Genomic DNA, 72,089 nt, shown 5'->3' with positions numbered 1-72,089 from the left:
TAAATCGATTTCCAGTTATTCTTTCCATAAACCATGAATGACAATGCCCCAAATTAACTGTGAACTGCACAAATTAACTCTTAGATTTTCCTAGGTTCATTGAATTGGACTCAGCAACGCAACCAAATTATTCTTCTCAAGTTCCTTAACTATGAAAAGCATGATAGAGATACATCTCAAAGATCATTAAGTTCTGTGAAATAAGCATTGACAAAGCATTCGTAACTATGAAAAGCATGATACTTCTGGCAGGAATTTACTTAACTCAATCATGACTAGTGACTTTTACTACTTGCAAATATAAGTTCATAACGATTAATTGAAATTCCCTTATATTCTAGCATCAAATCCCTGCATGCAAACTAAGTATGCATCCTTAATAAACATACAAGAATAAGTTCTCTATAAAGCAGATAAGTAAATCGCATTCATGTCTTACGAAGCAATAACTGGATGTAATCAATTTATATAAAACATATGATCATGGCTTCGAATTCACCTCTAGCTAAAAAGAAATTTAGTTACGCATGTTGAACATAACTGAAAAACAGTCTAAAATAAACATTAAAACTAAACAAGGATAGAAAGAACTATGAAAACTCCAATGGTTGAATGGCAGGTTGCGGCACAATCTCCCCTTTGGCTCTTGCAGGTTGCGGCACCAATTTGGAATAGAACATGTGGCACCAAGTTTTCTCTCCTCTCCATTGCTGTGGCAGAAATACATATATAGGGTAGGGTTTGGCAGAAACCAAGGAGAAAGAGGATTAGGGTGTTTGAATGGATTATGACTCCTAGAATCAGATGGGAAGTATTTAGAATAGGATAAGGACTCCTTTTGCAGCTGGAGATAATATGAGATAATGTTGGATAAAATGGGATAATGTTGGATAAAGTTATATAAGATAAGATAAGACTGGATAAGATGAGATAAGTTTGTGTAAGGTTGGATAAGATAATGTTCCTCTCCAACGTCGTCTTTCTTGTGTAATTCCTTATCTTCCAAGCCTCAACTTTAATTTCTCCATATTTTAGCTCATGTCTAGCACCATTTAAACACCAAAAACGTCCAACCCCTATGCTCTCCACGCATTCTATCCAATCCAAGTCCAAAACTGCTCCAAATTGCTCCATTTTGCCATTTATTGTCATCTTTACCAATTGGACCTACAATAAACGAAAATAACACAAATTACCAAAATAAATGGAAATTAACAAAGTAAATGCAACGAAAGAAGATAACAAAGTCGCATAAATATGCTCCTATCACAGTCCTCATTCCGCTTCAAGTATTTCCCTCTCCAATCTTCATTGGTCCACCATAGATGTTCATCTCATGAATTTTTTTTTTTTTTGTCTTCTTTTAAAAAAAAAATTTGTGGTTCAAAAGAAGGATTTCATTTTCATTGAATAACGCATATTAGCTTTCATGAAAATTACGAGTCAAAATCAAATTTGTTTATCGGATTAGGGTTCATACCCAATTAAGTTATTAACGCCAGTGAGAGACTAAGTCTGCAATTTTCCTTATTTAAGTGTTTTAATTAATGAGAAAATTGAAATTGAAATTGAAATTAAATGATGTGACATGCAACTCATCTGCCACGATGCTAAATAAATGTGGTATAAAAATGTGCTCAGAATAGCATCATCACTCATATAACTTATTTCCACGTTCAACTTACTTTCTACATCCATATTACTTTTAATTAAACAATCAATATCTCATCAAATCCAAATTTACTACCTAAACTACCCTCATAATCCCAATTCAATATATAAATTTTTTCTTAACCCATTTAGAAAACAAACGCATTAACCCGTTGGTAGTAAATGGGAAAGTCGACATAATTATAGCCTGTTTGAGTTGCAGCATTTTGTGATAACAACGCTTGTATCATGCAAAGCTCCATGGGAAATTCTTCTGATTAAGTTATTATTCAATATGAAAAGGAAAAGATTTGGAAATGTCCTTAACCAACCCGGGCCAATGAGTCTATTAACTTCGTATTTCTTGAGCTCAACAACCATGTACTTTGGCACCTATAGAAGCTGAAAATAGATAGATTTAGAACCCAGAAGAAGCAACCATAATACCACCATCTGCCATTTCTTCACTAAGAAAATTAACTCAAAGGAGCACCCCTAGACTTTTGAACCCACCAATATCTTCAATGCCCTGGTGGCATAGGTCAATCTGTTTTCAGAAAGTGAGAGGAAGGCAACGATTTCAACAAAAAATCTCAATATGCATTTGTCCCTCAAGATTATTTGCAGTTAGTCAAAGTGCTTTGAAGGTTTGCATGAGTAAAGGTTTATTGGCAAGAGACCATAGAAGTGATTATTCATAAAATTGAGTTTACTCAATTGAGGAAGTTCAGAGAAATCAATGGCTGAGATGTTACCTGGCCTGTAGGTATGTGCGTGTAGAATTAGTTGAATATGCATTTAAAATTTTTGTATAATTCAATGAATCAAAGTAGAGATATGCATGTAGAATTAGTTGAATAACAGTAACAATGACCACATTTAAATTGATGCCTACGCCTTTGAATTATGCTTTGGAAAAATCTGAGTTTGAATAAAAAATAATGTAGCGAATCTGTTAGTAATCACACTTTGGATTTGAAACGAAAAAACTTGTATATGTCGATTCATACCTTGGTGGATATAAAACTTCAAAATCATCATTCATCGGTCAAAAGAGTTTGTTTATCTCTATGAGAGCGTTTAGAGTTTTAGCTAGAATGATGTAGGATAAGTTGCATAATGGTTGGGTTTGATGTGATGGTAATGTTGGATTATTAGGTGTGGGTTATTTTTAATTTTGTTTTTAATTTCATATTGTACTTGATGGTAATTATGCAATAGGATAAAAAAGATAATTCACATTTGAAGTTTAAATTGGGTGTAGAGAGAGCTTATATGGGTTCAAATAAAATTTTCCAAACTTATTTCACTTTCTTCTTCCTCTTGCCTTCTTCGATGGAAAGTAGCCTGAAATGCAAAACCAAAACCCAGAAAGATAACTAGTTGATGTGCAAAACAATTCTGCAACGCCCAGACCACCGCCTAGGCCACCCAATCGCCCGCCTAGGCCGCCTAAGCACCACCTAGACAGCCTCGGTGTCCGCCTAATCTCTTTGCCGATTCTTCTTCCGACTATGGGTTAATCGTAGCAACTGGCCACTGTGTAGTGCCTAGGTGGCCGCCTAGGTCGATTTTTAGAACACTGATTGTAGCAACAAAATTATGCTTACCAGTTATATATAACTCCACTACTGTAATTAACTATTTGCCTGATAAAACTATTGTTGGCAGACTGTATATTCGTCGGGCAAATCATATTTAACCGACGGAAGAAATCACTCGGTTGAGCAAACATGGTCAACATTTTGGATTTCTCTATAAGCTTTAGGCGATGACAAACATTCGACGGGCAAATAGGACTGAAAAAAATATGACAAAGAAGTTAGAACATTCAGTAACTAATAGGTTAGAACATTTCTGTAACTAATGAGTAGAACATCTAGGTAACAACTAAGATATGAGAAAAAAGTTAAAACAACCTAGAATTGAGAACTTCCAATAATTAACTTTTTGCCAGATGCTTAGAGAAGTGAATGACAAGGAGCTAACTAGATGGGTCAAAAGTTGACACAAAAGAAAGATTAGAGATGTATGATTCACTAGAATATATTATACTGTATAGTGGTACTAAGCTAGGTAGGTAGGTCATTTTCTTACTTTAGTTTGTAGGGCGAAAAGTGGCAACATATGGATATTTTTAGGAGACGGAGAATATTAGTAGGGCAAAAAATCTTCCGTCGCGCAATTATTTGGAGCTAAGAAGAAAATTTGGTGCGAATGGTCTTCCGTCTGAGGAGATGGAAACCATATCTGTTAGGTAAGTAATTTAGCCGATGCAATTTTCCGTCAAGTAACTATATCATTATGTCGTTTTAAGAACCACGCTGATGTGTTTAAAAAGAGTGGTAAAATCTTTTAGTCGACGACATATTTTGATTTACTGACGGAATATTCCGCCAGGTATACCCGCCTCAACCATTAAGGTTTGTGCCTTCACCTATCTCCTCATTTTCCTGTCTCTACTTTTTTCCCCTCCCCCACCGCTACTTCTGCCTGCCTCCCTCCCCATCTTCATCTCTTCCTCTCCCAATTAATTGAAGGTTGGTTTATTATAGTTGGTCATTAATTTTCCTTCAAACGTGTGATTAATTATTTTTTATTTGTGTAGGTTTGTGATTGGAGTAGAAGTAAATTAAAAGAAAGGTATGTATTTGTGTTAATTATAAATAGCAAGCATGAGTTTATTTATTTGTGATCATATATATGTTGAATTGTGTATGATGTCAATTTTGAGTTTGTGTTTTTGAAATATATGTAGGGTTGGAGAATTTAATTTGTACGGCATGGTGTAGGAATTCGTGATATGAAATATTTTAAAATTTCATAACCATTCATACGAAGTTAATATGTTGATTAAATTTTTATAATAAAATCGAAAAACACCTTAGACCCGTTTGAGCTTTTGTTGGATGCGTGTATAGACGCAATATATGCGGCTCTGTGATCTAACTTAATCTTGAATTTTCTAGTTTGGACAGTCGGAGAGTGTACTAGTATGTATTTACAGTTTGCGATGAACTTGGCTAAGTTTCGTTTGTGGAAAATTCAATTGTATCCTCCTATTGTTCTTCGAGTGCATAGTGGATATTTATCTATAATATTTACGTTGTGCACTTGGGGAACCTTGGGGAGATGGTGTTGAATTTTTTATGACCGAAAATAGTTGCTTGATTTGCAAACTGCAACACAAAAAGTGCAGTTTCGAATGGGATAGGATCATTACCGGAGGTATAAGGGGGCGATGAAGCATTTTTTGAATCATTACGATCATTAAAATCTTCGAATACAGGCACAATAGACTACGAGTGGATCAATTTATAAAATTGACGTCTAGTCCAATATATGGATGAGATCGACAACTTTATTCAATTTCCAAGGAACCTTGTCAATGCTCAAAATCGTATTAGGTGTCCTTGTGTGAAATGTACGATAAATTGTTGAAAGAAGATGAGCGAGAATCGTTCCTTAGTTGTGAAGATTTTTTCATCCTAACAGCCGCTATAGAGTTGATGCACATGATTGTATAGTATAATAATATGACCGATCGGAACTTTGATATGGTGATGGAAACTTTTAAACTTATGCTTCCGAAATCAAATGCATTGCCTACAAATCATTCTGGTTGGAAAAAAATCTTGAAATATCTCGGTTTAGAATATGACAAGATTCATGCATGCACATACAATTGTATATTGTTTTACCGTTAGTTTGAGAAGTTAGACAAATGTCCCATGTGCAATGAGTCGTGATATTAAGAAAAAGATTTCGAATAAGGTGTTTCTTTGTTTTCCCCTCACACCAAGATTACAGAGATTGTACATGTCAACCCATTGCACCTGATGTGAGGCTGCATTAAGAGGCACTGGTTGATGAAGATGTGTTGTGGCATTTGGCTAATAGCGAAGATCACTAGCCGACTCTATTGATGTTTATTTGTGGTCATTGATTGGTGAGTTGATAGAATTATGGACAAATGGTTACAAATGTATGACAGGTCGACGGGAAAATGTTCACTTTGAGAGCCACATTTATGTGGACAATTAATTATTTTCCAACTTATGGTATGTTGTTAGGCTAGAGCACTAAATGGTATGTGGCATGCCCAACATGCAGCAGGACACATCGTCCTTTAGGCACGATGGAAAGGTATGCTGCTTGGGTCACCGAAGATGGCTCCCCTAGAATCATGAGTGGTGACAAGCTTGAAATATTTGATTGGACAACAGAGTATCGAACTAGACCAAGAGAATTATCCGAAGATGAGCTATTGGCTAAGTTGAATACGCTCCAATTTAAGGAAGGCTTGCAACCAGTGGAACAACTTAATTGGACAAAAATAAGTACATTCATTGACTTGGAATATTGATTGAAATTGAAAATTAGACACATTGCGGATTCCATGCATATTGAGAAGAATGTATACGACATTGTTTTGGGTACGACTTTCCCTAACGAGGGAAAATTGAAAGACACAATGAAGACTCGTATTGGCATGCAAGAAATGATGATAATGTCCAACTTGTGGCCTACATTGGAAAAATGGTAAATGCAAGAAAAAAAACACCAATTTTACTTTCAAGCCGGCTGGCAAGAAGGAATTCTTAAAATGGCTACAAGGTGTGAAATTTCTAGATGGGTACGCTAACAATATAGCAAGACATGTTAAAATGGACATTGGGATATTGTCGGGTTTGAGGAGTCATGGTTGTCATGTGTTACTCCAATAGCTTATTCTGATTGGCATTTGCCGATACTAAGACAACAAGGCTGTTGAGACGATAACATATTTATGTCGGTTCTTCTAGCAACTATGTTGTAAAAATTTGCGCAAGTCTGACGTAGATGATATGGATGAAGCTATTATGTACATCCTATGTCGGCTAAATCAAATATATCCATCACAATTTTTCACAAGTACACTTCACCTAATGATCCATATGCTAAATGAGGCGAAGCTTGCTAGGACGGTGCATAGTCGTTGGATGTATCCAATTAAGAGGTAATTTTTGTCAGTATGTTAATTTTTAATATTATTTATCAAGCGTTTCAAATTGAAAATTTTCGTACTACTTTATAATTTGTCAGACTGCTGGGTAGTTTCAAGCAGTTCGTCCGCAACATAGCACAACCTAAAGGATCCATAACAAGAGCAGTTGGTGTACAAGAATCCCTCACATTTTGTGCGAGCTACCTACGGAATGTTGAAACTTCATACAACAAGCGGCTGTGCAATTTTGAGGGGGTGATCGGATTGAAAAGTTAATTGTCTTTGCCCAACCTGCAAGCCCATTCGGTGCAGGACCTTTGTCTGAGGCTTTACTGAATCCGACTTGGAGGTGGCTCACTAATTCATATTAAACAACTGCAATGAAGTCGAGCTATTCATTTCACCACATGAAGCATTTATGAAGATCTGTTATCCTTCAACTTGGCTAGAAATGCATAGACAATTATTCCAAAAATGGTTTGAAGAGCAGGTAAGTGTTTTCATTTTGATTAAAATTAAAATTTTTTGTCTTGTGGAAAAACTTACATATTAAATTGTCTATGCACTCTACTAGATGAGACAGTTAAGACAAGACAAATTGCCTCTATTTGACGACGAATCATTCCAACTGGCAAGTCATCCCATTACAGCTGAAATGTATGTTGGTTGTCACATGAATAGAGTAAAAAGTTTTAGAGCTGCATGAGATGATAAATTGCGCACTAAAAATAGTGGCATTTATGTCCCACGGGTAAATGGGAATTCTTTTTTTTTTTGGCAAACTATTGAGTGTGGTTCAATTGTTATACACAAATTTTACAAGGAAGTCATGTTGTTCATGTGTCATTGGTATGATATAAACCTAGACAAACTAAACAGTGTCATTGAAGGTATTTTCCGTCAACACAAACACCCAGTGGTGTGAAAGTGATCCCTACATCCTCGCAAATACAATGAAACTACTATTCTACTTGGATCGTCCAATGCTTAAGGTGGTTGGAAAGTAGTCCAATTGATATTACATAGAAACATTTGGAACTTGCCGGTTTAGGATGACGATGATGATACCCACAATGACCATGTTCATGATGAGGGTTCATTTGCAATATCCCGAAACCTTCCCAAAGCAACCACATATTTGAACCACCGTTCGAGCTGGAAGGTGTCCATGAAATTGAAATAGATGCATTATCTATTGACCTTGGGTGCCGACCACCAACTTAGCAGAATTCCTTGGTTGAAGAAAGTAACGATGACTCAAGCAGTCACAATGACATTGAGATGGACAATCAAGAAGCACGTGAGTTTACCGACAGTGCTTGAGAGTTTATCGATGTAAAATTATTGTGATAAAACTTAATGTAAATATTTAGAAAAAACTTAAGATGTTTACGCGACGGAATGTGATTCCATCTATTAATCGTATAGTGTTCGGCAGAAACTCCGTCGGTATAGTTTTCATTACTGTTTAGGGTTTAGGCTATTTGTTAGGCAAACATTAATGATTGTTGCCCGTCGGAATCTCCATCTGTCACATCCCAGCCCAAGCCCCCACCACATCCGGGGCACGACTCCGCCGTAGCACGATATTGTCTGCTTTGGGCCCCGACCATGCCCTCACGGTTTTGTTTCTAGGAACTCACACGAGAACTTCCCAGTCGGTCACCCATCCTGGGAATGCTCTCGCCCGAACTCGCTTAACTTCTGAGTTCTGATGGAACCCGAAGTCAGTGAGTTCCCAAAAGGCCTCGTGCTAGGTAGAGATGGGAATATACATATAAGGCTTACAGGATCCACTCCCCTGGGCGATGTGGGATGTTACACCGTCCATTAAGTATATGGGCTTATTTCACATATCCAACTCTATGTATGATTTTTTTACTTATTAAAATTAATTTCAACAATCCAACAGTCAACATTGTTCATATAAACTATGAGATTCTTGTTGAAGTATATTTCCTTCCTAATGCTAGAATATATTTAGTATAATGGCACAAGCAAGGGTGTCGAATCCACAGGGACTAATTGGACCTATGTAATTACTTGTTTTGCTAGAACTCTAAGAAATGAATCAAACTAATCAAACTAGGCATGTTAAGAAACTAGGCATGTTAAGAATTGAATCAAACTAGTCTAAATAGTCTAAATAGGCAGATTTGTTATTGAATCTTGAAAGCATAAGAAAATGAAATAAACACAAACCAATGAATCAACAACTAATATATTGGGATAGTATCAATGGAAATGAAGCTAGGGATTCGATTTCACCATTGCTCAACTAAGTCCATGTTTGTTAAGTTAGTTTATACTCATTCATCTACCTATTTCTTGAGTTTGTTTCACTTGGATATGATCAACCATATGATGTGTGGATTTGATCAAATGTCTCTAATCTTGAACCTAATTGTGATGTGCAACTTTGGTTCATAATCTAGAGTATGTAATGCACAAGAAACGTTCACTAAACCAAAGGGACACTCGGCAGGATGTTTGCCAAGCTTTCCCTTCATTCATTCACAAATCCACCAATATTAGACATGATGTATGCTTTAATCTTGGCTAAATAACTTGTGGTTAACTCAAATGGAGATCAAGCATACAAATCAACTCACAAATTCACAATTATAACAGAGAATGAAGCAAGAACTAAATAGACAAACTGAGCATTCTAACTTAATTACATGGCAAACTTTGCAAGGTTACATCGAATCCCTAGAGATAGATTAGTTACACTTCATGTTTACAAAGATTTAACATGAAAATAAATAACATGAGTGAACATAAGATTAAGAAGGAGAAACCCTTGAAGCAAATCTGATGTTGAAGTCCTTGAAGAGTGCCTTGGTGCTCCTTCTCCAAAAGTGGTGCGGATGAAGGTTGAATGGTTTGGTTGAATGGTTTCTGCCCTTGGGACAGAAATGGACAGAGAATGGAGTGAAAATGGGAGAGGTTTTAGAGTGTGTAATGGACTGAAATGAAGAAGGAACTTGCGGACCACCTTATGTGTGAAGTATGCTTAGTTTAATAGGAATGAATCTTGTTCCAACATTCAGATTGGATCTCTTACACAAGTCAGATGGAATGATGGTTTTCTGAGGTAGTGGACACATGGGATGGACAAGAGTTGCAGGTGTGTGGTTTATTTAATCAAGGATGCATGTGTTCTTGCTGCAACAAATGGGTGGAGTCTGCAAAGGTGAATTAAACCACCAGAAATTGTTTATACAAATCTGGAAAGGGGAAGAGAACACACGGTTTGAACAAGGAGATGAGTTGGATTTCTGAAATGATGGCTGCAAGGAGTTACTTGTTTAATCACAATGCATGTGAATTTCTGCAAAGATGAAGTGTAGACATGTAATGGGGTGCACGGAACGGATGTGAATCATGCATATGAAGGTGTGGCTGATTTGATTAAGTAATGGAAATGGGTGTTTTTGGCGCAAAAGGGAGATGAACAAGTAGTGGAATGCACGGCTAGATTGTGGCATATCTGATTTGGTGCTAGAATTGCATAAAATGATGGAATGATATGGGAACACACGGCCAAGGTTGTGACATGCATGTGGATGCATGTTTTTGGTGTTGGAATCACATAGCTAACTTCACTGATTTTGCCTTGTTTAGAATCACCCAATATGGCCGAATTGCATTTCTTAACACTTCACATCTTTTCTGGAATGTTTTTGCTTCATTTGCTTTCCCATTGATCCAAATTCACCCTTGGCTGCACACTAACACCAAATAATGTAAAATGCAACTAGTTTAATCCAAAACAATCACAAAAATGCCACATAAGGAAGATATAAATGTATGCAAAATGTGACTTATCAAATACCCCCAAACCTGGTTTTTGCTAGTCCTCGAGCAAACTTAAAACTAAAACACACCAAACACAAACATCTAACTAAACCACTTTCGCTGGCTAAACGATTGCACTGAGCATGTGCAACAAGCCTTTGAACCCCTAGGTGTCCCTAGTTGGAGGAGTTGTGTCTCCTGAGGGTTTACAGGGATGACACCCACAAACATCTACAAAATCTGCAAACAACTTGGTTAAAACATGCTTTAAGCAAACTAATAAGAATCAATGAAGGGTTTGTCATACATTCAACTCAAAAGTTTGCCACTTCAAAGAATCGTATCAATTGTAACGTATAAAGATATTTCTCCATGTCTTACAACTTCAAGGTCACCATACCCAAATGCTTAAGATAAAATTCGCCTCAACTCTACTCCTCACAGTTTCCACTCGAGTTTTCACTCAGATCTTAAGGTTTAGTCTCTCAACAACATATATGAATGGAATTATGTAAAGGAACTCAAAATTCTCACATATGAAATCTGAAATGGAAGCACAATTTCTGAGTAGATCTCATGAAATGAATCAAATGCTAAGAATATAGATAACACACACACTTACCATCACCCATGAATACATCCTCAATGATCAGCTAGGTCTTTCTCAAGGTTGTAATGCAAGGCTTAGGGTAAAGGTTATGAAAAACTTGATATGGAATGCTAGAGTTTGGGGCATACCAAGGTGTCTTTGAGGCTCTTCACTGGCATTTGTCTTTTTTTTTTCTTTTGGCGTCCAGGCCCTATGCTTTATAATTAGGCGATTTGGAATTTGTATCCACTTTGATCCTCTTTTCTTTTTTTTTCTTTTCTTTTTTTTTTTTTAGAAACATTTTCAACATAGGTGCCCTCGGTACACGCCACAATCTTGCTTTATAACTCAATCTGTTCTTAGTCTTCATCACATTGGTATTTCCCCAAACTATAAGGTATGGCTTGTAATGGGCTAGAATGGGTAGATTATGGTGTGGGTGATGAAAGAATTAGGCTAAAGTGTTTGGCTGCAACAAGGATGAATGGAGCACACAAATGGGTAGGATTTAAGCCTTTTAGTAGTTAAACATGCATAGCCTAACATCATCTCATTGAGTTCATTCATGAATGACACTAAACACATGGTATCTGCAAAGGAGAATGATTCTTAGTATCCAAACAAAATAGAATTAATGAGATCATTTAGAGTGAGATTGAAAGAAAAAGATAGGAGTAGAAACACTTTAAACCCTCTCAAAGAAGCAATTAGGCTCAAAATAACTCACTAGGGTAGTCTCCACTATTCTTCTTCCAGAATTTAAGTATGGTACCTCTATCATCATAATTCCAAGAGTTATAGCTTTATACATGACAACAAGATGCAACACTTTTTCATAGCCACCCAATCGTTTATTTTCAAACATAACCCTCATATACATTCATATTAGCAAGCAAAAACACACTTAACCCAAACAAAAACACAAAGACAAACAAAACACAAACCTTCCATCCCACACCCCCAAACCTAATCTAAACATTGTCCTCGATGTTTAAAATTTGTATGCAATGCAAGTAGGCCAAGAATATGGAATGGTAACAATATAAACACAACATAAAGAAAGAACACAAACCACACTAGGTTGCCTCCTAGCAAGCGCTTTATTTAATGTCTAGGCAAGACATGGTAGCTTGTTCATGGTGTTGTAAACTCAAGAAAATCTACAACTTGATACACTTGCTCTTCCTCCACTTTCTCCAAGTATGGTTTCAATCGCTGCCCATTGACTTTAAAAGAAGTGCCATTCTTCATGTTCTCTATCTCCACAGCTCCGTGGGGAAATGTTTGTAATACTTTGAATGGTCCCACCCACCTAGACTTCAGTTTTCCTGGAAAAAGTCTCAAACGTGAGTCATACAAAAGTACTTTCATACCTTGGTGAAACTCCTTCCTTAGGATGGCCTTGTCATGATAGAGCTTAGTCCGTTCCTTGTAGATTTTGGCATTCTCATATGCCTCATTTCTAAGCTCTTCCAACTCATTAAGTTGGAGCTTCCTTGCTATTCCAGCATCCTTGTAATCAAAGTTGAACTTCTTGATGGCCCAGTATGCACGGTGTTCAAGCTCCATTGGCAAATGACAAGCTTTCCCAAACACAAGGCGATAAGGACTCATGCCAATGGGGGTCTTGTATGCTGTTCTATATGCCCATAGTGCATCATTCAACCTCAATGACCAATCCTTTCTTGTAGGACTCACAGTTTTCATCAGAATGTTCTTGATCTCCCTGTTGCTAATCTCCACTTGTCCTGAGGTTTGAGGATGGTATGGGGTTGCCACTTTGTGGTTGATGTTGTACTTCTTCATCAAGGATTCAAAGGGTTTGTTGCAGAAATGGCTACCACCATCACTAATAATAGCTCTTGGAGTTCCAAACCTACAAAAAATCACATCTTTAAGAAAATTCAACACAACCTTATGATCATTAGTTCTTGTAGCAATGGCTTCAACCCATTTGGACACGTAATCCACTGCCACTAATATGTATAAGTAGCCAAAAGAGGATGGAAATGGTCCCATGAAATCGATTCCCCAAACATCAAAGAGTTCCACCACCAAAATGTTGTCCAACGGCATCTCATTTCTTCTGCTAATGTTCCCCATTTTCTGGCACCTATCACACTTAGAACAAAAATCAAAAGCATCTTTGAATAAAGTAGGCCAAAAGAAACCAGATTGTAAGACTTTTAAAGATGTCTTTTTGGCACCAAAATGTCCTCCACATGCTAAAGTATGGCTAAATGTTAGGATGCTCTGTTGCTCACTTTCTGGGACACATCTCCTAATGATTTGATCAGGGCAATATTTAAACAAATATGGTTCGTCCCAAACGTAGTGCTTTACCATGGCCAGAAACTTCTTTCTTTCCTGAAAAGAACTGTCATTTATCATTATACCACAAGCTAGATAATTAACAAAATCAGCGTACCATGGCTCTTGTTCTTGAATAACAAGAAGTTGTTCATCTGGAAATGATTCATTTAGGGGCAAGGGTTGCTCCACTCCATGGTTTTCATTAAGCCTGGACAAATGGTCAGCCACAACATTATCGCTGCCCTTCTTATCTCGAATTTCCAAATCAAACTCTTGTAGTAAGAGTATCCATCTAATTAAGCGTGGTTTAGCATCCTTCTTTGTCATCAAATACCTAATGGCTACATGATCAGAAAACACAATAACTTTAGATCCCACAAGATATGACCTAAACTTTTCTAATGCAAAAACAACAGCAAGCAACTCCTTTTCAGTTGTGGAATAGTTAAGTTGAGCATCATGCAGAGTCCGGCTTGCATAGTAGATCACATGTGGAAGTTTGTTCACCCTTTGCCCTAAAACTGCACCAACAGCATAGTCAGAGGCATCACACATTAATTCAAAAGGTAACGACCAATCTGGTGCCATAATAATAGGGGCCGAGGTTAGTTCATTTTTCAAAGTATTGAATGCATCCATACAAGCCTTATCAAAATGAAATACAACATCTTTAGCTAACAGATTGCATAATGGACGAGTGATCATTGAAAAGTTCTTAATGAAACGACGATAAAAACCCGCATGGCCCAAAAAACTTCTTACTCCCTTCACAGTGGTGGGGGCTACCATATTGGTGATGACGTCAATTTTGGCTTTGTCTACCTCCATTCCTTTGTTAGAGATTACATGCCCCAACACAATTCCTTGTTTGACCATGAATTGGCACTTTTCCCAATTGAGAACCAAATTTGTTTCCTGACATCTTTGAAGTACTAACGATAGATGGTTAAGACATTCATCAAAAGAGGAACCAAACACTGAGAAATCATCCATAAATACCTCAATGAATCTTTCTACCATGTCAGAAAAGATGGCCAGCATGCATCTTTGGAATGTTGCTGGAGCATTGCAAAGTCCAAAAGGCATTCTCCTATATGCAAATGTGCCAAAGGGGCAAGTAAAGGTTGTTTTCTCTTGATCCTCCGGAGCGATTGCAATTTGATTGTAACCTGAGTAACCATCCAGAAAACAATAATGTGAGTACCCTGCCAATCTCTCAAGCATTTGATCTATGAAAGGCATAGGAAAATAATCTTTTCTAGTGCTAGAATTCAACTTCCTATAATCGGTGCAAACACGCCAACTAGCAGTGGGCTTTGTGGGCACCAGCTCATTGTTTTCATTCCTCATCACAGTGATTCCCACCTTCTTAGGCACCACCTGAATAGCACTCACCCATTTGCTATCAGAAATGGGATATATGATCCCCACATCTGACAATTTCAACACTTCATTCCTAACCACTTCCTTCATGTGTGGGTTAAGTCTTCTTTGTGGCTCCCGGGTTGACTTTGCCCCTTCCTCCAAAAGAATCCTATGCATGCACATGGTAGGGCTTATTCCCTTGATATCTGCAATAGACCAACCAAAAACTGATTTGAACTCTTTTAACACCCTAATTAGTTTATCTTCTTCAATTGGGGTGAGATCAGAAGCTATGATAATTGGAAGAGTTTCAAATTCAGCTAGATATGCATATTTAAGATGTGGTGGAAGTGGTTTAAGTTCAAGCTTTGGTGCCTTAACAGTGGAAGGAATTAGATGTGACATTGAAGATTCTAAAGGCTCTAAAAGAGGTGACACATTCAAAGGATACAATGCTAATGCATCCAATGCAGCTACTTCTTCCATGAGTGCATCTTCTTCATCAAACTCATCTTGAGATTGACTCAAAACAGTTTGTAATGGTTCATTCGATTGTGCCTGCAAGAACTTAGAGAATACAAGTGAATCAAGCACATCAATGGCATAACAATCAAGGGATGAAGAAGGATGAGAAAGAGAGTCAAACACTTTAAATTGAACTGTTTCTCCTAACACTGTCATAGTGAGGAGTCCATTTTGCACATCAATGATGGTCTTGGCCGTAGCCATGAAGGGTCTCCCAAGCAATATAGGTAACTCTCTGTCATGTATAGGCGCTTCTTCCATGTCCAACACTACAAAATCCGCAGGCAAGATTAGTTTATCAACTTGAACCAGAATATCTTCTACTATACCTCTTGGATATTTAACTGATCTGTCTGCAAGTTGTAATGAGATGGTTGTGGCTTTCAAATCTCCCAAACCTAGTTGAAGGTACACTGAATAAGGCATTAAGTTGATGCTAGCACCCAAATCAAGCATTGCCTTCTCTACTTTCTTGTCCCCTATGGTGATGTTGATAGAGAAACTTCCTGGATCCTTGAGCTTTGGTGGAAGTTTTCTCTGCAAAACTACACTCACATTCTCAGACACCACTACCTTCTCATGTGGTCCATACTTCCTTTTGTAGCTGTTTAACTCCTTGAAGAACTTCCCATATGCTGGCATGTTCCTGATGACATCAAGCAAAGGTAAGTTAACATTCACTTTGCTTAGTATATCAAAAATTTCTTTAAATGACTTATCCTGCTTGCTCTTGGCAAGTCTTCCAGGGAATGGTATTGGTGGAGTGTATGGTTTCTCAGCCTTGTGAAGATTTGGTGCTTCAAGTGAGGAAGTAGCATGGCTTGGTTCCTCATTTGGTTTCTCATTGTCTCCTTGAGTAACACCTGCATTCACATAATCATATTCATTAGTAACTTCATTGCCAACCCTATTATCAATAACCTTACCACTTCTAAGTGTAGTGATTGCTTTGGCTTGCTCTTGGTTCCTTTGGAGTATCACGGGTTGGCTTGGAAACTTTCCAACTTCTCTTTGGTTCAAAGCATTTGCAATCTGCCCCAATTGTGTTTCCATTTTGGTTAGGGCTGCTGAATGTTGTTGGAGAGTGCTATTGGTGGACTGTTGGAATTGCAAAGTGTTTTGGGCTAACAATTTAACCATGTCCTCAAGGGTAGGGGCAGGTTTTGGTTGGAAATTTTGGAATTGATTGTTGTTCTTCCATGAAAGGTTGGGATGATCTCTCCAACTTGAGTTATATGTATTTGAATACACATCATTCCTTGGCCTTTGGTTGTAAGAATTCATGAGGTTCACTTGTTCTTGAACATACTCGGGGTAAGCCTCCCTAGATGGACATTGGTGAGTAGGATGGCTTGGTATGTTGCAAATGGCACACACTTCATTAGTTTTTGGCACCATATTGAGCACGGATTCAAGCTTCCTTTCTAGGTTAGCTACCTGCAACAAAAGCTCATGATTAGAACTTGTTTCATAAACTCCAACTTTCTTACCCCTTAAATCTTTGTGTTGAGCATTAGACCCCAACATCTCATAAATGTTATATGACTCTTGAGCATTCTTTTTCTTCAATGCTCCACCTGCTGCATTATCAACAGTTGATTGACAATTTTGGGTTAGTCCATCATAGAAAATTTGCATTTGTAAGTGAAAAGGTAACCCATGGTGTGGACATTGTATCAAGAGGCCTTTAAAACGCTCCCAACACTCATTGAAAGGTTCTCCATCATCTTGTTTGAAGTTGAAGATTTGTCCCCTTAATGTGGCTGTCTTTTGAGTGGAAAAGAACTTCTCCAAGAACTTCTTAGCCACGGCATCCCATGTGGTGAGGGAACCTGGTGTTAGAGTCATTAACCAACTCTTGGCCTTATCTTTCAAGGTATAAGGAAACACTCTCATCCTCAAGTTTGCTTCACTTACTCCCTGCAAAGGTAAACCACTCACAACATTGTAAAACTCTTTAATATGAGCTAAAGGGTCTTCATTAGGTAAGCCATAAAATGAAGGAAATATATGGAAATGTGAAGATTTGAGATCATAGTTTCTAGCTTCTGTGGGCAGCAAGATGCATGAAGGTGAATTTGGTATGATTGGTTGAGCAAAGTCCTCCAAAGCTCTAAGTTCATCTTGGTTGCCCGCCATCTCTTCCTCTCTTTCCCAATCAATTTGCTCAGATCCTTTACTTGTTGAACTAGGTGAATTCCTTTCCTCTTCCTCAAGGATAAAGGGTGAACTTGATGGCACAAAGTTGTCCAAAGTGTGGCCCTTTAACCTTTCAATTCTTTGGCCTAACTCAACAAGTCTATTTGACATATACTACTTGAAACAAAGTAACACAAGTGTGAATGAAAGTCAAGAAGCAAACAACAATGAAAAGAACAAAGATCAACTAGCAAACAACAATGAAATGAACAAGAATAAACTTAAAAACGTTTGAAAAGACTCAAGGGACTCAAAACAGATTCACAAGACTCAAAACAAGCTAAAAACTCTCAAAACTGCCTAAAAACACAAACTGGGCAGTTTTGACACTAAACTCAACTTTGGACGAAAATTAGGTTTGGACTTGACTCAAAATGATTCAAAACACAAGATAAAACAGAATCTAAGCCTAAGACTTAACAAAATATGGAGGGATTTGTATTTGGACGAAATGCAATTAAATGGACAGATTATAAAGAAAACAGATTGTCAAGCAAATTGATGTAAACCAATGGATTGAAACACTAAACTAAACTCAAAGAATGCAAAACAAAACAATAAAAACACTCAAACAAATCACAAGACTCAAAACAGCCCCAAAACACTCAAAACTGCCTTAAAATCACTTTCTGGGCAGTTTTGAGCACTTTGGTAACTTTGGACGAAATTGAGTAATAGAATGAATCAAAATGCTTAAAAACACAAACTAAGATACTTTCTAACTAAAATGACTTAACAAAGAAAAGGGGGATTGGTTTTGGATGAAATTGAAAACAAAACAAATACTTGGGAACAAAATAGATTGTAAAACGAAGAATGATGAGAAACTAGTTAGTGGGTTCCTTATCCACACATGAACATATGCATATAATCAACTTCCAGTTATCAATTTGACAAGTTATGAACCTTGACACTAATCAAAATAGCAAACAAGCAAACAAGCAATTACAAGGGACTGAAATCAGTCCCCGGCAACGGCGCCATTTTTGTTGAAGTATATTTCCTTCCTAATGCTAGAATATATTTAGTATAATGGCACAAGCAAGGGTGTCGAATCCACAGGGACTAATTGGACCTATGTAATTACTTGTTTTGCTAGAACTCTAAGAAATGAATCAAACTAATCAAACTAGGCATGTTAAGAAACTAGGCATGTTAAGAATTGAATCAAACTAGTCTAAATAGTCTAAATAGGCAGATTTGTTATTGAATCTTGAAAGCATAAGAAAATGAAATAAACACAAACCAATGAATCAACAACTAATATATTGGGATAGTATCAATGGAAATGAAGCTAGGGATTCGATTTCACCATTGCTCAACTAAGTCCATGTTTGTTAAGTTAGTTTATACTCATTCATCTACCTATTTCTTGAGTTTGTTTCACTTGGATATGATCAACCATATGATGTGTGGATTTGATCAAATGTCTCTAATCTTGAACCTAATTGTGATGTGCAACTTTGGTTCATAATCTAGAGTATGTAATGCACAAGAAACGTTCACTAAACCAAAGGGACACTCGGCAGGATGTTTGCCAAGCTTTCCCTTCATTCATTCACAAATCCACCAATATTAGACATGATGTATGCTTTAATCTTGGCTAAATAACTTGTGGTTAACTCAAATGGAGATCAAGCATACAAATCAACTCACAAATTCACAATTATAACAGAGAATGAAGCAAGAACTAGATAGACAAAATGAACATTCTAACTTAATTACATGGCAAACTTTGCAAGGTTACATCGAATCCCTAGAGATAGATTAGTTACACTTCATGTTTACAAAGATTTAACATAAAAATAGATAACATGAGTGAACATAAGATTAAGAAGGAGAAACCCTTGAAGCAAATCTGATGTTGAAGTCCTTGAAGAGTGCCTTGGTGCTCCTTCTCCAAAAGTGGTGCGGATGAAGGTTGAATGGTTTGGTTGAATGGTTTCTGCCCTTGGGACAGAAATGGACAGAGAATGGAGTGAAAATGGGAGAGGTTTTAGAGTGTGTAATGGACTGAAATGAAGAAGGAACTTGCGGACCACCTTATGTGTGAAGTATGCTTAGTTTAATAGGAATGAATCTTGTTCCAACATTCAGATTGGATCTCTTACACAAGTCAGATGGAATGATGGTTTTCTGAGGTAGTGGACACATGGGATGGACAAGAGTTGCAGGTGTGTGGTTTATTTAATCAAGGATGCATGTGTTCTTGCTGCAACAAATGGGTGGAGTCTGCAAAGGTGAATTAAACCACCAGAAATTGTTTATACAAATCTGGAAAGGGGAAGAGAACACACGGTTTGAACAAGGAGATGAGTTGGATTTCTGAAATGATGGCTGCAAGGAGTTACTTGTTTAATCACAATGCATGTGAATTTCTGCAAAGATGAAGTGTAGACATGTAATGGGGTGCACGGAACGGATGTGAATCATGCATATGAAGGTGTGGCTGATTTGATTAAGTAATGGAAATGGGTGTTTTTGGCGCAAAAGGGAGATGAACAAGTAGTGGAATGCACGGCTAGATTGTGGCATATCTGATTTGGTGCTAGAATTGCATAAAATGATGGAATGATATGGGAACACACGGCCAAGGTTGTGACATGCATGTGGATACATGTTTTTGGTGTTGGAATCACATAGCTAACTTCACTGATTTTGCCTTGTTTAGAATCACCCAATATGGCCGAATTGCATTTCTTAACACTTCACATCTTTTCTGGAATGTTTTTGCTTCATTTGCTTTCCCATTGATCCAAATTCACCCTTGGCTGCACACTAACACCAAATAATGTAAAATGCAACTAGTTTAATCCAAAACAATCACAAAAATGCCACATAAGGAAGATATAAATGTATGCAAAATGTGACTTATCAATTCTATACGCCAAAAATTAGACAAAATAAACATTTTGACATCAGCTAACGTCATGAACTCCTTCAATGCTTAGAAACTAAAATGCAATATTCAGTGGTCATTTTATCTCCCAAATTTCCTGTTTTTTACAACAACAATTACCGACCCCAGAACAGTACAATGAATGGACTCGATCATGAACTAAAAATACTTCTAATAGTGATTACAACAAAATGATACATTACACCTAATAGGGTAAATGATGAAAACACTAAGTGTTGGTTGAATCAATTGCATTGCAGGGAGTCAACGTAAACTTGCATGCATACAGGAAACAAGTTTTAACATTATTTACAAATATATATGTGATAGTTCGTTCACGTGGAGTATATAAACTGACAGTTATAACTTTGTTCTTATAGTAAACATGTGAAGCTCGCTACAAGAAATGCATGTTAGATCCATCCCTAGTATTTACATTGTAAATATATATAACTAAAAGACAATGCTATCTTCACAATAAACATGTAAAAATTCGCTACATGACATGCATGTTGGGCCCTAATAGCATTAAAATATATATAATGACAAACATAAATTCTCACAGTAAATATGTGAATTTCACTATATGACATGCACGTTAGACCCACTACAAAAAGAAAACTAGCAATTACATTATGAATTACATATAACTGAAAAACATATTTTTGTTCTTACAGTAAACATGAGAATTTCAGTACTTGACATGCATGTTAGACCCACCACAACGACAGACCTAGCAATTACATTGAGAACTTACATATAACTCAAAAATATAATTTTGTTCTCACAATAAACATGTAAATTTCACTATCTGACATGCATGTCGGACCCACCACAACAACTTTAGCAATTACATTGTGAGTTATATAAAACTGACAAACCTAATTTTTTTTTCACAATAAACATGTGAATTTCGTTACATGACATGCATGCTAGAACCGAGCACAAAACATAACTAGTAGTTACATTGTGAATTATATATAATTGATAACATAATTTTGTTCTCATAGTAAACATGTGAATTTCGATATATGATGTGCGTGTTACACTAACCACAACCACAAAATTAGCAATTACATTGTGAGTTGTATATAACTAATAAACATAATTTTGTTCTCATAGTAAACATGTGAATTTCTATATATGATGTGTGCGTTACACTAATCACAACCGCAGAATTAGTAATTACATTGTGAGTTGTATATAACTAATAAACATAATTTTGTTCTCATAGTAAACATGTGAATTTCAATATATGATATGTGTGTTACACTAACCACAACCGCAGAATTAGCAATTACATTGTGAGTTGTATATAACTAATAAACATAATTTTTTTCTCATAGTAAACATGTGAATTTCGCTACATGACATACATGTTATGTCCACCACAACTGCAAACTTAGTGGTTACATTTTGAGTTATATACAACTGATAAACATAATTTTGTTTTCACAGTAAACATGTAAATTCCATTACATGGCATGCGTGTCGAGCCTACCACAACTTTAGAGCTAACAGCTTACATTGGGAGAACTATTGGAAAAAAATAACATAGGAGATGAACAACATTCAGCTGCTAAAAACAATACTCGTCGTGAAAACTTTCAAGCGATAGAGAGTCGATGAGTAAAGTTCGCCGTGTCAAATCCGTCGCAAATCTTATCCCGACGGATATCCAATTCTGTCCATCGAAATATTTTCGCTCGACAACAATTACAACGAAAGTCCTGAGGGTAAAATTGCGTTGACTGTTTTGTATTGACGGAAGAATTTTCAGTCGATGAATTTGTGAACACGAAAGTTCCTTGAAACAAGAAACAAGAATAACGTGTACAAAATAATATTTTTTGTGGTTTGATGATTTTGGGGTTACGATCTCTCTCAAATTTGGTCCTCTGATTCTATCTTCGTAGGGTGTAGGTTTGTGGATGAGTTGTTGATCCAAAGGGCCGTCGGGGCTTGATCTAAGGATGAACAATTGATGAACGGATGAACACTTTCTTCAAGGGCCGTCGGGGCTTGATCTTGAATAATGGTTGTGTGGATTTCTTCAAGGGCTTTTGGGCTTGATCTTGAAGGTTGATGGATGAGCGGATCTTCAAGGGCTTTTGGGCTTAATCTTGAAGAATGATTGGATGTGTGGATTTGTTGAGGTTGTTGATCCAAAGGGCCGTCGGGGCTTGATCTAAGGATGAACGGATGATGAATGATGAACACTTTCTTCAAGGGCCGTCGGGGCTTGATCTTGAATTGGTGGAAGTTCTTCAAGGGCCGTTGGGGCTTGATCTTGAGATGAACGGACAATGAACAATGAACACTTTCTTCAAGGGCCGTCGGGGCTTGATCTTGAGTTGGTGGAAGTTCTTCAAGGGCCGTTGGGGCTTGATCTTGAAGGAGGATTTGACGAAGAACGAAGAGTGTTTTCTTGATCCTTCGGGATTTTCTTGAGAGCTTTAGAACTCTAAGGCTTCAAGGTTTTGGTGTGTGGAGAAATGTATTTGTGAATTGGTTGATGCTTGATACCTTGATGGAGAAGCCTATTTATAGGCTTTGAGAATGAATCACCACCACAAAATATTTTTTTCCTTTCCAAGCACCATTGCCTAATTTTCCCACTTAATGCAATATTGAAATTGAAGTGGTGTAACTTATTGCCTAATTTCCCACTTAATACCATTTTAAACTTGAAGTGGTGTAACTTATGGCCTAATTTCCCACTTAATACCATTTTAAACTTGAAGTGGTGTAACTTATGGCCTAATTTCCCACTTAACACCATTTTAAACTTGAAGTGTGTATGCTTTGTCATTGCCCAAATGAGAAAAACTTGCTTTGATCCGTAATGGATTGAAGTGTGCTTGCCTTGTCAATGCCCAACATGAGAAGAAAAACTTGTTTTGATCCTCAATGGATTGAAATGTACTTGCCTTGTCATTGCCCAAAATGAGAAGAAAAACTTGTTTAATCCTTCAAGGGTATTTCTTCCTATTTTGTTGAGTCACACGCCATGTGTACAATTTGTACAACACGTGGCGTATGCCATGTATGCCTTGACACGTCAAAACTTTAATGCATTGGTGAACATTTGTTTTTTTTTTTACTAAAATTTCGATGTCTACAGAATTATCGGTCATCGTGTAAAACCTAATATTAAATTTCAATAAATTATGTAATTATCAGTTGATGACAAGTTCTTTAGTTAAGCTTAATCTTCCCGATAGCCACTGTCGTCAGATTAGTATAATAAGTTAAAAAATTAACATATAATCATTGTCCTAAAATCCGTCCTAGGTGCTAGGCCGCTGGTTCCCGCCTCAATTAGTCCCTAGGCATTTAAAAATTAAGAAAGTGCAGCTAGACCTACTTTGGCGTCCGCCTAGCCTGCCTAAACCCGTCTACGCACCCACTTAGGTTGCAACATTGACATAGACAGAATATTGATAACTTTTATTTTACATTTTAAATTTTCAATAAAATGTAAGAAACTTGTTAAATACTTCGATAAACACTCATTCTATGTTTGTTTCCCATGTTTTCAATATGTTCTAATACTTTATAATTTATATGTTATTTTATTTTGCAATTTACGCAATATAATAACTTTACTTAAATTTGCCTAGTTCGCCTAGTCGTCTAGGCGCTAGGTCCCAACTTGCCGCCCGACTAGTGCGTAGCATTCGTAGTCGTTGTTTGTCGGGCAAACATTAATTAAATTTTAAAAAATAAACAAATTAATTAATCAAACATTACTATATTAATGTTTGTGTAATTAATTTGTTTAATTTTTTAAATTTAATTTAATCAAGCTTTATTATATTAATTGAGCAAAAAAATTTATTATATTAATATTAAAATATTAAACACATTTATTTAATTAAAGTAATAGTCTGGAGAATATTAATGAAAGCAAAAAAATACAACATTTATAAATTCTGAAAGTACCCGCATAGCCACTCCCACTAGTCCCTCCTATGCTAAAATTGATCAGGCAGATGGTTCAGTGCTTCGTCATGACTTTCGTAATCAAAATAGCAAGTGTGTAGCTCAAAAAGCCACTCTTTGAATTGTATCGTCCACATCCAATCAATGTAGTGAAACATAAGTGGTTCATCAACGTCAATATTGAACTCGGTCTAAAAAAGACAAAAAAACAAATGTTAGTTATAAAACAAACAATACATTAGTAATTATATATAATAATTAAAATTAATAAGAATATTAAACTAAAAATTAAAATACTTATCGAGAGGTCTTCCATTAGATCATGCTTTGCACTGCGAAAGACATACTTACATTTGTGGGTAGTCATAAGGCACTTAGTACAGATGAGTACAACTGTCATGTGATTCAACAATGTCTAAACTTGGGGTGATGACAGAGGCCCACGCCATTTGTCTTATTCAACCCTTACTCGCCTAGGGTAATGAGTGTTGTGCCTAGGCATTCATTTTCAAAAATTTAAAATCGCCAAGTTTGCTAAATATATATAATATGTTTATGACAACAATTTATCATTAATACATTAAAAATAATTTATTGTCCCCCTTCCCTGTACCCATACCGTCCATCTCCCTAAACCTGTCTCATCCCCCTCCTCCCCTTCTTCCCCTTCTTCGTCCACTTCCCCAACTGTACCCGTCCCCACCCGTCCCCACAATCCCCTTCCCCAAACCGTTCCTCTCCCCAAACCGGTCCCTTACTCACCCATCCTGACATAGCAAAACCCGTTCATTCAACCCATCTTTGTACCCAGCACACCCATACCATCGAAATCTCTCAAGTGGTGAAACAAAATTATTTGAAACCATAGTAATGAGGAACAAATTAACAATATATATATATATATATAAAACAAATATGAAATATACAATCTAAATCAAATTTAGAATACAAAATAAGAGCACACAATTTAATTCTAAATTTAACAACTTTAAAATTATTGAAAATAAATATGATATACCTTAGTGGGACGGTCAGTTATGGGGAGATCTCGGAAGAGATGGAGAGATTTGTGAAGAGAAGGAGGAATTTTGGAGAGAGTGAGAGTGAAGCCCTTCCTTATCCAATGAATTGCAGAAATAGAGGGATCTCGGTCTGATATAGGGGAGAAAACACGTGTCAGGTTATGGTGATTACCCGATGGAGGGGTCCGTCAGTTAAATAAATGCAGTAAACATTGCGAACTGAAACGTTTTGTAGGGAAAAAACATGAGAAATTCACTTGGCCGACAAAAAGGATCAATATTCATTGAGCAAATCTAATTTATGGAGAAACGTTCTCTTTTCGGGGGAAAAAAAAGAGAGGGGGGAGGGGTGGGGATTTTGAAAGGTTGCCCTACAAACAGTGGCGAGGCTAAGATTTGTTGAGGGGAGGGGCGAAATTCGAAAGAGTGTAAGGTTCAATCAAAGCAGTTGCTTTCACATTGGAGAGTGTAAAGTTTTGAGTCGATATTCATAACAAAAAACAGTCTCTTCACCAAAGCAGTTGTAAGCGGTAATATCAAAGCCATGTAAGAAGCTTAAATTGGTTAGGATTAGATTCTAAAAAACGTTAGGCGTTAGTCAGGCAGTGGAATGGGGCCTAGTAGCTTGGTGCCTAGGCGATATTTAGGCAGGAGCTTAGATGGATTTAAATAAATTTCTTTTATCGTAAAATAAGCATTAAATAATATTTACATTTTTTTTTAAATTAGTACAATATTTGTAGATAATGTGAAAGTTTAAGATAAATAAGCTGAGTGTCACATCCCGACCCGGGGCGGATCACTTCCCGGCCCGCTCCACCACTGTAGCACGATATTGTCCGCTTTGGGCTTATCATTCCCTCACGGTTTTGTTTTTGGGAACTTACGAGCAACTTCCCAGTGGGTCACCTATCCTGAGAATGCTCTAGCCCCCTTCTCGCTTAACTTCGGAATTCCTACGGAACCCGAAGCCAGTGAGCTCCCAAAAGGCCTCACGCTAGGTAGGGATGGGAATATACATATAAGGATCACTCCCCTGGGCGATGTGGGATCTTACACTGAGGGTCTTAAAAAGAGGGGAAAAATACATACAAGAATAATAAAAGTGGGGTCACAAAAAAATAGACAGGTGGTATAATGTTGCCTAGGGCACCTGTCTATTTTTTTGTGACCCCACTTTTATTATTCTTGTATGTATTTTTCCCCTTTTTTTAAGACCCTCAGCGTATTTATCTTAAACTTTCACATTATTTATAAATATTGTACTAATTTAAAAAAAAATGTAAATATTATTTAATGCTTATTTTACAATAAAAGAAATTTATTTAAATCCATCTAAGCTCTTGCCTAAATATCGCCTAGGCACCTGGCTACTAGGCCCCATTCCGCTGCTTGACTAACGCCTAACATTTTTTAGAATCTAATCCTAACCAATTTAAGCTTCTTACATGGCTTTGATATTACCGCTTACAACTGCTTTGGTGAAGAGATAGTTTTTTGTTATGAATGTTGACTCAAAACTTTACACTCTCCAATGTGAAAGCAACCGCTTCGATTAAACCTTACACTCTTTCAAATTTCGCCCCTTGATGCGAGAATTATACGCGCACAAATTAAACCCTCTTTTTGTCAATTGTAGTATAAGTATAAGTAGGGATCGTTCTGGACCGGGGATTAGGAGGGATTGTTAATCTCTTGGAAAATGACTCAAAAACGTAAAAACAATATAAAACACTAAACTAGACTCAAAGAATGTGAAACTAAACGTTAAAACACTAAGACAAACCAAAAGACTCAAAATGCTTTAAACACACGAACTAAATTGATTTCTAACTATATTGAACATTAAAGCAAAAGGGGGATTGAGGTTTGACGAAAATTGAAATAACGAAACAAGTTAATAACTAGACAGAATGTAAATATGAAATTGATGAAATGGAATGGATGAGAAGCTAGCTAAGGGGTTCATCTCCACACATGTTATACTTGCATACAAAATGATTTCTAATTGCTTTTCAATAAACCATGAATTTTCAACGCCCCGGGTTAATTAGGTCCGCTTAAATTAACCGTCAAGTTTTCCTTAAGTTAATGAATTGGATGATTGCATACGACAACCCAAAGCATTCCTCACAAGTTCCCTACATGAATTGCATAATAGAGATACAAGCAAGAATCATTAAGCATCATGAAAACTATAAGTGTTGACGAGGCATTCGTTACTATGATTGCATGAAACTTATGCCAAGAATTTGTTTAACGCGATTGTTTATAAGCAACCTCCACTACTTGTGAATATAAGTTCATAACTATTACGTGAAACTCACTTATATTCTAGCGTCAAATTCATGCATGAAAATTAAGCGTTCATTCTTAATAAACATACATAAATAGGATATCAATCAAATAGTTAAACAAATTGAATTCACAACTTATGAAACGTAATTAAAAGTAATCAAATCATATTGCAAGCATAAACATATATTTCGAATCACCCCCTAGCCAAGGGGGGTTTAGTTCCTCATAACTTTGAAATCAAAGAAACACCTAAACATTCCAACAACTCAAAACTTTGAATTGTATGAACGTTTAAGCACTCTTTTCTTCCATTTCTCATACGTACAAAACAAAGAGAATTAAAATGAAACTTTGAAATCAAAGAAACACCTAAACATTCCAACAACTCAAAACTTGAATTGTATGAACGTTTAGGCACTCTTCTCTTCCTCGTTGTTGTAGCACAAGGTTTAAGGATAGGTTGGTTGGGGGGATGGAAGTGTTGGGGAATTATGGAAATGGATGAGGATTGGTGGAAATGGAAGATGGTTTTTGGATTCTAAAGGAGAAAGGAATGTGTTTGTGGTGTGTTGTTGTGTTGTGAATGAGATCATATGAATGAATGGGAATGCAAGGGTATTTATAGGAGGAGTGGAGGGAACATATGGATGTTTGTTTAAGCATTTGTGTGAAGGAATGATGAAGAATTGCATGTGGAATTAAAGAATGAGTGGTGGTGTAATGATGAAGTGAATGCATGTGGAATTAAAGAGGGAGAATGTGGTGAAATGATGAAGTAGGAAGGTGGAAATGCATGTGAGATGTTGGAAAGGAAATGAGAATATGAGTAGGTCATGGCATGGGAGTTATTTTGTTGGTGTAAATGTGACATGGTTGCAATGATGAAGAATAAAGGGTGCATGTGGGGTGGAATTGAATGAATGCAAAGTGAATGAATAATGAAATGAGTTAAAGAGGGAGAATGTGGTGAAATGATGAAGTAGGAAGGTGGAAATGCATGTGACTTGTTTGTGGAATAAAGAATGAATGGTGGAATGATGAAGAGTTGCATAAAGAATGCATGTAGGGTTAGCTAGGTTGGCTTTGTTTGGGTGCATGTGTGTTAATGGTGGTTTTGCATGTGAATTGATGGATTGTTTTTGATGGAATGGATGGTTCTTTGCATGGCTTTTGAAGTGATTGGGGGCTTTGGAATTGGAAGGAAATGCATGGCCTTGGGGTTGGTTTAAGAGAGAATGGGCTAGGCCCTTTGTTTTATGTCCAAAATGAATACAAGGCCTTCAAATTCGTCCAACACTTTGGCTCCAATCATATGCTATCCATTCCAAGCCCAATTTTGCTCCAAAATGCTCCAAAATGCATCTTTTTGCTTCCTTAGCCATATGAACCTAAAAACACACGAAAATGGCTTAAACTACTAAAACAACTATGAATTAACAACATAGATGCACGAAAACAAGCTAAGTAAGTCGCCTAAATATGCTCCTATCAAACTCCCCCACACTTATCTTTTGCTAGTCCTCGAGCAAAACAGAATAAAAACAAATAAACAAAACGACACTAAACAACTAAAACACAACCTAAACCTTCCAACACCCGTCTTAGGGATTTCCAATGCACATGACAAGTTAAAAATCATTATTCCCACAGAATTTAGCCATCTTTACCCTTAAGTACATTCTTAATCATAGTCACCACATACTAGTTCACAATTAAGCATTTAAAACCATGTTTTGAATGTAGTAACATGCCTTAGAGAATTTGCTCAATTCCTTACAAGATATGCACTCAATTTTCACTCAGATTTTCTGACTACACACCCTACACTAAGTATATGTGAGAAGATTGATGTAAGCATGAAAACGAACACTCACATATATGTATCACAAAGAAAGCAATTTCTGGAGTTAATAAGCATTAATAAGCATGTTTAGATATGATCTCATGAATGGAATGCTACTACTTAGACGCGAGAACCAGTGACACCATATACTCATACCAAATTCAAACTCCACAATTGAAATGCACAACACTCAAGATTGAAGTCAAAGGGTTGTAACGGGGCTAGGGTATTGGCTAACAATGAAAGGTGAAGGATAAACAAACATTCTTAAAGCAATATTGAGCAAAGTATTGAATCAGGCACTTAGAATTCCCTTAAGAACGCAGAAGTCAACTTTGAACACCCAAGGGAAAGTCACACAAAACTTAGGGCCATATTCACTTTTTGGACCCTTTCTTCAACCATCAACGCTCGTGAGTTCATTCTTACTTATTTTCACTCCTTTTTTTTTTTTTTTTTTTTTTTTTTTTTTTTTTTTTTTTAATCTTTTCTTCTTCTTTTTCTTTTGAATCTCAAAACATACATATAAACGTAAGAACAAACTTTTACTCCCCCACACTCATTTTCTTGCATAATGTACTCAAAAGGAATTCACTTAAGTCATGCTCACTATACTTTAAGAACAAGGGTATAGAAAAGTCCTAAACTAGGCTAGGTGAGGATAATGTGGGTTAACAAGGAACACGGGCTAACATGGCTCAACGGGGGTAAAACTTACAACATATACGAAACATGGGAAGTGAGGCTATTTGGCTATGGTGGCAACTACACAACTTCATCTTGATATATGTTATGCAAATCAATAACATGCTTTGAATGAAATGGGCATGAGTTCTAGCATTTGGAACTATATGATGAAACGCCTTCTAAGTAGTAACCAAGCAAAGAATAATGAGATCATGCAACAACTTTAGAAAACAAGAAATCACAGATTATACTCTCCAAAGAACGTTATGGGCTCAAGTCTCTCAGGGTTGTAGCGTTTGTTTGAGTTCCTTCCTTCAAGCATGTTACATAACTAATTTTTTCTTTTATGATTGCATGTGAAGTCATACATTATAACCATAACCAAGCATATACCAAGAGTAAATCAAACTTTTCTCCATGTTTATAACTCTTTTCAACAGTCATGCAATTAGAAACCAAATCCTTATCATTGTGTTGGAAGGTGACCTACGACACAAAAACGACTTAAAACACTCTTTTTAGGCTTTTCAAAACATGTTTTTCAAATTTTTATGTGATTTTTGAATTTTTAAGTCAAAACACACTAAACACACTTAAAAACAGCAAGAAACAACATTTGAAGTTATGGTGGATAAAATCCTACGAATTTGCATTAAACACTTTAGTAACTAATACCCCCACACTTAAATCAAACATTGTCCTCAATGTTAAAAACCACACTAAACACAAACAAACATATAAACAGCAATTAAACATCTAAACATGGCAGAATGTATCTAACAAAGAGAAGAGTTTAGAGATGCAAATCTGGTTATGGAGTTTTCGTTCCATCTTCTCCTTAGTGATTGCAGTGAGGCTTGGATCTTTGTGATTCCACAGGCTTACTCTTGAACTGCGCTGCTCCCATCGTTGATTTTCCTTTGTGCTACTCTTGAACTGGGTAGCAGGCTTCCTTTGGTCTCCCCCGAAGGTCTGAGCTTCCTCCTCTTATCTGTTTCTTTGTTCAATCTCTCCAATTCGTATTGAAGAGGGTTAGAGGATAGCTCAGCAAAGCTAGGTAAGCAACCAGGGAATAGAGTCCAGATAGACTCCAAGTGCCGGCTGATTGCTTCTTTCACTTTGCCATGCAAGTAATATCAAGGACAAAGGAAAAGACAGGGAAAGAGCATGATATGAGATACTTTTGCTTTTGACCTTGATGATATGAGATACCTTTGCTTTTGAAGAAGCGGTGAATGAATCAGCACATGTATTTGTGGTGCTGTTTCCTCCTGGGTCATCTGTACTCCAGGCATCTGGTATCATCTTTGGGGAAGAAGAAAAAATGGAGTATTTCGAAAGGCTTTGCTGGGAGTGCGCCCTCAGAGGTGAGGAAGAGTTGGGCATTTTCTTCAGTTCTGTCTTGCCATAAAATATGAAGGTCGACATATATAGGGAATTCAATAGCAAGTGGTGGTACTGTTCTTTTACCGTTGTCGACAAACATTTTGATCCCGCAAATCTGGCTTTTTGGAATAGTGATGACTCTTCGATCTTTGAAGACGTCTCTTCGATCTTTGAAGACGCCTCTTCGATAAAGCTGCACGCATTTTCTGAAAAGCAGATAAAGCGTCACCGAACTTTGCGCTTGTCGGCTAAAGACGTGTAGTTGCGATGATGGCCTCCACGTGTTGAACGCGTTTTCTGAAAAGCCGCATGAACTTTCGGCTTTTTGAATTGGTGGACGCGTTGCCTTGGCTTTTTATAGAGCTATTGATCACCGCCAACTTACACACTCTGAAGATTTGCCATTCTTGAAACTCGTCTCCGGCCCTTTGAAAATCTACTCCGTCCACCCCTTCTCTTTTAACTTCGTGAACAATGGCTAGCTCATCTAACCCATCGAACCTTTGCTTAGATTTGAGTCTAAGCAGTGATCCGATCGCATCTCGTCAGGGTAAGGTATGGTGCCCGTCTTTCTTATCTTCCCATGGCCCTCTTACAGATGAGGACTCTGTGATGACGGATCCCACAACGGCTACGATAGTGGCTCGGAACCTCCTCACTCCCAAAGACAGTCAGCTACTTTCAGGACGGTCCGATGAGTTGGCCGTTCAAGAATCCCTGGCTCTGAGTGTTCAGTGCGCTGGCTCTGTGTCCAACATGGGCCAACGCCTTCTTGCTCGCTCCCGTCAGGTTGAATCCTTGATGGCGGAGGTGGAGAGTCTTAAGCAGGAGATCAAACAGCTTAAGTACGAGAACCGAAGTTTGCACGTGCTTGCCAACAATTATTCGTCAGGCATGAAGAGGAAACTTGACGAGCTTGATGACCGTCAAAGGCTTGCAGCTTTCTTCCAGAGGCACCTCTTTCCTGGGTCATCCAGCGTTCCACCAAGGTTTGGGGCCTTGAATGATCTATCTTCGGTGCCTCCCGCTCCTATGCCTTCCGCTCCGATGCCTCTTGCTCCAATGCCTTCTGCTCCGAGACCTCCTGTTCCGATGCCTCTTGCTTCGAGAGTGTTGCCACGTAGTGGGGCCTCACGTACTCAACCTTTGTAAAGGCTCCATCTTTCTACCATGTTTAGATACAATTGTAATTTATCGAAAAAAATCAATGAACAAGCAAAAGTTTTATTTACTGTATTGGGTTGCCTCCCAAGTAGCGCTTTCTTTTACGTCTTGCAGCCGGACGAAACCTTCTTAGGCTCATTTAGGACCCATGACATGGACTTTATCTCTGAATGGCGGGTGATACTTGAGATGATCCGGTAATGGTTTAAATTCTAGAGTGGGTGCCTGGATCATTAACAACATATCAATATAAAAGAAAATTGAAATTCGGGGAGGCGGCTTACCTGTGTGCTCCGACAAGAACTCAATGACAAACACCACTCCCTTGAAAGTTTCAGGGATATTGGACTTGGCCAGATTGCATGTGATGGTTGGTCCTTGTCTTGTGTCATAAAGTTCAACTTCTTTGGGGTTGTTTGCCTCAAGTATATCCTCTTTAATGAATTCTAGACATTCCCCAGTCACATCTTGCTCTTGATTCTTTGGAAAGGATTCGAAGATGCCTTTCTCACCCTCTTCTTCCTTGGATTGCATGATCCTGCAAGGAATAGGGACATTCAGTGGAATGGGGTTAGAACTAATTAAATTTGGAACAACCTTACTTGAATTAGATGGCGTGGGAGCAATAGGTGCCTCCAGCAACGGTGTTTCCACTCTTGTCGTGGGTTGGGTGTATTCCTCTTCCTTGTGATTTGATTTTGATGGTTGAGGGTCCGTTCCAACCTCCTTGTCACTTCTCAACATGATCTCCTTGGCAGTTTCAAATTCTCCCTTCGGATTTGCAATGGTTGAAATAGGGATTTTGCCTTGGTCTTGAAATTGTCCTACGAACTCTGCTATTTGCCCAATTTGCTTCTCCAAGTTGTCCACCCTCTTATCTTGGATTTGCCTTTCTTTGTTTTGGGTTTGAACTTCCTGCGTCAAAGTAGTAAGTAATTGAAAAATCTTATCATTATCACTTGAATTACTTACATTGCTTTGGGCAGGTTGTGGTGGTTGCATAGGCGTTGTATAGAACTCCTCATATGGTTGCCAATATTCTCCTTGTTGAGCCTCCTCGACTTGGTTTTGTGAGCCCTGCACCAAACAAAGTAATTCATTAAGCTTTTGATTATAATCTATTGACGAACTTGAGTTTGGTTGGCCATATTGAATATGAGGTGGCTCCCAATATCCTTCTTGTTGAACATTTTGAGGTTCCCACCACATAGAGTTTGAATGATCACTCCAATCCGAATTGTAAGTATTGGAAAACAAGTCGTTCCTTGATTGATTATGATCAAATGTACCAACTCTTTGCATTTGGTACTCTTCCATAAGCTGTGACAAAAGAGAAGCACTATCAAGTGCCATGTCTTGCTTCTAAAAACAAAATAAAACTAAAAATATATACACACAAACAAAACTAAAACAATCCAAGAGATTAGCAAAGTTGCTAATCCCCGGCAACGGCGCCAAAATTTGATGCGAGAATTATACGCGCACAAATTAAACCCTCTTTTTGTCAATTGTAGTATAAGTATAAGTAGGGATCGTTCTGGACCGGGGATTAGGAGGGATTGTTAATCTCTTGGAAAATGACTCAAAAACGTAAAAACAATATAAAACACTAAACTAGACTCAAAGAATGTGAAACTAAACGTTAAAACACTAAGACAAACCAAAAGACTCAAAATGCTTTAAACACACGAACTAAATTGATTTCTAACTATATTGAACATTAAAGCAAAAGGGGGATTGAGGTTTGACGAAAATTGAAATAACGAAACAAGTTAATAACTAGACAGAATGTAAATATGAAATTGATGAAATGGAATGGATGAGAAGCTAGCTAAGGGGTTCATCTCCACACATGTTATACTTGCATACAAAATGATTTCTAATTGCTTTTCAATAAACCATGAATTTTCAACGCCCCGGGTTAATTAGGTCCGCTTAAATTAACCGTCAAGTTTTCCTTAAGTTAATGAATTGGATGATTGCATACGACAACCCAAAGCATTCCTCACAAGTTCCCTACATGAATTGCATAATAGAGATACAAGCAAGAATCATTAAGCATCATGAAAACTATAAGTGTTGACGAGGCATTCGTTACTATGATTGCATGAAACTTATGCCAAGAATTTGTTTAACGCGATTGTTTATAAGCAACCTCCACTACTTGTGAATATAAGTTCATAACTATTACGTGAAACTCACTTATATTCTAGCGTCAAATTCATGCATGAAAATTAAGCGTTCATTCTTAATAAACATACATAAATAGGATATCAATCAAATAGTTAAACAAATTGAATTCACAACTTATGAAACGTAATTAAAAGTAATCAAATCATATTGCAAGCATAAACATATATTTCGAATCACCCCCTAGCCAAGGGGGGTTTAGTTCCTCATAACTTTGAAATCAAAGAAACACCTAAACATTCCAACAACTCAAAACTTTGAATTGTATGAACGTTTAAGCACTCTTTTCTTCCATTTCTCATACGTACAAAACAAAGAGAATTAAAATGAAACTTTGAAATCAAAGAAACACCTAAACATTCCAACAACTCAAAACTTGAATTGTATGAACGTTTAGGCACTCTTCTCTTCCTCGTTGTTGTAGCACAAGGTTTAAGGATAGGTTGGTTGGGGGGATGGAAGTGTTGGGGAATTATGGAAATGGATGAGGATTGGTGGAAATGGAAGATGGTTTTTGGATTCTAAAGGAGAAAGGAATGTGTTTGTGGTGTGTTGTTGTGTTGTGAATGAGATCATATGAATGAATGGGAATGCAAGGGTATTTATAGGAGGAGTGGAGGGAACATATGGATGTTTGTTTAAGCATTTGTGTGAAGGAATGATGAAGAATTGCATGTGGAATTAAAGAATGAGTGGTGGTGTAATGATGAAGTGAATGCATGTGGAATTAAAGAGGGAGAATGTGGTGAAATGATGAAGTAGGAAGGTGGAAATGCATGTGAGATGTTGGAAAGGAAATGAGAATATGAGTAGGTCATGGCATGGGAGTTATTTTGTTGGTGTAAATGTGACATGGTTGCAATGATGAAGAATAAAGGGTGCATGTGGGGTGGAATTGAATGAATGCAAAGTGAATGAATAATGAAATGAGTTAAAGAGGGAGAATGTGGTGAAATGATGAAGTAGGAAGGTGGAAATGCATGTGACTTGTTTGTGGAATAAAGAATGAATGGTGGAATGATGAAGAGTTGCATAAAGAATGCATGTAGGGTTAGCTAGGTTGGCTTTGTTTGGGTGCATGTGTGTTAATGGTGGTTTTGCATGTGAATTGATGGATTGTTTTTGATGGAATGGATGGTTCTTTGCATGGCTTTTGAAGTGATTGGGGGCTTTGGAATTGGAAGGAAATGCATGGCCTTGGGGTTGGTTTAAGAGAGAATGGGCTAGGCCCTTTGTTTTATGTCCAAAATGAATACAAGGCCTTCAAATTCGTCCAACACTTTGGCTCCAATCATATGCTATCCATTCCAAGCCCAATTTTGCTCCAAAATGCTCCAAAATGCATCTTTTTGCTTCCTTAGCCATATGAACCTAAAAACACACGAAAATGGCTTAAACTACTAAAACAACTATGAATTAACAACATAGATGCACGAAAACAAGCTAAGTAAGTCGCCTAAATATGCTCCTATCACCCCTCCCCTCAGCAAATCCTAGCTTTGCCACTGTTTGTAGGGCAACCTTTCAAAATCCCCACCCGTCCCCCCCTCTCTTTTTTTTTTCCCCGAAAATTGAACGTTTCTCCATAAATTAGATTTGCTCAATGAATATTGATCCTTTTTGTCGACCAAGTGAATTTCTCATGTTTTTTCCCTACAAAACGTTTCAGTTCGTAATGTTTACTACATTTATTTAACTGACGGACCCCTCCATTGGGTAATCACCATAACCTGACACGTGTTAACCTTTCTCCCCTATATCAGACCAAGATCCCTCTATTTTTGCAATTCATTGGATAAGGAAGGGCTTCACTCTCACTCTTTCCAAAATTCCTCCTTCTCTTCACAAATCTCTTCATCTCTTCCCAAATCTCCCCATATTTGACCGTCCCACTAAGGTATATCATATTTATTTTCAAAAATTTTAGAGTTATTAAATTTAGAATTAAATTGTGTGCTCTTATTTTGTATTCTAAATTTGATTTAGATTGTATATTTCATATTTGTTATATATATTGTTAATTTGTTCCTCATTATTATGGTTTCAAATAATTTTGTTTCACAACTTGAGAGATTTCGATGGTATGGGTGTGCTGGGTACAATGATGGGTTGAACGAACGGGTTTTGCTATGTCAGGATGGGTGGGTAGGGGATTGGTTTGGGGAGAGGAACGATTTGGGGAAGGGGAATGTGGGGACGGGTATGGGTTTATGGTGGGGGACGGGTGGGGACGGGTACAGTTGGGGAAGTGTACGGGGAAGGGGGATGGTATAGGTACGGGTACGGGGAAGGGGGACAATAAATTATTTTTAATGTATTAACGATAAATTGTTGTCATAAACATATTATATATATTTAGCAAACTTGGCGATTTTAAATTTTTGAAAATGAATGCCTAGGCACAACACTCATTACCCTAGGCGAGTAAAGGTTGAATAAGACAAATGACGTGGGCGTCTGTCATCCCCCCAGGTTTAGACGTTGTTGAATCACATGACAGGTGTACTCATCTGTACCAAGTGCCCTATGACTACCCACAAATGGAAGTATGTCTTTTGCAGTGGAAAGCATAACCTAATGGAAGACCTCTCGATAAGTATTTTATTTTTTAGTGTAATATTTGTAGGAAAAATATGAGATTTATGTGGGATTTCTATTGACTAGCATGCATATACAATTCAAAATTTATATACGAAAACAACGGAAGCATGTCATCAATTAATATCAAAGCTCTAGTCATGAAAATCCCCTTCAAGATTCATAGGTTTATTTATGATGCATCAAAACAATTTATTGAAGAACAAAGTTTAGGAGTAGTTTTATACCTCTTGATCTAGATCTTAGACCAAGGATTGACCACCTCCAAGCTCTTTGCTCCTTGAACTCCTTGAGCCTAGCCTCCCTCCTTGCCTCCTCCACTTTGTTGAGAATGAGTGCTCCTAGGTCCTCTTCAAGTTTCCAAAATTGAAAACCTCTAAAGATCCTCACCCACTAGTGTAGTGAGAAGGATGAAGGAAATATCCAAAGGGGTGATAAAATGATTAGCTAATACCCCCTATGGTGGCCGGCCCTTTGTTGTTAGAGAGAGTTTGATATTCTTTTCTCTTTTTGTGTTTTTAAACAACCTAAACACCCTAACTCTTCTTTCATTATAATGTTCCTTTTATTACATAAAGAAACAAGTCAACAATTGACCTTCTCTCTCCCTCTCTTTGGCCGGCCATATGTGTTTGGTTTGGGCTTTGGGCTTTTAATTATTTCAAGTCATCCAATGCTTGAATAAAAGCCCAATGGGTTTTGGCCCAATGGGCCTAATTAAACCCGAACGTTTCTTTAAGCCCAAAACGATCTTTATCGCTTTTATGATTTCTTTAGACTTTCTAAATTAATCAAAACACTTAATTAATCCAATTAATTATTTCCATCATCCATTAGTTACTCACTACAAGAGTGTATTGGTGAACAATCTTTTATGTTCTAATTAGCAAGGCAGTGAGGTGATTGGCACCAATCCAATTGATTATATTTAATCCATCCACTTAGTGAATTAAAACTTACTTTTAATTCACCTTCTTCTTTGATGACTACATTTAATCATCTTAGAAGAACTCACAAGCCATGAGTGACATCTAAACATATATCATGGCTACCCAAGCTAATGTAGAAGTTTATTCGGAGAACCTATTCAGTTGGAATTACAATGTAATTCGATCCTTCTCTAAAACAATACTCTCAATCACATCACTAGGGTATGGATTTATAATGTCAAACCCCTAATGTGATTATTCCTTCTTATACGATTCATTTGAGACGTATAGGAACGCTTTCCTTTATTACGCTCGATACTTCGGCCGAAGATTTCCGAATCATATCTTAGAGTATTCATCCTCTCTTATTGAGGATTAGAGATTCCTTGTTGCGCATTCACTTGCCTTCATGGCTAAGTGGCTTAACCCCAACGATGCCTTGGACACTCGCGTACGTAATGACTTTAACATAATCAAAGATTAAGTACTTAACCACAAGACAACGACGATGCCTCAGGTCAAAGGATTACTTACATTATTCCAACCATTAGAGTTACTTGCTTGACATGTGAGTAGACCTCCATGCAAGTACTCTCGTTCGATTGTGTTCAGTGAACTCATTCCCTTAATGAGCACCTACATGCTTGTCTTAGTGTCGCTACACGAATGGGATGAGACTTTCCATCCTTCCAATTAAAGCGGACATAGTATGTACCAGTCTATGGATTGTCAGTATCCCTCCGACAATCCTTATGACCAGGAACCTTTTTGGACATGATGGTTATGAGAAGAAGGTCTCTGTAATCTAACATCATTAGGTTACTTCTTCCATCGATCCATTGTCCATGGATTCACTATTTAGGACATATTTTGTTCTTTGAGATAGTCCTAATTAGTATCTTTGCCTTCCGATGTATAAGAGTCATATATACATCAATTCATTGTCCTGAAAGGTTTCTTCCAAAGATTGACTTTCAAGGCATATTTCCAACAATATTCTTATTAATTTTAATTATTATATATAATTACTAATGTATTGTTTTTTTTTTTTGTAACTAACATTTTTTTTTCTGTCTTTTTTAGACCGAGTTCGATATTGACGTTGATGAACCACTTATATTTTACTACATTGATCGGATGTGGACGATACAATTCAAAGAGTGGCTTTTTGAGCTACACACTTGCTATTTTGATTACGAAAGTCATGACGAAGCACTGAACCATCTGCCTGATTAATTTCAGCATAGGAGAGACTAGTGGGAGTGGCTATGCAGGTATTTTCAGAATTTATAAATGTTGTATTTTTTTACTTTCATTAATATTCTCCAGACTATTACTTTAATTAAATAAATGTGTTTAATATTTTAATATTAATATAATAAATTTTTTTGCTCAATTAATATAATAAAGCTTGATTAAATTAAATTTAAAAAATTAAACAAATTAATTACACAAACATTAATATAGTAATGTTTGAACAATTAATTTTTTTATTTTTTAAAATTTAATTAATGTTTGCCCGACAAACAACGACTACAAATGCTACGCACTAGTCGGGCGGCAAGTTGGGACCTAGCGCCTAGACGATTAGGCGAACTAGGCAAATTTAAGTAAAGTTATTATATTGCATAAATTGCAAAATAAAATAACATATAAATTATAAAGTATTAGAACATATTGAAAACATGGGAAACAAACATATAATGAGTGTTCATCAAAGTATTTAACAAGTTTCTTACATTTTATTGAAAATTTAAAATGTAAAATAAAAGTTATCAATATTCTGTCTATGTCAAAGTTGCAACCCAAGTGGGTGCGTAGGCAGGTTTAGGCAGGCTAGGCGGACGCCAAAGTAGGTCTAGCTGCACTTTCTTAATTGTTAAATGCCTAGGGGCTAATTGAGGCGGTAGGCAGCGGCCTAGCACCTAGGATGAATTTTAGGACAATGATTATATGTTAATTTTTTAACTTATTATACTAATCCGACGATAGTGGCTATCGGGAAGATTAAGCTTAACCAAAGAACTTGTCATCAGCTGATAATTACATAATTTATTGAAATTTAATATTAGGTTTTACACGACGACCGATAATTCGTCGACTGAAAATTCTTCTGTCAGTACAAAATAGTCAACGCAATTTTAACCTCAGGACTTTCGTTGCAATTGTCGTCGAGTGAAAATATTTCGATGGACACAATTGGATATCCGTCGAGATAAGATTTACGATTGATTTGACACGGAAAACTTTACTCATCGACTCTGCATCGCTTGAAAGTTTTCACCACGAGTATTGTTTTTAGCAACTGAATGTTGTTCATCTCCTATATTATTTTTTTTCTAGTAGTTCTCCCAATATAAGTTGTTAGTTCTAATGTTGTGGTAGGCTCGACATGCATGCCATGTAACAGAATTTACATGTTTACTGTGAAAACAAAATTATGTTTATCAGTTGTATATAACTCAAAATGTAACCACTAAGTTTGCAGTTGTGGTGGACCTAACATGCATGTCATGTAGCGAAATTCACATGTTTACTATGAGAACAAAATTATGTTCATTAGTTATATACAAGTCACAATGTAATTGCTAATTCTGCCGTTGTGGTTGGTGTAACACACATATCATATATTGAAATTCACATGTTTACTATGAGAACAAAATTATGTTTATTAGTTATATACAACTCACAATGTAATTGCTAATTCTGTGGTTGTGATTAATGTAACACGCACATCATATATCGAAATTCACATGTATACCATGAGAACAAAATTATGTTTATTAGTTATATACAACTCACAATGTAATTGCTAATTTTGTGGTTGTGGTTAGTGTAACACGCACATCATATATCGAAATTCACATGTTTACTATGAGAACAAAATTATGTTATCAATTATATATAACTCACAATGTAACTGCTAGTTATGTTTTGTGGTCGGTTCTAGCATGCATGTAACGAAATTCACATGTTTATTGTGAAAAAAAAATTAGGTTTGTCAGTTTTATATAACTCACAATGTAATTGCCAAAGTTGTTGTGGTGGGTCCGACATGCATGTCAGATAGTGAAATTTACATGTTTATTGTGAGAACAAAAATATACTTTTGAGTTATATGTAAGTTCTCAATGTAATTCCTAGGTCTGTCGTTGTGGTGGGTCTGACATGCATGTCAAGTAGTGAAATTCTCATGTTTATTGTGAGAACAAAAATATGTTTTTCAGTTATATGTATTTCATAATGTAATTGCTAGTTTTCTTTTTGTAGTGGGTCTAACGTGCATGTCATGTAGTGAAATTCACATATTTACTGTGAGAATTTATGTTTGTCATTATATATATTTTAATACTATTAGGGCCCAGCTTGCATGTCATGTAGCGAATTTTTAATATTTATTATGAAGATAGCATTGTCTTTTAGTTATATATATTTACAATGTAAATACTAGTGATGGATCTAACATGCATTTCATGTAGCGAACTTCACATGTTTACTATAAGAACAAAGTTATAACTGTCAGTTTATATACTTCACACGAACGAACTATCACATATATATTTGTAAATAATGTTAAAACTTGTTTCCTGTATGCATGTAAGTTTATGTTGGTATGAGGGAAAAAGAAAAAACTGTGTTATGATGAGTCCCGACATGCAAGTGATGTTATGCAGTGAATTGTTCAAGTTTATTGTAGTAATAAAATATAACCACATATGACACACCCCAACCGAGATCAGGGCATGCTGGCCGTCACGTGGAAGTGGCGTAAGCATGTGCACAGTGCGGAAGCTAAGAAATAATAATAAAAGTATGAATAAATACAAACCTAGCTATACACTAAGTAGATCATACATGTGCAATGTAAGTGTGATACATAAAGTTCAGAGCATAAAAGACCTAGTGCAATCCAGGGGAACAAATACTAAATAAACACACCCAAAGGTGGTCCTACACTGGTGATAATCTGTCAGATATGCCGAGAAATCCTCTGGGGAGCCAGCAAAAGTGCTATCCAAACTAGAACCTAGAGGGGCGCAAAACAGAAAGCTTCAGTGGGTAAAAACAAAGCTTTTCAAAATCATTTCAATAACAATGTTTTAACCCCTCGTCGTAAAACCTGTATACTTCCCAGAAAACTAGAATATATACACATATATAGAAAACATGCTCAGAAATGTGCCATGTTGAATGCCTCTGAATAAAATGCAAGTACTCAGGTAATGTCAATCAATGCCATGTAATCTGTCAGCCGGAGTCACCTAACGTGACCTGTACGGCTGAATCTAGAGCTCAAATCTCCAACTCACTAACTACACCTGCACACGAGTCGGAACAACCTAAAGTGGTCTGTACGACAGGACTGGGTGTAAATAAATACGCTCAAGTGCTACGATCACGTGAAGACTGGGCGAATAATCGCGCATCACCTACGAGTCGGAACTACCTAAAGTGGTCTGTATGACAGAACTGTGCACCTAAGTTGGATCCAAGATGAGTGTGTGGTGCGGGAGGTGAACATCACGTGAAGGACTGTGCCTAACTCTGGGAGGGAGCACTAACACTGGGGGTGCAGGTTATGAGCTCTCTATGCATCTCATATCACTACTAAACACAAACATAAACCATAACTTACCTGGCACTTACCTGTGCGTCCGCAGCACCAAACACACATATATATATATATATATGCAACTAATAATGCATAATTAAACGGCCAAACATAATGCATGGCATATAAAACATATAAACATTTAATTTCATTTTTTGGGAAAATCACAAGTATATAGGTATATACGGAAAACCAAAAGCCCACTCACTGGTATGTAGAAGGGTTATAACCCCCTTGCCTCGAGTGACTGCGCTCATCCTCAGGATAGGTCTCACCTATATGCGAAACAACTATAAAACCGTTAATTTTAAAGCACATAACCAAAATTATGAAATAACTTCTCATACAATGCTCAAGTGGGGTGTACGAATACACCAACGTGATCTACTCAACCTCACGAACATCCCTATATTTTTAAAATAATTTTCTGACACAGCACGCTCCCCCACGCGCGGGCCAAGGCACTGCCACACGCGCCATCCACGCGCAGGCACGTGCCTGGCACACTGACAGCGTCAATTAACGCCGTCAGGAATATTTAGTTAACTCTGACGGATTTTGTTAAATTTAACCTAACGCCGTTAGGAATATTCCGTCCAAACTGACGGAATATTCCGTCGTCTTCTCTGGCCAACCTCTGGCGCCGTCGCCGTCCCCGGAAAATCGAGAAATTTTCCAAACTTCATATCTCACTTGTTTTTCACCCAAATTCCATGAAATTGGTACATAAATGAAGCTTACAACTAGAGGAACAAATCCTTACCACTTTCAAGCACTAAAACCAACGGAATATCGTCGAAAAAACTCCACCAACTCCGGCCAAACCTGCAACTCACAATCCCGACGTCCAAAACTTTCAAACGAACCACCCCAAGCCTCCTAAGGACCTCACCAAGCTTCCTACAAGCCTGAAAATCACAAAAACACAAGATTTTACGAGTGCATGAACAGTGACCAAATCGGGGATCTCGAGTTCGACGTGAAAACGAAGGTTCCCTTACCTGAAATTGGTATGGTTGAACTCCTAAGGACCTCGCGAGCACAATTATGTAATTTGTTTCCTCGATCTACCACGATTTCGAGTGGTTTGACCTTGTCCGTACAAGGAAGAAAGGAAAGGGAGAGAGAGACAGTGATACGGGACAGGGAAAGCAGAGGAAAATGAGTGTGTGTGTGTGTGTGTGGTCCAAAATCAGCCAACCAAAACCCCAAAATGACCACACAACGAATTAACACACTAGGGGAAAAACTGTCATTTGACCCCTATGGTACGAAAAATCCGGGACGGGCTATCACAACATATGCATCGCTTTATTTTTACACTTGGCTAATTACAAGTGCATATTGATTATATCGGCGAAATGTATGATTATGTGCCAAGACATGACCATCATGCTTCACATGATATACTTATATCTACAAATTATTAGGAGCAAATTACATTTTAATCCCTCAGGTTTGGGTGCAATTGCAAACTTAAACATCTTTAAAACATTTAAATCTCATACATTAACTTATTATTTATTTCAATGACATACATCTGTTACAATTTCTGTTAATTTTTTTGTTATCTACCACCTGGAAAAAAAAAACCTAAAAAAAATAAAAACAAAACATGTGGTCAAAAAATAGTTTTATTTTAAAAACTTAAAAGAAAAAACAAATAAAAAATTTGAAACATATAAAGTTCTGCATTCATCTGAAACACCTTTGCACCCTTTCATAAGTCTCTGTTCATTGCTCTGCTCTCCCTCAAATCCTTCACAATGACTTTCTTTCCTCCTTCCATGATTGGTTTCTCCCTAATTCTCATCAAAACAGCTGCATCTCCGGCCCATTACCTTAAGAATTCATGAAGATCCCAGAAGGTCCATATTAGATTTTCACGACTCAACGATGCTAGGTACTCAATTGGTGATGCATATATATATGCAAATTACGTATAATTTTCCAAGCTTTAGTTTTCTTTTGAATAAGATCAAGCCGCTACATACCACTCCATGATAAAGTCTCAATATGTTTCATGCTTTTTATTGAGATAGTGGCGCTATCAATAGAACCCTCGGATTCTGATGCATTCTGATGCATAGATTGGTGATGCCGAAATTCCGGTGATTACTAACTCTGCCAGCACCAACTAGCTGCCGAAAGGAAAGAAAAAAAGGAAATAAACAGAAATATGACATTTTTTTTTTTGTTCTTAGGACCAAAATAGGACAAACCGGCTACACACACTCCATGATCACCATGCACAAAAGAAAAATGACAAAAATACCCATTATAAATATAAAAACTCACAGTTGATGGCATTATTTTTCTAAATTCAGAGAGAGGGATGTCGAGAGAGAGCTGTGAGCTATGTCCATTGAAGCACTCTTAGCGCAAGAAAATGAAGACCAAAAGGAAAGAGCACTCTACTACCTAATTAGAACCCTCACCAGGGCCGAGCTCAACTACACCTCGATCGAGAAAATGTGCCATGCCTTAGTCTTTGATGTCCAAAAGCTTAGACACTACATGCATGCTTACACCATCCACTTGGTTGCCAAAGCTGACCTAGTCAAATACGTCATGTCCAAACCAATTTTGACAGGGCGACTAGCAAAATGGGCATTGATTCTCAATCAATATGAGATCATCTACGTTCTAGCGAAAACCATCAAGGGACAAGTGCTAGCAAACTTCCTTGCTGATCATCCAATCCCAGCCAATTGGAAAATCTCAGATGACTTGCCTGACGAGGAGGTGTTCTACGTCAATATCTTCCCGACATAGACAATGTTCTTCGATGGATCCGCATAAGCAGACGAAGCGAGGGCAGGAGTATTATTCATATCACCACACAGACAAATACTACCCTATTCCTTCTGGATAAGCAAGCTATGCTCCAACAATACCAAGCGCTAATTATTGGACTCCAAATGGTGGTCAACAGGGAAATCACAACGCTAGAAGTGTATGGTGACTCCAAGCTCATAATCAATCAACATTTTACTGAATATGAAGTGAGAAAAGATGATCTCATCCCATACTTCCAGCTATCAATTCAACTGCTCCGAAAGTTTGAGGCCGTGATGCTAGAATATGTGCCAAGAAAAGAAAATCAAATGGCAGACGCTTTTGCTAAATTAGCCTCAAGTATGGCTTAGGAGAAGACAAAGTTGCAGATGTGCCAGTTTGCCAAAGATGGGTGATCTCACCCGTCACTGAAATGATACTGGATGATACAAACATCATCTCAGTACTTCCAGTCGATACTGAAGAGTGGAGACTACCACGGATCGACTACTTGGAGCATGGAAAGCTTCTAAATGATCCTAGACACCACTCTGAAATACATTGATGAGCACATTTCTTCCTTTACTACAAATGATCACTTTACCGATGCTCTTTTGAAGGAGTACTTCTAAGATGCTTAGGTGAGGAAGAAGTTAATCAAGCCATGGAAGAAGCACACTCAGGCGTATGCGGAGCATATCAATCTGGACCAAAGCCGCACTTCCAGCTCAAAAGGATGGGCTACTACTGGCCAAGCATGGTGAAGGATTGCCTGGAACACCCCAAAAGATGCCAAACCTACCAATTTTATGCCAACTTTATACCTCAACCACCTGAGCCATTACACCCTACAATTGCTTCATGGTCACTTGATGCATGGGGATTAGATGTCATAGGACCAATCACACCAAAGTCGTCTGCTGGAAAAGCCTACATCCTAGCTGCAACAGACTACTTCTTCAAGTGGGCTGAAGCCATACCCCTAAGGGAAGTCAAGAAAGAAACTGTCGTCTGTTTCATCACAGAGCATATCATTGATTGGTATGATGTGCATCACTACATCATCACCGACACTGGAAAACAGTTTTCTAACCGATACGCGGAAGAGCTCTGCGAGAAATACAAGTTCAAGCAGCACAAGTCTTCCATGTATTATGCTCCGGCCAACGGTCTTGCAGAAGCATTCAACAAAACACTGTGCAACCTCCTAAAAATGTGAACGGTCGAACAAAGAAAGACTAGCATGAAAGAATAAGCAAAGCACTTTGGGCATGTAGGACAACACATAGGACTCCTACCCAAGCTACGCCTTATTCTCTCGTATATGGCGTGGAAGCTGTTCTGCCACTTGAAAGTAGGCTTGACTGAAGAGGAAAACGCAAAGTTGCAACTTCAAGAGTTGGAAGCACTCAACAAAAAGAGGCTTGAAGCTCAACAACACCTAGAATGCTACTAAGCACGGCTATCCAAGGCGTTCAACAAGAAGGTCTACCCAAGGTCTTTCCAAATTGGAGATCTTGTTTTGGCATTACGAAGACCCATCATCACAACTCACAAAACAAAAAGCAAGTTCACATCAAAATGGGATGGACCTTACATAATACAAGAGGTCTACACCAACGGTGCCTACTTAATCATGGCGGAAGATGGCTTGAAGATCAACCTCATCAACAGCAGATTCTTGAATCGTTACTACCCTTAAACAAAAAACAAGCAATACTCCTAAACTGCACATGGCGCAATGCTCCTTGTTCGCACAAGCTTAAAAAGCGACATTGACGCTCCTTGTTCACACAAGTTTAAAAGGCAACACTCCATGCTCCTGGCCCATAAGAGCATAAACTATGTACGGAAAAACAAAAACAAAACAAAAAAATCACCATCAAAATCGCCAAAACCCATCACTTACTTGAACTACATCATGACTTGATCCCTCCTCAACCAAGGGTACATAGGCAACTTGAAACTTCAAAAACTTCAAGTACAGTCACATCATCAACAAAAATACAAACACTTTGAAGAATAAAGAGCAAATTCAAGAATGTGAATACTTTATTTCTTTAAAGAAAGAATTCAGCTACAAAGCCGTGTTACAAAATGAGCAAAAACCAAAGACGGCTTCTCCAATAGTTGATAAGATGTTATTCCAAGTCATAGCTCCACTACGGATAAGATCGCCAAGAAGCTCAAACGAAGTCGGTGGATTGTCACGAACATGGTGCAAAGGATTCAAAATAAGAATCCTCTACATGCATGCATTTTTCTTCGTATTCGGATGACCAAAATTTGTTACCTCCCAAGACACTTCAAAAGACCACGATTTGATATGCGTCAAGTTGTCTTTTAAAGGAAGAACAAGTGCCTTAGGGCCAGTCAACGACACACTATAGTAGCAAAGAAAACCAAAACACTACGTAATCGCACTACACAACCCCATAGTGATTATGCAAGTAGTTTCTTGCACTACACGACGAAGAAGGTAGCTACAGGATGGTCTTTCAAAGCGCGCTACAGTAGCAAAGAAAACCAAAATGCCACGTAATCGCATTACGCAACCCTGTAATGATTACACAAGCAGTTTCTTACATTGCACGGCAACGTCACCACTGAGGAAAGCTGTGACCAAAAGGCACTACACAACATAAACTTGTTGTAGTCTTTTGCACAACCCCACATGGTAAAAGTGGCTCACTGCAACAAGCTTCAAGCAGCTACAACTCGCACCAAACAACAGCAAAAAGGGCATGGTAGCAGCAGCAACAGATGCGCACGGCAACGTCACTACCAAGGGCATACTGTGACCAAAAGGCACTACATATCATAAACAGTCTGTAGTCTTTTGCACTGCAACAAGCTCCAAGCAACAACAACAAGCAAAAACTATGGCACAAGCTCCAAGCAAGCCCACGGTAAGAATTGTGTGTTGTGAAAAAAATGCACACCCAATTGTCTTATAAATAGTGATCAATTGCTTCCTAATGCTATAAGGGAAATACATACCCAGATAGCAAAAGATAAATCAAAATGAGGAAGCACATTCCAACCAAAAGAAGGAATTTTGATGATAATTCAACTTTCCAAAGGAGTTTTGATGCAAGGCCAATTGGAGTAGGAAGCTAAGTGGCTGATGATCATTGTATACAAATTTCATAATTTTCCCTAAAGCCAAACCAAACGTTCCAGTTTTCAAAGTTATTCCCGGATAAGTTGTTTTCCTGTCAAGACTGCACAGCTGTAAGAAAATGCAAAGTTGAAGGCTTTCTCGATTTTTCCTAGTGGCATGCGATATATGCCGGAAAAGATAAGGGATAAGGTTACGTTTCCCATATTTTTATAGAATTTTTCGGAAGAGAAATCAACCTCAAACTGGGCGTGCAAGTCAGATGACATGTTTCCCAAAAAAACAAAAAAAACAAAAAACAAAAAAAAAAAAGGAAAGGAAAAATACCTCCTTGCCGTGGAGAATCAAAAGAAGAAAAAAAAAAACACCCCTCCTTGCTATAGGAAATCAAAAGGGGAAAGAAAAACTCCTTTCTTTCCATGGGAATAAAAAAGAGGAAAGAAAGTTGTCCTTCTTGCCATGGAAATCAAAACAAGAAACAAACAAATCTCCTCCTTGCCGTGGGGAATCAAAAGAGGGAAGGAAAAAACACCCTTCTTGCTGCAGGAAATCAAAAGGGGAAAGAAAAACTCCTCCTTGCTGTGGGAAAAGAAAAAGTAAAAGGAAAGTGATAAAAATGCACATCCTACTTACCCTTCCAAAACCTTGAAGGAAGTCACAAAAGTTTTCCAACACTTTGAAGGAAGTCATTCTCATTACCAAAATTGAAGAGGATTCCGACGACAAGGCAAAACATTTGTTTCCTACGATCACAAGGAAAAACATTTGGTTCCTACACCCACAAGGAAAAGAAAATCAAGTCCCAAGATACACCAAATGTATTTTTGCCAAAGATTATGGGAAATCAAATACGCACAATAGGTATGTGTCGATTCATCCATTTTCAAAATTTCTTTCAAGATCGAGCCTTTACGGCCCTTGAAAAAAAGAAATTTTCATTTCATTCAAGATCAAGGCTCTACGGCCCTTGAGGAAAATTTTCGTTTAATTCAAGACCAAGCCTTAATGGCCCTTGAAGAAATATTCCATTCAAGAAATACACCTCATCAGCCCTTGACGAAATTCATCACTTCATTCAAGATCAAGGCCCTTGAAGAAATGTTTCGTTCAAGAAATATGCCTCAACAGCCCTTGACGAAATTCATCACCTCAATTCAAGACCAAGCCTTAACTACCCTAGAAGAAATGTTTCAATCAAGAAATATGCCTCAACGGCCCTTGATGAAATTCATCATGTCAATTCAAGAAATATGCCTCTACAGCCCTAGAAAAAGCAAACTAATTCAAGATTAAGTCTCGATAACCCTTGAGTTAGAACATTCACATTGCAGGACTTCAAAACATGTTTCCTACATGTGGCAAGCATATGCCTACAACGTGCCTTGAAGTGGGGGCATTTGTAGACATGTAAATTTCGTTGCATACAAATGATGTATCACAAAGCTCCACGCGGCATAAGATTTATCACAAATGGACAAGTCATCAATGACATGTGGCACAAATCAAGCAAATGAAGCATAAAACTTCCCAAAAATTTAGCCAAAGAGAGAAAACCTTTTTAAAAAAAGGGCAAGGGTTCAAAGTGTTCTCAAAACTGGAAAGAAAGTTAAGGCATCTTCATAAAACAAACAAAATTTGAAGATTGCTCACAAATAGGCAACAAGGCCTCATAATTTTGGACAATAGAGTAAAGTGGCTGAAATTAAAAGACAAAACATGCCTAAATTCTCCCATGGACAAATCAGGACATAAATCAAAGCCAAATCCACCCAAGGGTAAGCTTTGTGAAGCCTATAAATACAAGGTTCTCTCACAAGCATAGGGATCGAAAAATCTCTACACAGAAGAACCTCTATCAAACCTTTGAAGACTAATACGTTGCTAAAGCTTGTTTCGAAGAACATTCAACCAAAGCCGAAGCACTTCCTTGAAGAATCAACAAGCGCTTGTGCCGATTCCTTCAAGATTTTGTTGCAAGCTTATAAACTTTTAGCAACATTTGTTTCAAGATCAAGTTGCCAAGACCCTTGAAGCAACGAAATCCCACCTCAAATAATACCTTTGCCGCACCTTTGAGGTGAAGATTATCCACGCGTTTGTTTCAAGCTCAAAACTTGAAGCAATCATTCAACTGTTTGTCTGAGATCAAGTCATCAAGACCCTTGGATCAACGATCAAGCATCTACATCAAATTTGAAGGCTTAATTAGACGAAAAGTTGTAAACAGATATTGTAACCTATAAATTCAAATCAATACAAGTCTACTTTGTACATGTGTTCTCGTTTTTCATTACAAGAATTTTCGTGTTTATGTAGCCAAAGCGTCCAGCTTATTTGACTGTATGTGACACTCCTCAACCTGGAATGCCCACTAGGCCTCCGAATCGAGCTGTGCTAGCCGACACCTGGAAAGTGATGAAGCCATACAGTGTAATGATGTGGAAAATGTGAATAAATTTAAACCTGAAAGTATCTAAGTATAAGAGTGTGCTCATGACCAGGAATGAACCCATATCACACGTGATGTCAGAGGCTAAGTAAAGTACAGTAAAGTGGTTTGAGAATTATACCATCCGAGGTAGTCTCCGATACCATATTTGCCAAGAATCCTCGTCGATACGAAAGCTGAACTGCTAAAACCTAGAGGGGTGTAAAACAAGGGTGAGTGGGCCTGAAAATAAAGTTTTAATAAAAAACTTTTGAAAACATTATAACCCCTCACCGTAAAACAAGTATAGTTTCCAAAATATACATACTAAGTGTAGTAAGAAAATACCTACTGTAGCCTACAAAATCACAAGATTGCCATACATCGCAATATTGCGTAAATGAACATATAACAACCAATATCACATAATCTCGCATAAGCAAACATATCATATCGGGTGCTCATCGACACATGCTGACACACAAGTTCATGCAGAGGTATTCTGACATGAACAAGACTGGGTGTAACTATAATATATGCTCTAGTACTACAATCACGTGAAGACAGGAGCTATGTGCAGCATATACAAGTCGGAATTGCCTATTGCAACTTGTACGACAGGAGTGGCACCTACAATGGATCCAAACCGAGCGTACGGTGCGATGTGCACATACACGTGAAAGACTGACCCTGGCCTGGGCAAGTACTAACACCGGTGCAGCAAACGATGAGCAAATAGCATAAATGTAGTCATGCCACAATGACTCGACAATTCTAGTCAACATCACATTATTTATGAACATAAATATAATTAAGGCATCCCCTTATAGTAAGCTTACCTAAGCATCCTGTAGGATTATTTCATACTTTCCAACGATAAGGCATTTCTTATAAATGTTAATTTAATAATCGCAATCACGTAGAGAATTTATTAATAATTTTATATATGGAAACTAACCAATGTATATATATATATATATATATATATCTATATAAAGAAAGAAAAGACCCACTCACAGATCATGTTGTCGGGTCAAAGCCGTTCAAACTAAGAAAGCTGGAGTCACCAAAAATAATTGCACCTAAGCATAATATTAAAACACATTAGTAAAACTCCACTAAGACAATTAAATATGGGGAAACTGAGTGCAGAATTGGAATCAGGGCATCGAAATACACTAAGGAGGGTCCCCGATAAATTTTGTAAAAAGTCAATGGAGAAGTAAAATGTCAACCAAGACGCCTCGATGGTCAACCACATCAAAACTTTAGAATTTCACTAAATGGATGTCAAAAATGGACTCAGGACGTCGAAATTAGCCTAGGAGTGTTTCCGAAAAAGCCAACATAAGTTTAGGGACGGTTAGTCTAGCGGCATTTTCAACAATTCACTCATTTAGACTTAATAAAATCGTAAATTTAGGGACGGTTGTCACAGTATGGGTCCACTTGACCTTCTGACAAGAAGAAGCAAGCCACTTTATATCTTCCAGAATTGATCTTAAGTTCCAAGGGTTTGACTCAAGCCTTACACCACATCAATGATCGACTTTGAATCGCCTTACATTACAATGTACACCATGCATTTTCGTTTAGCACATTTCAAAGATGCCCTTAGAGCCAGTGCTTCTGCCGTAAAAATAGTGTTATCCCCTAAATTTTGAGCTCCAACAACTACAAGGATGGCCTTTATCATTCCTTATAATAAAACCTGCCGCCACACTATTATGAACCACTAAACCATCAAAATTAATTTTCAACAAAAGAGGGCTCGACATCGATCATTTTATCGTAACAAAATTCTTTGCAACCCTTTTATCACGATATTCATTGTTAGCCTTCAAGAAAGATAAACCTGTGTAAATTGCACGTGTGAAAGATCGGCCAGGATTTGGTTGTAAATCCTTAAAAACAATGTTATTCGCGTCATTCCAAATTTGCTAGCAAATTAACAAAGCTTTAGTCAGAGAACTGAGTTACTTTTTCTCTATATTTTATAGAGAGCCTAACCAATCTATGATATTCCCAATAGAATCAATAGAATTATTAAAAGGGTTGAGAGGCTATTGCACCAAACCTCTTTTGCATACTTGCACTCCCTAAAAATATGATCTTGATCTTTAGCGTCCACTCCACAACAAGGGCACTTAATATCAATATCATTGAAAAACTTACTTGTTTTCTTGTTTGAAGCATGCCCTTAATTAATAACCAACTAAACATTTAACTTTGGGGGGAAGAGTTAGTTTCCATATTTTGTTAAAGAGCTTTTGTCTGGCTTAATTCCTTGGACATCACTTTGAATCCAAGTAGCTGACTTTACTGTGAACTTACCATTGCATTAGCTCCCCACACAAAATCATCCTGAGTTCTTTGCAAAAGGATAGGAATACTACAAATTTTTCTAGTAATATTACCCCTACACAAAACAAATTAAGTTTGTTCCTATCCCAGCAATTATTAGTGATAAAATCTCCAACTTTTTGTTGAATTGTCTTGTCTTGGCCCAAGACAATTGATCCGGCCCATACACAAAGAAGATCCATGCACATGCTAGAGAGTTCTAGCAAAGTTCAAGTTGGTGGAATGCATGCATAAATATCTAAGGCCTTTTGTAGAAAGACCTAGAATCTTGAAAAAATGTGTGGTTGTTAAGCATTAGCTAGAAAGTTCTAGCAATGCCAAAGTTGGCAAACCTTGGTGAGATGTGAGAGTGCCAAGTCAGAAGTGAGAAGAAGCAACAAAGCTTCTAAGAGTGTTTGAGTGTTTCCTCTTGTACTAGTTTGTGAGTGAATAAAAATCTTGTGTAATACTTTGAATATTCTTTCTTTCTCTTGCCTATCAATTCCGCTGCATTACATTATTCTTTGTGAGATAAACATCTCCAAAGTAGTGAAGTCTTTTTAAGCCCAACAAAGTGGTACCAGAGCTATGGTTAGCAACATTATGGCAACCTTCCAAGTTCCAGTGCTTGACAACAACTTCGATAATTGGAATATCAAAATGAAGGCCCTTTTAGGAGCACACGATGTATGGGAAGTCATGGAGAAATGCTACACTGAGCCAGAAAATGAAGCTACTCTGTCCCAACCCCAGAATGAGAGTTTGAAAGATTCAAGAAAGAGAGACAAGAAGGCTTTTTACCTCATCTACCAAGCATTAGATGACAATGGCTTTGAAAAGGTCTTGAGTACAACCTCTGCCAAGAAAGCATGGGAGAATCTTCAAACCTCTTATAAAGGAACTGAACAAGTGAAAAAGGTTCATCTTCAAGTATTAAGAGGTGAGTTCGAATCTCTACAAATGAAAGGGTCTGAATCAATCTCTGATTCTTTCTCAAGAGTCTTAGTTGTTTCCAATCAATTAAAAAGAAAAGGAGAAAAGTTAGAAGATGTTAGAATTATGGAGAAGATGCTACACTCGTTGGACCCCAAGTTCGAGCACATTGTCTTGACAATTGAAGAAACTAAAAACTTGGAAGAAATTAGTATAGAGCAATTAATGGGTTCGCTATAAGCATATGAAGAGAAACATAAAAATAGGCAAGGGAATGATGAGCAGCTCCTCAAGACGCATGTCCAGCCAAAGAAGAATGAAGAAAGCTTCAACAATGAAAAATGCCAGTACGGAATAAGTCGTGGTCGAGATCGCGGACATGGACATGTGATGCGAGATTTATACGCACAAATTAAACCCTCTTTTTGACAATTGTAGTATAAGTATAAGTAGGGATCGTTCTGGACCGGGGATTAGGAGGGATTGTTAATCACTTGGATTTTTGACTCAAAAACGTAAAAACAATATAAAACACTAAACTAGACTCAAAGAATGTGAAACTAAACGTTAAAACATTAAGACAAACCAAAAGACTCAAAATTCTTTAAAAACACAAACTAAATTGATTTCTAACTAATTTGACAATAAAGTAAAGGGGGGATTGTGTTTGGACGATATTAAATTAAATGGACAAATTGTAATTAAAGGCAAAACGTAAATATGAATGAGATGAAAATATGGATGATGGAATAGCCAAGGGGTTCATCTCCACACATGTTATACTTGCATACAAAATTGATTCTCAGTTGGTCTTTCGATAAATTATGAAACTCAACGCCCCAAGTTAATTAGGTCCGCTTAAATTAACCTTCAAATTTCCCTAGAATCATTGAATTGGATGAATATGCATCGCAAACAAATTATTCCTAACAAGTTCTCTATATGAACAGCATGATAAAGATACAAGTTAGAATCATTACGTTCTTTGGAAATTATAAGCATCGACAAGGCATTTGTAACTATGAAAAGCATGATACTCGTGCCAAGAATTCATTTAACGCGATTGTTTATAAGCAACCTCCACTACTTGTGAATATAAGTTCATAACGATTAGGTGAAATTCACTTATATTCTAGCGTCATATTTATGCATGAAAATTAAGCGCGCATTCTTAATAAACATTCATAAATAAGTTATCAATCAAACGGTTAAACAAATTGAATCCAACATTCATGAAATCCCAACCAAAAGTAATCAATTCATATTGCAAGTATAACCATGGTTTCGAATCACCCCCTAGCTAACTAGGGGGATTTAGCCTCTCATGTTCGCAACAAGAAAATTACAAATGAATTTAAACATAAAGCACAAAGGATTGATTACACCTAGAACGCCCAACGAATCCACGTGAATTTGTGCGCGTTGAAGCTCCTCTTTCCTCTTCTCCTTCTGCAACAGATTGGTTAAATGGATGATTTGGATGTTATTTTGTGGAAAATGGTTAGAATGGCAGGGAGATTGGATGGTAAGGCTTACGGCAGGTTTGAAATGGAATGTGGAAGTGTGGTGGTGGATTGATGGATTGTATATGGAAGATGGCTGGATTGGTATGGTAGGGGAATGGTTTATGCACGGATGATGGGGAAAAAATTAGGTTATGGTGGTGGAATTAATGGGGTTAGTGGAATGTACATTTTGAATGGAAAATGGGATATTAGCTTATGGTGGCTACGGCACTTTGTGAATTAGGTTATGGTGGTGGTAAATGTATGAATGAATCAGAGGAATATATGTATGTAGGGCTACGGTTTGTGAATAAATAATTGGAGAGAAAGATCCACCAGTTTTAAGAATGAATGGGGAATAAAGAAAATGGTAGATGGTGACTGAAAAATAATGGAATGAATGGTGGGATGCACGGCTTAGGAGGAAGATTGTGTGATGCATTGTTTTGGACGTCCATTCCTCGTGCTCTATTTGCATACACCACATTCCAGCTCAGTTTTGCTCCAAAAGCTCCAAATTGCATCATTTTATGTAATATGTCCTTTAAACCTGAAAACACATGAAAGTAGCTTAAAATACTACTTTAACGAAGAAAACATAACAAAAATGCATAAGAACTAGCTAACTAAGGCGCATAAATATGCTCCTATCAAATTCCCCCACACTTAGCTTTTGCTAGTCCTCGAGCAAAACAAACAAAAGAAAGAAAAACAAAACAAAACAAACTAATCAAAACCAAAAACTAAACCTTCCAATGTTCGCCTCAGGGATTTCCAATAAAACATGACATGTCAAAAATCATTACTCACATAGCTTTTAGTCTTACTTCCCCTCAAGCACATACTTAATCATAGTCACCATTCACTAGTTCGCATTTAATCAATTAAAACACATTTTTGCATGTAGTAACATGCTTTAGAGAATTCCCTCAATTCCTCACTAGTTATGCACTCAATTTTCACTCAGATTTTCTGACTACACACCCTACACTAGTTATATGTGAGAAGATTGATGTAAACATGAAAGACTAGTACTCACATAGGTTATAACAAAGAATGCACTTTCTGGAGTAATTAAACGTGTTTAGATATGATCTCATGAATGGAATGCTACTACTTAGATGCGAGAACCAGTGACACCATATGCTCATACCAAATTCAAACTCCACAATTGAAATGCACAACACTCAAGATAGAAGTAGAGGGTTGTAACGGGGCTTGGGGTGTTGGCTAACAAGGAAAGGTAGGGATAAACAAAAGTTCTTTCAGCAATAATAAGTAAAGTAATGAAATTAAGACCTAGAATTCCCTTAGAATGCAGAAATCAACTTTTAAACAATTAGGGGAGATTCAAACAACTCGTAGGGCCTAATTCATTGTTTTGGGCCCTTACTTCAACAAACAATACTTTGGAACTCTTTTTCAAATTTTTTTTTTTTTTTTTTTCTTTTTCTAGCCATGCTTATGGCACATCAATTCACATCAATAAAAATTCCCCCACACTTATTTCCTGCAACACATTAATCAAAAGGAATTCCTTGCTTACTATGCTTCAAGAACAAGGGTAAGGATGGTCCTAATCTAGGCTAGGTGAGGATAATGCGGGTTAACAAAGAATATGGGCTAACACGGCTCAATGGGGTTAAACTTAAACACAAAATGAGTGAAGGGCACATGGCTGTTTGGCTTTGATGGTAGTCACTACACAACTTCATCTTGAATATGTGGTATGCAAATCAATGACATGCTTTGAATGAAATGGGCATGAGTTCTAGCATTTGGAACTAAGTGATAAAACGCCTTCTAAGTAGTAACCAAACAAAGAATAATGAGATCATGCAACGACTTTAGAAAACAATGACGCACAGATTATTACTCTCCAAATAACTTTTAGGCTCAAGTCTCACAGGGATGTAGCGTTTGTTTGAGTTCCTTCCTTCAAGCATGTTACAAAAACTAATTTTTATTATTTGTGATTACATGTGAATTCGTAAACTATAACGACAACCAAGCATAAACCAAAGAGTATATCAAACGTCCATCCATGTTTGTAACTTTCTTTAACCATCATGCAATTAAAAACCAAATCCTCATCATTGCGTTGGAAGGTGACCTACGACACAAACACACAAAAACAACTTTAAAACAACTCTTTTTTTTTGGGTTTTTCAAAACAATTTTTCAAATTTTTATGGGATTTTCGAATTTTTAAGTCAAAACACACTAAAACAGTTTAAAAACATTTTAAAACAGCAAGGAACAACACTTGAAGTTATGGGTGATAAAATCCAACAAATTTTTGCATCAACATACTTAGTTACCCCCCCACACTTAAATCAAACATTGTCCTCAATGTTTTAAGCTTAAAACACACCAAACAAAAGAAAACATATAAAACAACAACTAAACATACTAAACATGGCAGAATGTATCTAACAAAGAGAAGAGTTTTAGAGATGCAAATCTGGTTGTGGAGTGTAAATTCCATCTTCTCCTTGGTGATTGCAGTGAGGCTTCATCTTGAGTGATTCCACAGGCTTACTCTTGAAATGCGCTGCTCCCATCGTTGATTTTCCTTTGTGCTACTCTTGAACTGGGTAGCAGGCTTCCTTTGGTCTCCCTCGAAGGTCTGAGCTTCCTCCTTTTATCTGTTTCTTTGTTCAATCTCTCCAATTCGTATTGAAGAGGGTTAGAGGATAGCTCGGCAAAGCTAGGTAAGCAACCAGGGAATAGAGTCCAGATAGACTCCAAGTGTCGGCTGATTGCTTCTTTTACTTTGCCATGCAAGTAATAACAAGGACAAAGAAAAGGACAGGGAAAGAGCATGATATGAGATACTTTTGCTTTTGACCTTGATGATATGAGATACCTTTGCTTTTGAAGAAGCAGTGAATGAATCAGCACATGTATTTGTGGTGCTGTTTCCTCCTGGGTCATCTGTACTCCAGGCATCTGGTATCATCTTTGGGGAAGAAGAAAGAATGGAGTATTTTGAAAGGCTTTGCTGGGAGTGCACCCTCAGAGGTGAGAAAGAGTTGGGCTTTTTCTTCAGTTCTGCTTTGCCAAAAAATGAAGGTCGACATATATAGGGAATTCAATAGCAAGTGGTGGTACTGTTCTTTTACCGTTGTCGACAAACGTTTTGATCCCGCAAATCCGGCTTTTTGAAATAGTGACGACTCTTCGATCTTTGAATTTGCCTCTTCGATTTCTGAGCAGTCGCCCCTTCGATTTCTGAACGATGCCCTTCGCTTTCTGAACGACACGTAGCAGCGCGGATGCGGCTCTGTCTGAGATCTTTTGACAAGTGGCACGCGTTTTCTGCAAAGCCGGGAGTTTTCGACAAATATGCACACGCTTTCTGGAAAGCCGAGAGCTTTCGGCTTTGTCTCCCACATTTGTCAGCTAAAGTGTGCAGCTGATTTCTCGCCTTCCACGCGTCTTCTGAAAAGCTGGGATTGCGTCTGACGAGCTGGCGATCTTTACGCCGGAAATTCCAGTTTTGAAGAGTGGTGTCTCTTCATTCTGAATTGGTGAACGCCTCTCCTTTAATAGAGGTAATTGATCACCTCTAGCATGCACACTTGAAAATTGCCCAGAAATCGTCTCCGGCCCGTTTGAAAATCTACTCCGTCCACCCCTTCTCTTTTAACTTCGTGAACAATGGCTAGCTCATCCAACCCATCGAACCTTTGCTTAGATTTGAGTCTAAGCAGTGATCCGGTCGCGTCTCGTCAGGGTAAGGTATGGTGTCCGTCTTTCTTATCTTCCCATGGCCCTCTTACAGATGAGGACTCTGTGATGACGGATCCCACAACGGCTACGATAGTGGCTCGGAACCTCCTCACTCCCAAAGACAGTCAGCTGCTTTCAGGACGGTCCGATGAGTTGGCCGTTCAAGAGTCCTTGGCTCTTAGCGTTCAGTGCGCTGGCTCTGTGTCCAACATGGGCCAACGCCTTCTTGCTCGTTCCCGACAGGTTGAATCCTTGATGGCGGAGGTGGAGAACCTGAAACAAGAGATCAAACAACTTAAGTACGAGAATAGAACTTTGCATGTGCTTGCCAATAACTATTCGTCGGGCATGAAGAGGAAGCTTGATGAGATGCAAGAATCTCAAGGTCGGATGCAAAATGACCGTCAACGGCTTGCGTCTTTCTTCCAGAGGCACCTCTTTCCTGGGTCATCCAGCGTTCCGCCAAGTATTGGGGCCTGGAATGCTCTATCTCCGATACCTATCGCTCCTATGCCTCTCGCTCCGATGCCTCTTGCTCCGATGCCTCTTGCTCCGATGCCTTCCGCTCCGATGCCTTCCGCTCCGATGCCTTCCGCTTCTAGAGTTTTGACTCGTGGTGGGTCTTCACGCAAACAAAAACAAAAACAACCTTTGTGAAGCTCTATTTGTTAGATACATTTGTAATTTCTCGAAAATTAATGAAAAAACTTTGTTTTATTCACTGTATTGGGTTGCCTCCCAAGTAGCGCTTTCTTTTACGTCTTGCAGCCGGACGAAGAACTTCTTTTCTCACTTAGGACCCCCGGCATGGAATTTATCTTTGAATGGGGGGTGATACTTGAGATGATCCGGTAATGGTTCAAATTCTAAAGTGGGCGCCTGGATCATTAACAACATATTAGTATAAAAGAAAATTGAAATTCGGGGAGGCGGCTTACCTGTGTGCTCCAATAAGAACTTAAGTACATCCTCCACGAAATGCTTCTCAAAACATTCAAGAATTGGATCTTTGTATGGAGTGGAATAGAGATCTGTCCTAAGATCCATGTAAACTCTTTCACCAAATTGGATTTGAGTAGGTGGCTTACATATGGGCTGCAATATTGGCTCTAAAGTCGCAGCACATTCAACAAATGCACAAGGGATGTTTTCATTCAGATTGGACATTTTGAAGGTTGTGGCTGTGTGATCCACTCCAATTTCCTCCTTGATGAATTCAAGATGCTCCTCAACCACTTTTTCCTCGTGAATTGTTGGAAAGGTGTCCAAGATGTCTTTCTTCCCCTCATTTTTCATGGATTGCATGAACCTGCCAGGGAAGGGTGCATTTAGGGGAACAAAGTTAGAAATAATTAAATTTGGAACAACCTTACTTGAATGGGGTGGTGTAGGAATATTGGGAGGTTGCGGCAAGGGTTGTTCTTCCCTTGCCGTGCCTTGTGCATCCTCCTCCTCTTCGAGCAGTAGCAATTCATCCATGGGCTCATCTTCAACCATTTGTTCTTGAATTTGTTCCATGCATTCTGCATTCTGCCTAAATTGACTGTTCCACTCAGCCAACTTTTTTGCTTGATAGAAATCCTCAATTGGTCGCCAAAATGCGTCTTGTTGAAATGGTTGAGCTTCCCTGCCCTGCTCCACAGAATTCAGTTGTTGAATAACTTCCTTATAATAATTTGATATACCTGAATTTGGATGTGAAGATTGAGGGGAAGGCTGTGGTGGTGCATATGAATCCTCATATGGTTGCCAATATGTTTCTTGGTGAGTCTCCTTAGCTTGATTTTGTGAACCCTGCACCAAAGAGTTTAATTCATTAAGAATTTGATTATAATCTATTGACGAACCTGAGTTTGATTGAGCATATTGCATATAAGGTTGTGGCGGCTGCATAGGTCTTGAACAGAACTCCTCATATGGCTGCCAATATGCTTCATGTTGAACTTGTTGAGCTTTCCACCACATAGAGTTTGAATGATCACTCCAATCGCTTTGTGGATATTGATTGGCTTGGTACCCTTGCCTATAAGACGCACTAAATGTAGGGACATTTTGTATTGTGGTCCTTTCAGCAATCTGCGACAATTGAGAAGTAAGATTTGCCAATTGAGCTTGAATGCTAGCAACGTCCATGTCTTACTTCTCAAGCACCTAAAATCAAAGAAAAAGAACTAAAGCAAATATCAAAAGTAACATCAAACAAAGAAAATAAAACTAAGTTAGAAACTAAAACGAAAACAAACTAAACAAAAATAAAAGAACCAAGGGATTAGCAAAGTTGCTAATCCCCGGCAACGGCGCCAAAATTTGATGCGAGATTTATACGCACAAATTAAACCCTCTTTTTGACAATTGTAGTATAAGTATAAGTAGGGATCGTTCTGGACCGGGGATTAGGAGGGATTGTTAATCACTTGGATTTTTGACTCAAAAACGTAAAAACAATATAAAACACTAAACTAGACTCAAAGAATGTGAAACTAAACGTTAAAACATTAAGACAAACCAAAAGACTCAAAATTCTTTAAAAACACAAACTAAATTGATTTCTAACTAATTTGACAATAAAGTAAAGGGGGGATTGTGTTTGGACGATATTAAATTAAATGGACAAATTGTAATTAAAGGCAAAACGTAAATATGAATGAGATGAAAATATGGATGATGGAATAGCCAAGGGGTTCATCTCCACACATGTTATACTTGCATACAAAATTGATTCTCAGTTGGTCTTTCGATAAATTATGAAACTCAACGCCCCAAGTTAATTAGGTCCGCTTAAATTAACCTTCAAATTTCCCTAGAATCATTGAATTGGATGAATATGCATCGCAAACAAATTATTCCTAACAAGTTCTCTATATGAACAGCATGATAAAGATACAAGTTAGAATCATTACGTTCTTTGGAAATTATAAGCATCGACAAGGCATTTGTAACTATGAAAAGCATGATACTCGTGCCAAGAATTCATTTAACGCGATTGTTTATAAGCAACCTCCACTACTTGTGAATATAAGTTCATAACGATTAGGTGAAATTCACTTATATTCTAGCGTCATATTTATGCATGAAAATTAAGCGCGCATTCTTAATAAACATTCATAAATAAGTTATCAATCAAACGGTTAAACAAATTGAATCCAACATTCATGAAATCCCAACCAAAAGTAATCAATTCATATTGCAAGTATAACCATGGTTTCGAATCACCCCCTAGCTAACTAGGGGGATTTAGCCTCTCATGTTCGCAACAAGAAAATTACAAATGAATTTAAACATAAAGCACAAAGGATTGATTACACCTAGAACGCCCAACGAATCCACGTGAATTTGTGCGCGTTGAAGCTCCTCTTTCCTCTTCTCCTTCTGCAACAGATTGGTTAAATGGATGATTTGGATGTTATTTTGTGGAAAATGGTTAGAATGGCAGGGAGATTGGATGGTAAGGCTTACGGCAGGTTTGAAATGGAATGTGGAAGTGTGGTGGTGGATTGATGGATTGTATATGGAAGATGGCTGGATTGGTATGGTAGGGGAATGGTTTATGCACGGATGATGGGGAAAAAATTAGGTTATGGTGGTGGAATTAATGGGGTTAGTGGAATGTACATTTTGAATGGAAAATGGGATATTAGCTTATGGTGGCTACGGCACTTTGTGAATTAGGTTATGGTGGTGGTAAATGTATGAATGAATCAGAGGAATATATGTATGTAGGGCTACGGTTTGTGAATAAATAATTGGAGAGAAAGATCCACCAGTTTTAAGAATGAATGGGGAATAAAGAAAATGGTAGATGGTGACTGAAAAATAATGGAATGAATGGTGGGATGCACGGCTTAGGAGGAAGATTGTGTGATGCATTGTTTTGGACGTCCATTCCTCGTGCTCTATTTGCATACACCACATTCCAGCTCAGTTTTGCTCCAAAAGCTCCAAATTGCATCATTTTATGTAATATGTCCTTTAAACCTGAAAACACATGAAAGTAGCTTAAAATACTACTTTAACGAAGAAAACATAACAAAAATGCATAAGAACTAGCTAACTAAGGCGCATAAATATGCTCCTATCAACATGGACATGGTTGAAACTTCAACAACCATAGCTACTACGAAAGAGGACGAATCTCAACAACAAGTTGTGGAAGAGGACGCTCAAACTTGAGGTTTGAAAAATCTCAAGTTCAATGCTACAATTGTTAAAAGTTTAGGCATTATGCTTGGGAATGTAGAGCTTCAAGCAACAGACCTGATGAGAAGGTGAAAGAATAGAGAAAAGAGAATGACATTGTGCTACTAGCATGCAAGAACAATGATGGAAACCAAGACTATACATGGTACCTTGACACCGGCGCCAGCAACCACATGTGTGGAAGAAGAAGCATGTTCGTAGAGCTCAATGAATCAACAAGTGGCAACGTTTCTTTTGGAGACGAATCCAAAATACCGGTAAAAGGAAAAGGTAACATCCTTATTCCCCTAAAAAAATGGCGGTCACCAAATAATTTCAAATGTCTACTACGTGCCCACTATGAAAAGCAACATTTTGAGTTTGGGTCAACTCTTAGAAAAAGGTTATGATATTTATATGAAAAATTATAGCCTTTTTCTTAAATATGACAAAGGAAGATTAATTGCCAAGGTAAAAATGTCAAAGAATAGGATGTTTCCCATGAACATTCAAAACAATGTTGCAAAATGTCTCAAGATTTGTTACAAAGACATATCTTGGCTTTGGCATCCTCGTTTAGGGCATCTTAATTTTGGGGGACTGGAGTTATTGTCCAAGAAAAAGATGGTGAGAGGCTTACCATGCATCAGTCACCATGATCAAGTTTGTGAAGAGTGTTTACTTGGGAAACAGTTCAGGAAAAGCTTTCAAAAGGAGTCGACCACAAGAGCCCAGAAGCCACTCGAGCTTATTCACACCAATGTGTATGGTCCAATAAAACCAAGCTCTTTGGGTAAAAATAATTATTTCCTTCTCTTCATTAATAATTTTTCAAGGAAAACCTGGGTGTATTTCTTGAAGCAGAAATCAGAGGTATTTGGAGCATTTAAGAAGTTCAAAGATGCAGTAGAAAAGGAAAGTGGTTGCAAGATCAAAGCCATGAGATCTAATCGAGAAGGAGAATTCACTTCAAAGGAATTTCAAGAATTTTGTGAAGCTAATGGAATTCGTCAACCTTTGACAGTTCCAAGATCCTCTTAACAAAATGGTGTGGCGGAAAGAAAAAATCGAACCATCCTCGACATGGCTCGAAGCATGCTCAAAAGTAAGAGATTGCCTAAGGAGTTGTCGGCAGAAGTTGTAGCATGTACTGTCTACCTATCCAATCAGTCTCTAATAAGAAGTGTGTGGGGAAAAACTTCACAAGAAGCATGGAGTGGAAGAAAACCAGGTATCTCTCATCTAAGAGTTTTTGGAAGCATAGCCCATGTACATGTACCAGACGAGAGAATAACCAAGCTCGACAACAAAAGTGAAAAGTTCATCTTCATTGGCTATGACACAAATTCAAAAGGCTATAAGCTATATAATCCGAACAATGGGAAGATGGTGATCAGTTGAGACATGACGTCCGATGGAAGAAGGAGAATGGGATTTTAGCTCTCATGCAAGTGATCTCAGCTTCTTTCCTCAGTTTGAAGAAGAGAATGAACAAGGAATGATGGTACAAGCAAGAGAGGTTCAACAAGAATCCACTACTCCACTTGCTTCACCAACAACAACCAATCATGGCAATTCATTAGCATCAGCATCGTCAAGTGGGAGTCTAAATGAAAGAAAAGTACCACGTACAAGAAGTATACGAGATCTTTATGAGGTAGTTAAAAGACTTGATAATCCTATGCTTTTCTATCTTTTTGCTGATTATGAACCAGTTGACTTCCAAAAAGCAGTGCAAGATACTAAGTGGAGGAAAGCAATGGATGAAGAAATTGAAGCAATCTAGAAAAATGATACATGGGAACTCACTATTCTTCCAAAAGGACACAAAGCCATTGGAGTCAAGTGGGTGTACAAGACAAAGAAAAATGCCAATGGAGAGGTCGAAAGAGACAAGGTGAGACTAGTGGCAAAGGGCTATAGTCAAAGAGCCGGAATCGACGATGATGAGGTATTTACACCCGTTGCTCGGTTGGAAACTATACGATTATTAATTTCTTTGGCAGCTCAAAACAGTTGGAAGATTCAACAAATGGATGTGAAGTTCGCCTTCCTAAATGGAGTCCTTGAAGAAGAAGTTTACATTTAGCAACTGTCAGGCTATGAAATCAAAGGGCATGAAGAAAGCCTTCTATGGGTTAAAACAATCGCCACGAGCATGGAATAGTTGCATCGACAAGTACTTTCAGGAGAACAACTTCATCAAGTGCCCTCATGAACATGCTCTCTACATCAAAGTCAAAAAATGAAGATATTCTAATTGTGTGTTTATATGTGGATGATCTAATCTTCACAAGAAATAATCCAAACATGTTTGAAGAGTTCAAGAGCATGATGACCAAAGAATTCGAGATGATAAACATCGAGCTAATGGCATACTACCTAGGCATTGAAGTCAAGCAGAACGAAGAAGGCATTTTCATCTTCCAAGAAAGCTACACATAGGAGATAGTGAAAAAGTTCAAAATGGATTATTGCAAGCCCATAAGCATGCCAGTAGAGTGCAGAGTCAAACTAACCAAGCATGACAAAGGAGAAAGCGTAGATCCAACATTTTTCAAAAGTCTAGTTGGAAGCTTACGCTACTTGACTTGCATAAGACCAGATATTCCCTATGTCGTCGGATTAGTCAGTCGCTACATGGAGAATCCCACAACTACACATTTGAAGACCACCAAAAGAATTCTTCGATACCTTAAAGTTACTGTTAACTTTGGCTTGTTCTATTCAAGTTCTGATAACTACAAACTTGCTAGATATAGCGACAGTGATTGGGCAGGAGATTCCGACGATAGAAAAAGCACTACTGGATTTGTGTTCTTTATGGGAGACGCTGCATTCACACATGGATGTCGAAGAAGCAACCGATTGTCATTCTTTCTACCTGCAAAGCTGAATACGTAGCTGCCACCTCATGTGTTTGTCATGCAAATTGGCTAAGAAACTTGCTAAAAGAATTAAGCATGCCACAAGAAGAACCAACAGAGATCTATGCCGACAATAAGTCTACAATAGCTCTAGCAAAGAATCCAGTGTTCCATGACAGGAGCAAGCACATAGATACTCGTTATCACTACATAAGATAGTGCATTGCAAGAAAGGATGTGCAAGTGGAATACGTGAAGTCTTAAGACTAAATTATGGACATATTCACTAAGCCACTCAAACAAGAAGACTTTATTACACTGAGGAACTCAATCGGTGTCACAAGACAAGATTAAGGGGGGATGTTGAATTGTAATCTTGTCTTGGCCCAAGACAATTGATCCTGCCCATACACAAAGAAAGATTCATGCACATGCTAGAGAGTTCTAGCAAAGTTCAAGTTGGTGGAATGCATGCATAAATATCTACGGCTTGTTGTAGAAAGATCTAGAATCTTCTAAAAATGTGTGGTTGTTAAGCATTAGCTAGAAAGTTCTAGCAATGCCAAATTTGGCAAACCTTGCCTATAAATAGGTAAGGTGCTAAGCTATGTGATGTAACAACCAAGAGAGCAAGTAGTGAGAAGTGAGAAGAAGCAACAAAGCTTCGAAGAGTGTTTGAGTGTTTCCTCTTGTACTAGTTTGTGAGTGAATAAAAATCTTGTGTAATACTTTGAATATTCTTTCTTTCTCTTGCCTATCAATTCCGCTGCATTACATTCTTCTTTGTCGGATAAATATCTCCAAAGTAGTGAAGTCTTTTTAAGCCCCAACACTTTTAGATTCCAATCAAGTAAATGTCTTTGGTTTTCAGGGATTAAATGTAATAGTGGGTCAGGAGAAACCCAATGATGAGTCAAGAACAAAATGTCACTGCCATCACCCACAACTCTTCTCATCCCTTTGAGAAATATGTTTCTACACTAAAACTACCTTTCTAGGCCAAAGAATGATTTTGCTTTACTTTCTAAGAAATTTTTCTGTTTTAGGTGCTTCTTCTTAACAATTTGAACCCACCAACTACCATTATTTGTCAACACTTTCTAGCCTAATTTAGCTAAACAAGCGTTATTAAAATGATTTAATCTCCTTATCCCTAAATCCCCAGACTGCTTGGAAGAACAAACATCCTTCCAGGTAACTAGGTTCATTTTTTTTCTCCTTTCCCGAAAAGAAATTTTCACACTTTCGATTCAACCTAGCAGTAAATCTGTTAATCTGTTTGGAGGCTTAAAACAAGACATAACATGATTTGGCATACTAGAAAGGTTAGACTGAACAAATGTAAGTTTACATGTGTTAGAAAAGGTATTAGCCCTCCACCCAGCTAACTATTGTTCAACCCTTCTTAGTAACTCACTCCTACTAACATGATCCTTATAGAAAACAATGTTATGAATTTCAAGTATTTCCAATAGTTCTTTTATGTGGAATATGTAGAATCCCAACAATATCATTCCTTAACTGCGAACTAGTATTATTTGAGAAATACAGCGAAGATATATATATAAATTAATCTGTTGCCCAAAACTTTAGCAAAAACATTAAGTATCCCCAAAATATTTCTAGCACCTAATAAGGTCATTATTTTTGTAAGTTTTTTCTAATCTTTGTTGCTTAGTTTTTTTTGTTTTTGAGTCATTTACATTATTTTTGTATTTTGTAGGTTCATTGGTACAAAAGGAGATAAAGGAAGAATTTTTGAAGATATTGAATGCAAGTCTAGTCAAGTGATGAATACGGTTGTGCATATACGTCAACTAGAATAATTCGTGGAGAACATATCAGCAAGAACCAGGTAGTGAGGCATATATGGATGGAAAGCTCTGGATGTCTAGTTTAAGAAGAATTTTACAGTATGTGATTCTAAGGTCTAAAGAAGAAATTATTGAATTTTTGGTGACTATTACACATTCAGAGATTTTATGCGAGTTTGTGATGACACTATGGTATAAGACGTGATTGACTTGTACAACGGAAATACTTTCGAGTTACAAGTCGATGCTATTGATATATATTACACATGCGCTGACCATATGGGCTCAAAATATATTCACTTATTTTAGTTGCGTTTACTTGGGTGTCTTTGGAGTCAAAATAAAGCAAGGAAGCGAAAGAGATTTAACCCTAATTGGGGCTTGCTGCAATAGAAGTAGGGTGCAGCTGCAATTTCAGAGTGTGAAAAAGACAACTGCATGACTTGCAGAAGAACATGCCATCATCATCACCATCATTCCAACAATTGCCATGATTTCCATTAATCTCTCTCTTCTGTTTGCGCCTTTAACGTTTTCATCATAATCACGTTCACCCACCATATACTAAAGCCATACTTAAGAATGTCATATGATGAAATCCCAGTTTAGCATATCATAAGCTTTCTCCAGGTCCAATTTTATAGCCATGTCACATGTTCTTCCTTTCTTTCTTTGAAAATTGATGTGGTAGAAACTAACACACAAAATAAACCCTTTTTAGACAATTTTAGTATAAATAAGTAGGGATCGTTCTAGGCGGGGATTAGAAGGGATGCTAATCAACGCAAATTAGACTTAAAAACACAAAACTAAACTCTAATGACTCAAAACTGACCAGACTGACTCAAAACAGCGCAAAACAAACAAATTGACTCAAAATAAGAACTAAAGGATGATTTGGACAAATTCTAGACTTAACTTGACTCAAAATACTAACGAGGGACATGCTTGAACAAATTTTAAAACTAAACTAACATGATACAATGGTGGGGGGTTTGGTTTGGACAAAATTTAAAACTAAAACTAAGTAGGTTGCAGAAAGAAAGTAATTGATACTAAATTGGGGTGAATGAAGGGGGTGAAAGGCTAGTTAGAGGGTCCTTCTCCACACATGGCACATATGCAACACAAATCGATCTCCAATTACTATTCCTACAAACCATGAATGACAATGCCCCAAGTTATCCGTGAACTGCACAAATTAACCATCAGATTTTCTTAAATTCATTGAATTGGACTCAGCGATGCAATCAAATTATTCTTATCAAGTTCCCTATATGAACTGCATGATAGAGATACATATCAAAGATCATTAAGTTCTATGAAAATCATAAGCATTGACATGGCATTCGTAACTATGAAAAGCATGATACTCCTGCCAGGAACTTATTTAACACAATCATGACTAGTGATTTCCACTACTTATAAATATAAGTTCATAACTATTAGGTGAAATTCTTTTATCTTTTAGCATCAAATTCATGCATGCAAACTAAGTAGGTCTCCTTCATCAACATACAAGAATAAGTTATCAATCAAACAGATAAATAAATTACATTCACGATTTATGAAACAATTACTAGATGTAATCAATTCATATCACACATATGTTCATGGCTTTGAATTCACCTCTAGCTAAAACGAAATTAGTTCCACATGTCTATCATAACTGAAAACCAAATTAAAACAAACATTGAACTAAATTCAGGATAGAATGCACCTAGAAACGCTCCAGCAATCCAAATGCCTTGGATGGCAGGCACGGCTCTAAGCTCTCCTTCCTTGCAAGTTGCGGCACTATGTGTTTATTCTCTATATTTTTCTCTCTAAAACTCTCTCTGAATTCTGCAACAAGGGTGTGCATTTATAGGGCAAATACAAGGCATTGTTTGTGGAGGAAAAGGATTTGTTCTTAGCATCATTTTAGGACTCCTAGAAATCAGATAAGAGGTGGTTTAATATGATAAGGAATCCCCCTTGTAGCTGGAGATAAGGTAAGGTAGGATTAGGATAGGATAAGATAAGATAAGATTAGTTTGGATAAGGTTGGATAAAGATAAGATAAACTAGATAAGATAGGATATGATGGGATAAATTCTCCTTGTTTTCAGCTGATTCCTTGTCTTCCAAGCCTTAATTTAATTCTTCTAGATTTGTAGCACATTTTTAGCATCATTTGTCACCAAAAACGTCCATCCATTATGCTCCATACACATGCTATCCAATCCAAGTCCAAAACTGCTCCAAAACGCTCCATTTAGCCCTTTATTGTCATTTTCACCAATTGGACCTACAATAATACGAAAATCAACTAAATCACTGTAATAAATAGAAACTAACTCACTAAATACAAAGAAACAAGCTAACAAAGTTGCATAAATATGCTCCTATCAAATTCCCCCACACTTAGCTCTTGCTAGTCCCCGAGCAAAACAAAGAAGACAAAATAAAACATAAACCTTCCAACAATTGCCTCAGGGATTTCCAATGAAACATGACATGTTAAAAATCACTACCCACATAGATTTTAGCCATCCTTACTCTTGAGTATACACTTAACCGCAATCACCACTCACTAGCTCGCATTTAATCAATTAAAACAACATTTTGAATGTAGTAACATGCCTTAGCGATTCCACTCAATTCCTCACCAAATATACTCTCTATTTTCACATAGATTTTCTGACTACACTCCCTACACTAAGTATATGTGAGAAGATTGAGTAAACATGTAGACTAGTACTCACATATGTTATAACAAAGAAGGCACTTTCTGGAATTATTAATACAACATGTGTAGGATCTCATGAATGGAATGCCACTACTTATAAGCGACAACCAGGGATACCATATGCTCGTACCAATTTCAAACTCCACATATTGAAACACATAACAATCAAGATAGAAGTCTATGGGTTGTAACGGGGCTAAGATATTGGCAAACAAAGAAAGGTTAAGGATAAACAAAGGTTCTTAAAGTAATAGTAAGCAACATAATGAAATCAACACTTAGAATTCAACTTTTGATTGCAGCAACCAACTTTAAACATAAAGGGAAGATTTATACAACTTTTAGGGTCAGATTCACATTTTTGGACCCTTCTTCAACAACCAACACATGTGAGCTCATTCTTACTTCTTTTCAACCTCTTTTTTCGTTTTCTGCACAACTTTTTTTTTCTTCTTTCTATTTCCACGTTTTTTTTCTTTTCTTTTTTTTTTCTTCTTCTTTCCCTTCAAACACAAAACGTAATCCTTCACCAAATTTCAAAGACAAATTCTTCCCCCATACTTGTTTTTCTGCATATTGTAGATCAAAAGGAATTCCCAACAAGTCATGCTCCACTATTCTTTAAGAAAAAGGGTATGGATGGTCCTATACTAGGC

At 37.5% G+C, this 72,089-nt stretch overlaps 2 protein-coding genes and 1 pseudogene across 2 annotated transcripts; all 3 read left to right on the top strand.

Annotated features, from left to right (window-relative positions):
- Positions 1–16,884: 16,884 nt before the first annotated feature.
- Positions 16,885–16,995, top strand: LOC125473451 (annotated as a pseudogene).
- Positions 16,996–54,260: 37,265 nt separating this feature from the next.
- Positions 54,261–54,845, top strand: LOC103936314. The gene has a single exon (XM_048576250.1). It carries the CDS (start codon positions 54,261–54,263, stop codon positions 54,843–54,845), a length of 585 nt encoding a protein of 194 aa, XP_048432207.1.
- An 11,642-nt stretch (positions 54,846–66,487) lies between these two features.
- On the top strand, positions 66,488–66,925 carry LOC125473440 (uncharacterized mitochondrial protein AtMg00810-like). The gene has a single exon (XM_048576249.1). The coding sequence runs from the start codon at positions 66,488–66,490 to the stop codon at positions 66,923–66,925; it is 438 nt and encodes a 145-aa protein (XP_048432206.1).
- The last annotated feature ends 5,164 nt before the right edge of the window (positions 66,926–72,089 follow it).

Source organism: the organism of the source record quoted next, unplaced genomic scaffold (genome assembly GCF_019419815.1).
Source record: "Pyrus x bretschneideri cultivar Hongxiangsu unplaced genomic scaffold, Pyrus_bretschneideri_v1 Contig87, whole genome shotgun sequence".
In the NCBI taxonomy this organism is placed as follows: Eukaryota; Viridiplantae; Streptophyta; class Magnoliopsida; order Rosales; family Rosaceae; genus Pyrus; species Pyrus x bretschneideri.
The sequence above is the reverse complement of the archived record's forward strand: the minus strand, read 5'-3'. Positions and strand labels throughout refer to the sequence as shown.

Bases quoted from the DNA above. Each gene is read 5' to 3' on its own strand.
- LOC103936314 (XM_048576250.1), top strand. From the start codon at position 54,261: ATGGTTAGCAACATTATGGCAACCTTCCAAGTTCCAGTGCTTGACAAC.
- LOC125473440 (XM_048576249.1), top strand. From the start codon at position 66,488: ATGGATTATTGCAAGCCCATAAGCATGCCAGTAGAGTGCAGAGTCAAA.